The sequence below is a fragment of the Lolium rigidum genome, chromosome 2 (genome assembly GCF_022539505.1).
Source record: "Lolium rigidum isolate FL_2022 chromosome 2, APGP_CSIRO_Lrig_0.1, whole genome shotgun sequence".
Lineage (NCBI taxonomy): Eukaryota > Viridiplantae > Streptophyta > Magnoliopsida > Poales > Poaceae > Lolium > Lolium rigidum.
The window spans coordinates 49,748,460-49,820,548 of NC_061509.1; the positions used below are offsets into that span (position 1 = coordinate 49,748,460).

Sequence of the window (72,089 nt, forward strand, 5' to 3'; positions counted from 1 at the left end):
GCCGTCGGCTCTCCTCCTCCAAGCCCTCCTCTCCGCCATCTGAGGAGGCCTCCAGGCGAAGCCTGGCTGGCGGACGGCGGCGGCGGGGCACCCTGTTCTTTCTCGCAGTAGTGCTATCGGTTGGGGAGGCCCGACCTCCTGCTGGGATGTGGCTGCTCCCGGGCGCTCCCCATGGCGGCTGGCGGTGTCCTCGCTCGGCTTGAGCCTCAACGGCGGGACTCCTCCCACCGGCTGGCTGCGGCGGCGCCAGGAGGTGCAGGCTTCGCCCTGCGGCTCGGCTCCGACGAGATGGGGCGGGGTGGAGGCCCCCCTCCAAGCCCTGGAAACGGTAGCTGCTTCACGGGGTGCTCTGCAGTTCGGGTTCCAGTGGGTGGTGCTCGACGGATCTCGTTGGATCTGGCATGTCGCGCTTGGCTGCCCCGGGGGCGGCTAGGTGATGCTTGGGGATGCGGCTGGCGGCGAGGGTGACCCTGACGGACGTTGATTCGGCTTCTTCGGCGGCATGGTCATGCCTGGTGGTGGCCGGTGGATCCTCTGCGCCTCTCGTTCTCGACGGCTCACGGTGGTGGCTTTCTTCGGGTTTGGGGAGGCGACAAACGTTTCGTCGCCGGGTCTGTGGTTGGCGGCGACCTCCTCTTCCACCGATGAGGTCGACCGGCGGGCGGCGTCGAGGGGGACTGTCGTTCTGCCTAATAAAGGTGGTTGTCCTAGGGTTTCTCTCGCGCCAAGTGAAGATCAATCGGAAGCTTCTTCCCACCGGGCTGGCTGGATTGTCGTGTTCCGGAAGGTCCTGCCGGCGAAATTCATTGTGCGATCAAATGCCTGAAGATTGCTGGATTGGGAGCTTTCGGTCGTGCGCACCCATGTTTTTTATCTGACCGTTTGGTTTCAGAGGGAGCGCTTCGAAGCTCTGCTGGCTGCTAATATCATGGAGTTCGTTTTCTTTCCATGGTGCTGGCGGAGAAAGTCATAAAAGCCGAGATCGATGGAAGAGCAATGGTGGTCGGATCTTGGTGGTGAGATGGAACTGGCTTGGAGCTTCGTGACTTCAAAAAGCGACTTGTATGTTCAGAGTTCTATCTTTCAGGATGAAAATCCAAGGTCTGTCCTTAATTGGTTGTGTCTGGCAATGTTCTTGTTGAAGGCATTGTTTTGAAAGGGAGGATTTTCTTCAGGGTGAAAACCTAAGATTTATGATCGGGCGATGACAGCGTTTGTGCACTATTTCCTTCTTGGAGGCGTCGCTTATGGAGAAGTTGATCTTCTGGTGTTGTCTTAGTGGTGTCGGTGTTGCTGTTTCAAGTTCTCGATCGGTGTAGCGGGACTTTTCTCTTTTTGTATTTCTTCTTTTTTTTTTTTGGCTGTGTGCATCCTTTATGCCATTATGGCATGATGTTGTTGCAGAGGCTGGGTGTAATTGGTATCTCCGCGATATTAATATATGCTCTTTATCGGAAAAAAAAAGTGCGTCATACTGTGCAGGAGCAGGTTATGGCTCTTCATTATGTGCCTTCCGAGCTACAGCTTGTTGACTTCTTCACGAAGGTCATGGGTTCTTTCTCTCCAAACTCAGTGTTGTTGATCCACCATGAGTTTAAGGGAGGGGGGGGGGTGTTAGTGATGTATAGTTCCCTTTACTGTATATTCCCACTGTGTGAGGGGTTTCCCTGCATATTGCCTTCGGCCCACTGTGAATACTAGTTGCTCATTGACAACACGTATGAGGTTTTCATTTAACCAGTTGGATATGTGCTCCATGTGAGCTTTGTTTGCGTTGTGCCCAAATAACCATGTACGATGTATCGCCTTCATCCCCGACCAATACGGCAATACTAACACACGGTGAAACCGTCGTGAATGATTGATTTTTAGCGCTGTGGAGCTCTAGTTTCTGGTTGGGCTAGCTCGATGGGTTTATACGAATTAGCAGTTTTTGATCCCTCTGCTCATGTTCTGGATCAAATGTGGAGACAAGATATGTTCCTCATTCCCTTCATGACTCGTTTAGGAATAATGGATTTGTGGGGTGGTTGGAGTATTTCATGAGGAACTGTAACCACCCTGAGTGTCATGATTTGTTCCTTGTCCCAACTACTCATAGCAGATCCAAAGATCCAGCGTAAAATTTCAATCGGTTAACTAAGCTTCCCATCAACTAGCTTCCCTTCAATTAGATAGATCGGCAAGCCAGCCGAACTCTTGAATTAACGGAACCTCATGTCCTCTAGTCTATGGCAGGCATCACTAGCCAATGTCCGTAAGGCAGGAATTATTTTAAAGCCTTGTTTTTCCTTGGCGTTTACTTGTTATGGCCTGAGATGATAAGCTAGGATCTAGTAATGCCGGGAACAACCTTGAGGAGTATCGACGGCAGAGTCTATTGATCCTCCACAATCCGGTAATGGTCCACTGTACTAGTGTGTATTAGTGAAGTGTTGGTATGAATTCCAAACGGTGAGCACATCTCACCAAAAGGGGCTATTACCTTGCACTTCCCTTGAGAAAACTGCGGATCATACATCAGACTGTATTTTCGTTATTCTAAAAGGCCATGAGCTACTATGAAATATACGCCCCAACATGTCCATATATAATCTTTTGTTTTCTGAGGATAATCCAGGTCAATGCCTTGCAGCTTGCGAAACGCCTGGACTGTCGGGATTACATTATTTCCAGAGGCTGACAATTGCCTGTGGACGTATAGGAGTACTGAGCTTGGCTGAAACTCTGAAAGTAGCAGCCTGTACTCGAAATTGGTGCGAGAAGGTGAGAGCATCCAGTGCTAGCTCCACGCCAAGGGCAAAGATGGCGAAGTCGTTTGTAGTGATAGCTGCAAAAGCAATCTTCTTCCCCATGAAAAGGCTTTTTAAGCTCGACAATGCCACCCAAGGGGCCAGCGTGGAGCTGTGGGTGGTGATGACGACTTTTCTGCTGGTTGTGAGGTTCCTTATCGATTTCTCCGGACCATCCTACTCCAAAGCATTTACGTTCGCCACGGTTCAGATCATCGAGCTCCTGAACTATAACATGGTGCACTACACCCTGGGGCTCATGCAGCTCTCAGCAGCAAGGGTGAACGACTACTTCCAGGTGTGGGCAGTGCTTATGGTCACTCTTCAATACAGCGTTAAGATTGGTCGCCCATATGGCAGGTCCAAGCGGATTCCACTGCTCGACCTCATGTCCTCCTTCTGGGCAGGCAATCTCCTCCGTGTGCAAACTGTCTACCGCCTGAAGATTCCACTCTGGTTCATTTGGGCAATCAATGCAGCCCGCATCATCGCATATTTCCTCTTGCTACATACTACATGTGCTCGTACTTGCTTCCCCGTGGGGTTATTGACAGGATTGACAAGAGACGCCGTGCTTTCTTCTGGACTGGGAAGGATACCTGCTCTGGTGCTCGTTGTCTCATCGCTTGGGACAAGGCGGTGTTGCCTGTGCAGGAGGGAGGTTTCGGCATCAAGGATCTCCACCGACAAAACAGGTGCTTGCTGCTTAATTTCATTCATGCCCTCCATACACCTAACCCCTTGCCTTGGAAGCGTTGGTTCTTCTCTGTTACAGGTCGCGACTTGGGGGAAACTTCCAAATCCCCCTCTTTCCTGGAGCGGATTGTCGACGAATGTCTCCCCCTTTACAGAGGCATTACTCGTGTCGAGGTTGCTGATGGGCGCACCACGTCCTTCTGGCTGGACAAATGGCAACCGGGGCCACCTCTCGCCGTCCGCTTCCCCGCGCTCTTCTCCCACAGCACCCGTCGCCATGCCACGGTGGCTACCGTGGCCGCCGACGGTCTGGACCTGCAGGCCCGGCTATCTTCTACCGCGGAAGGCGAGCTCTTGGAGGTCCTGAGCATCATCAGCGCCTCGCCTCCTCGCTCCGGCCACGACAGACGCTTCATCGACTCTCCTTCGTCACCTCGGTTCAGCTCGCGTGAGGCCTACATTATGCTGTCTCCGGCGCGCCCCAGGGATCAGTCCGCCTGCGTGGCTTGGTCTCTCCGACTTCCCCGGAAGTTGAAGATCTTTACCTACTTGGCGGACATCGACCGGTTGAGCACTAGGGCGAACCTCTTCCACAAGAGCTGCGCCCCCTCCGCTCTTTGTGCCTCCTGCCCGGATATTGAGACCGGGAGGCACCTCTTCTTCGACTGCCTCGTCGCCGCTGAGGTTTGGTCTCGGTTGGATGTCCCTATCCCGACCGAGAGTTTTTCTGTTTGGGCCATCCGAGGCCCCGCGGACTTCTCACCCGATTCTTGGCACATGGGAGTTGCGGCTCTACTGTGGTCCATCTGGAAGGCTCGTAACAGCCTGGTGTTCAGAGATGAGCGCTCCCCTGCTCGTCTCATTCTTCTTCGGGCCGGTGAAGAGCTGTCCCTTTGGCGGTGGCGACTCTCGGTTCGTGATCGTGCCGACATTGATGCTCTTCGTAGTTTCTTTATGACTAGAGCTAGATAGAGGCGTGTGTCTTCTCCCCTCCCCCCGCTGTACCTCTCACATCTTTGTACATTTGACTGGCTTCTTGGCCTCTTCGAGATATATACAACCGGTGGGGCGCCTTGCCCCCCCGTCATCCTCGAAAAAAAAACCAAAGACCGGGAGAACACGAGGCTGGTTTGCGACTACATGGTGTACGAGCACACTCTCTCTGCAACCACCAGCACTGACAGCATGGTCGGGTACAGGTACTTTGTGCTTGGGGAAGATCAACAAGAGAAGGTACTTGATCTCGAGAAATTCAGGGTGAAGTTGGACATGGAGCACACTAAACTTATTACCCTGGATAAGGTATGGGGCCTTCATGACAGCGGGTTGCTGGGCAACACGTCTGACCCGGACAACAAATTGAAGGACGTATGCCTTTCATTTGCCCTGTACAAGCTGCTACGCCGTCGGTTCTACAACCTCCCAATACATGAGGCCGAGCATGACAAGACAAGGAAGCTCGTCTTTGAGGGTCTCTTGGACGAGAAGGATAACTACGAGAGGGTGTTTCGCGTCACAGGGGTCGAGTTGTCCTTCCTCCATGACTTGTATCACAGTAAGCACGCACAGCTGTTCGCCAGTGGATTTCCGTTCCCTAGTCTGGTGCTCTCTCTTGGCTTGGTTGCGGCTACCGGATACATTGCATATCCTGTCACCCAGATACGTCACAGTATTGACCCAGCAGACCTCCAAAGAAATGGAATTACTCGTGGATTGTTTATCAGTTATATTATTGTTGGTCTTATCATTGTCAAAGAGGTGGCGGAAATCATCATGTTTTTTTTTCGAAATGGGGTAATTCCCCGGCTTCTGCATCATGATGATGCACACGGCCTTTTATTAGAAATCCAGAGTAACAAAGTTTACAAATCATGCATCATCGAGGATCGATACAAGAATCAACCATCGAAAAAGTAACATACTATGACTACGAATCAACATAGCCTTCTAGTATGCCGCCAACCAGCCTGGCACAAGATATCCTGAGCGACCATCAGGAGCCGTGTGCAGCCAGAAACCATGGCATCCCGCTGTCCCTCCGGAGAAAGCAGAGCCCACAGCTGGACCCAATGGGAAACCATATGAATAACCCGCAGGAAATGAAAAGAAGGTTTATTATTAAAAATTATGTCATTTCTGCTCCTCCAAATAGCCCAACATAAAGCAGAAACCCCAATCCGGATATACGCTTTAGATTGTCTATTTACTCCTTTTAACCAGTTACCAAACATATTGGTAATATTGGTGGGAGGTGGAAGATCATAGGTAAAGTTAAGCTGTACGCCATAACAGTTTAGCTAAAGGGCATTCAATAAAAAGGTGTTGGATGGTCTCCTGTTCCCCACAGAAAACACATTTTGTACACCCATTCCAATGACGTTTAGCTAGGTTGTCCTTGGTTAACAACACCTTGTTACTCAAGAACCACATAAAAATCTTAATCTTCAGCGGAATTTTAACTTTCCATAGATATTTTTTTAGAAAAGGGGTATGATCACACATAAGATCTTCATACATCGATTTAACAGAAAACAAACCATTTGGTGTTAAATCCCATATGAAACGATCTTCCTCTTGAGTCAACTGTACTGCCATTAGTTTCCTACAAAGCTGTAACCACAGGTTCCATTTATTACCAGTCAATATTCTTCTAAAAGTAATATTCAGGGGTGTCTGACCTAACACTTGTGCAACTGTGACATTCTTATGATGGGCAATATTGTATAAGGACGAGTATTGTTGAGCCAATGGAGTCTTGCCTAACCAGATGTCTTCCCAGAAACGGGTCTGCAATCCATTACCCACTTTGAAAAAACCCCTAGAAAAAAACTCCTGTTTGACCTCCATAAGACCCTTCCAGAAGGGAGAGTCTGTCGGTTTCACTTGAACTCCCGCTAACGTCTTCTGTCTGAGGTATTTGTTATGTAGCAACTCTTGCCACACCCCATCCTCATTGAGTAGTTTAAAAAGCCATTTACTCAATAAACATTTGTTTTTTATCTCAAGAACTTCAATACCTAATCCCCCTTGATCCTTGGGTCTACAAACAATGTTCCATTTTGTAAGCCGGTATTTTCTCTTATTTTCATCGGACTGCCAAAAGAATCTAGATCTATAGAAGTCCAAACGTTTCCTTACCCCAACAGGTATTTGTAGGAAAGACAACATAAACATCGGTAAACTAGTTAACACTGAATTAATAAGCACTAACCTATCACCATAGGATAGCAACTTCCCTTTCCAGCATCCTAATTTACTCTCAAACCTTGTTTCTACCGGATACCAATCTGCATTTCTGAGTTTTTTGTAGTGGATTGGGATACCTAAGTATCTAAAAGGAAGTTGTCCAGCATCACATCCAAAGATCTGCTTATACTGGGCTTCCTCCTCTTTTGCCTTTCCAAAACAAAAAATCTCACTTTTATGAAAATTAATCTTGAGGCCAGACAGTTCTTCAAAAAGACACAGGATGAGCTTCATATTGACAGCTTTATTGAGGTCATGTTCCAAAAAAAGGATAGTATCATCAGCATATTGTAATATAGAGAGACCACCCTCAACTAAATGAGGAATTAATCCTCCTACTTGTCCATCTTCTTTAGCTCTTTCAATTAAGATCGCCAGCATATCCACTACAATATTAAAGAGCATTGGAGACAGAGGATCCCCTTGCCTTAGGCCTTTCTTCGTTTGGAAATAATGACCAATATCATCATTTACCTTCACCCCAACACTACCCCCTTGCACAAATTGTTGCACAATCCTCCTCCATACTGGGGCAAAACCTTTCATCCTTAATGTTTGTTGTAAAAAAGTCCATTTCACCTTATCGTATGCTTTCTCAAAATCAATTTTAAATAACACCCCATCCAACTTCTTATTATGCAACTCATGAATCGTTTCATGTAATATAACTACCCCCTCCAAAATATTTCTACCAGGCATAAAGGCTGATTGAGTTGGCTTAATCACCCTCGGAGCAATCCCCGATATGCGATTAGTCCCAACTTTTGTAAATATCTTGAAGCAGACATTAAGTAAACAAATAGGTCTGTATTGTTGAATCTGAACTGCGTTCTCTTTTTTGGGTAGTAATGTGATAACTCCGAAGTTCAATTTATAAAGGGGCAAGTCCCCATTAGTAAACTGTGCAAACAGAGCCATTAGATCACCTTTTATTACTTCCCAGAATTTTTGATAGAATTCAGCAGGAAAACCGTCCGGTCCTGGAGCTTTATTCAACTCCATTTGTGAGATAGCTTGAAAAACCTCCTCTTCAGTAAAAGGGGCCGTCAAGATCTCATTTTCAATAGAAGAAATCTGTGTGATATCATTAATCTCACCCTCAACTAGCGAAATGCTTGTAGGTGACGGTTCACCAAAAAGCTTTTTATAGAATTCAGTAATATATACTTTTAGATTATCTTCCCCAACAATAGTTCCCTCTTGCTGTTCCAGTTGAAAGATTTTCTTCTTTCGGTGTTTACCATTTGCTATTAGGTGAAAGTATCTCGTATTATTACCCCCTTCCTGAATATGTTTGACCTTCGCTCGCTGAGCCCATTTAGACTCCTCGTCTCTTCTCAATTTATTCAGACTAGCATGTGCCTTATTTAATTCATCCCTTTCATTGGTGTTCAAAATATTTGTTTCCGCTTTCAAATCCAGTTGATCAATAATGTTCAACAATCTCTCTTTCTCTTTCTTGTATTTTCCACTCTGATTTTTTGCCCATCCCTTCAGAAATCTCCTTATGTGTCTTAACTTATTCAACCAAATCTCCATCGGACTAGTTCCCCTTAAAACTGAGTTCCACTCCTTTGCTACCATATCAAAAAAACCCTCTTGACGCAACCAATGTAGTTCAAAAGAGAATTTTGCTTGATTACCCAGGCGGAAATCATCATGTATGTGTTCTCACAGTGGACAAAGGTCCACCTGATCTGCATGCACATCAAGTGCCCAGGATTTGGACGCTGTTGGCTGGTGGTGAAGGCAATGAGATGCATGTTCAGAGTAATCAGGAAGGGCAAGTGGAAACACCAGATCCGTCAGTACAACCTTCTCATTTCATCTCGTCCAATGAAGGTTAACATGGCCTGGTTTTTTCCTACAAGCATCAACCTGGAGAAAGAGGTAAAGAAGGCGATACTGGAGTCATTTAAGGGCCTGGATAAGAATCCACAAAGGTTGGGGGAGTATTTTTCAAACGCCTTCGGGCCAAAAGGAGACGTTAAGCAGCAGCTGGAATGGGCCATTATTGACCTGGAAGCCGACACCCACAGGATACTGGTCTGGCATATCGCGACCTGCCTCTGCGAAATCAAACTCTCTGGTGATGATGTTGCCAAAAAGCTGAAGACTTTCTGGTTGAAACCGAGGCCGTTTGTACACAGATCAACAGCCCACAAAGATGTGTGGGAGCACTACATGACTGCTTCCAGCTTATCGAACTACTGTGGGTATCTACTTCTCAAGAAACTATTGCCTGACAACGGCCTCGTTGTTCAAAGGGTCTTTCGCGCGGTACGTCGTGAAACCAACCGTGCAACAGCCAGAATGCTGACCTTGTTTGATATATTCGAGAGTCTTATGGAGAAAGCAGGAGTGAATAAAGAGGCAAATGAAGTAGATCCTGGGAAAGAACCCGTAACCATGGGAGACGACTCCATTATCACTGAGCAAGTTGCTGGGCAAGAGGACGATGGAGAACAGTACACTGCCGATGCCATAGTCAACGAGGAAGATCCTGAGAATGGGATGGAGGGTGATGATGACGATGAAGACCCGGACACCATCATCAAGATGGGCACGAGGCTCGCGAAGCAGCTGATGGACATGTACGAAACAGACGAGGTAGGTCTCTGGGACGATTTGGCCAAGTTCTGGACGGGATTCATCCTCCACTTGGCTGCGAACACCGGTGCAAGGAAGCACAAGATGCATCTGGCAGGGGGCGGAGAGCTCATAACACACCTGTGGGCTTTGATGTCTCATGCCGGCATTCTTGGCGGCATCCACGGAGAGCATCTCTTAGACCCCGTGAACCTTGCCAGCATCAACGCTGCTAACAGAGACATGACTGACCCGACTAGGTACCCAACCTTTGTTGAGAAAACCGAGGGACTGGGAGAATGATTTGTTGGCCGATATTCGTTCTGGTGGTAGATGTAATTTGCAGAGTGTCCGTCGAATGGTGGCTTAGAGGACGACGTACGTATTTGTTGTTGTAATTGGTTCGATGTGGTAATTGCCGCTTGGTTGTTCCTATCTGTTTGGTGGCCATGTTGCAAAACGGCCAGCTGTCTCTCAAGCCATGTATATTTTGAGGTGATCTTGCGCCGGGTTTGGCACTTGATCTGTTGGGTTTGGCCTGTGTAGTCTAGTCGGTTTGATACGGTTGCTTTTCGGTGAGAGGGGACTGATACGGTTGCGCTTTTCGGTGAGAGGGGACTTGGTGTCGCTCTGTAGCTTTCAATTTCTCCTTCTGAACTAATGTCACTTGTTCGCCGTAGCCCCTTTAGGTTTCAATTTCTCGACCTCCTACCATCTGGCATGCCAAGAACTGTGCGGCGGACTCCAACCACGTGTCTGCTGACGACCATGTCAGTCTTCAGCAGCAGGTGCCGCGACTGCCACCCACGGCAACAAGCATCACAAATAACGTTCCGCCCAATTCTCCGGATCCTCTGAGTAGACACATACCTGAAGCATGCTCTCTCTTATTCAAGGATCATCAACAGGCTTGATAAGCTGTGTTCCTTCATAGTCGAAGAAACCTGCAAAGAAGAGGGTGGCCTAATTGTGGCACTTGCCCTCTTTGCAAAAGAAACGAGGAATATATTGATCACCTCCTTGTCCATTATCGATACACTCAAAGATTATGGGGTCTCCTCAAGGGGTGGCTCGGCCTATACTTCATCGACCTCCACCGATGGCATGCGAAGTCACTCCACGAGAAATGGCTTGTCATGCGCATCCACTCCAAACCGAAAAGCCATTGCATTTGTTTTCCTTCTCATTTCTAGGGAAGTTTGGAACGAAAGAAACGCTAGAGAGTTTGGGAATAAGCATGTACTGCCAACAGTGATACTCAGCAATATTAACAGGGAGCTAAAAATATGGGTAACCGTGGGTGCCAAGCGTGTGAGTGATTTGATGACGCGAGAGTAGACCGGCTTGTAAAATTTGGTTACTATCTTGTAAAACTCTTGCTTAATTAATAGAATGAGGCAATTTTGTCTCCATTTTCAAAAAAAAAAAACTGCCAGTCCCTATCTCATCTTCTGACTTGGAAGCGTTGAACAGCAAAAGCCACCATCAACTCGGGGATAGCCAGCCAACCGAGCAGTGCTGAGACCCTTACTTGACCAGAACGCCCCAGCGAGTACCACCATCAAGTTCCTATCTCCCTTGATATATTGTAATCGCCATCATCTGGTTCTGGTTGTATTTGAGTTCACAACATCAAGGTAGAAGAATGTACCGGAGCAACAATGTGACTCGAGCAAGAATCCAACTGGAGGCCGACACCCACAGGATACTCATCAGGCATATCGCAACCTACCTCTGCGAAATCAATCTCTCCGGTGATGCCGCCAAAAAGCTTTGCACTTTCTGGTTGAAACCGAGGCCATTTGTCAGCAGATCAAGAGCCTCCAAAGATGTGTGGGGGCACTACATGACTGCCTCCAGCTTATCAAACTACTGCAGGTACCTGCTCCTCAACGCACTATTGCCTGACACCGGCCTCGTTGTCGGTGGGGTCTTTTTCGCCGTACGTTGGGAAACCAACTGTGCAACACCCAAATTCGGGTCCTTGTTTCATATATTCCACAGTCTTATGAATAAAGCAATAGTGAATGAAAAGGCTACTGAAGAATGCCCGGGGAAGAGCCCGTAGCCATGGGAGATGACACCTATGGTAAATCAAACAAATTTTGGTTCATATAAATTTTCGTAGAATTAAAGCAGGACTAACATTGCAATCCTATGTTTTTCCTATCCTACGAATCAAACAGACCCTAATTTGCAGAGCATCCGGCGATTGGTGGTTGCAAGGACTACGATTCGTTGTTGTATTTGATTTGATGTCATAATTCCGACTTGGTTGTCCGTCCATTGATTGCTTGGTGGCCATGTTGCAAAACGGACGTCTATCCCTCTCAAGCCGTGTATAATTTGAAGTGATTGCCCTGGGTTTGGCACTGGTAGCGTAGCCTAGTACTCAAGTCAGTTTGATACGGTTGCTCTTCGGTCAACTACGCCGCTTTCCGTTTCTCGTTTTGAACTAATTTCGATTGTTTCCTAGTACTTCCCGCTACCAATCACCAGCATACTCGACCTCGTACCATCTCGCATGCCACGAGTAGTGTGTAGCTGGCACCAACCAGTGCCGGAGAAAGACACACGCAAACGACTGCTGGTAAGCAAAGCCATCTTATTCAAGGGTCTCGCGATGGGCTTCCTAGCGTGTGTTGGACAGGGCAGACAGTAAGGTTGGACATAAAAGGAGTAAGGTTGGACATAAAGCTCGAAGCTCGGTGAGCTAAACAAACACTCTTCTGCTCGAGTCGTTTAGCTCAGTTCGTTATAGTACCAAACATAACCAAACATCAATTTTAGCTTGATATCATTAATGAGCTAAACAAGCAAGCCAACGGGCCTCACGGGCAGCTCGTTAAATATGTCCTATCTAGCTTACCCTCTTGAAACATGAAAACTGTATGTGCATAGTTTGTTTTGCTAGCCAAATTCTAATGCTTAACTAATATGTTTGCCAAATACATGACATCATGTACCATACTGTTGATTGGATACATCATTATGCATGTATACTTAACTTGTTAGCCACTTTTTATTATAACAATCTTAACGACCAGGTCATAAGCGCTCACGAGCACATAACAAACAGAGCCAACAATGATTTTATCTCGTTAATCTTAACAAGCTTAACTTTCTACTACCTCAGTTCTTGTTTAATTGACGCAGAGTATAGACTAGCTAGTAGAGCATTTCTGCATGTCCCGCGTCAATTAAATGCGAATGGAGGGAGTAGGCCTTAACGATCACAAGCTTAACGAGCTGCTCCACCTCTACTCGGTAGGCCCAAAGAAAACCTGTCAATAGCTATGTAAGGATGCAGGCAGACGTCCTGTACATAAACCACGCTAGAGGGGCAGCACAAGCTGAACTTATCGCTGAAAAAAAATGGTACAACTAACCTGACCGAGGGCTGATCAGGTGCTCCACATCCCTTCTATATCCCCTTCTGACTTGGAATCAACGATATGAGAACTCTCTCAGGCGTTGAACAGCACAAGCCACCATCAACTCGGGAATAGCCATTCCAGCCAACCGCTCGGTGCTGAGACCCTACCTCGATAAGCAAGTACCAACAAGTTCCCATGTCACCTAGGTAGGACGGAGAAAAGCATGTTCACTTGATATACTGTAATCATCATCATCATATGGTTGTGTTCCAGTTCATAACACTAGTGCACTTTTTTTTTTCCAAGCGACCCACCCTCAGGGGATCGATTTTCATTATCAGGAGATAACGAAAAAACAGCAGTAGTTCACTACAACCAAACAGGAAATAAAAAGCAAGAGGGGGGGCGCCGCCTAATGCTAGCGTTTAAGAGGTTATTACAGGGACCAGACGAAAGGAAACAAACATGCAGCTGCTATCTAGATCAAACCCATCATCAGCAAAAGCGATAAGGAAGAGCCCAAACATCAGCAATAGGTTCTCCATGTCATCAGATCACTTCCAGGCAGCAGGGGGGTTTTTCTTCAGTTTCCCGCAGCATCATCGGTCTCCATGTCATCCTCTCCTCGTTCATCTGAGGTGGCATCCATGATCATCAGAGTTCCTCGACCAGTCCTTCCTCCAGTAGATGAAGACGCAGCAGTAGCGGCAGTAGCTAGCCGAAGAAGGTTGTCAGCTCCAGATTTGATGTTCTTCTCGTCAGCAGCATTGTGGAGACCTGCCCAGTGTTTCATAAACACAACAGATAAACTAATTAATTCACTGGGAGATTTGATTAGTTTCTTGTCAAAACAAGCTCTATTTCGAAACTTCCAAATCGACCAACATATCGCAGCCAAACCAGCTATCTGAACATTTCTACTAGCAGGGACCAAGCTGGGAAACCACCGAAAGAATTGAGTGAAACTGCCAGGTCTGTCAATTGCTCCCACAGCTTTTGCCACAGTACTCCAGACATACTTTGCTGCAACACATTTAAAGAACAGGTGAGATATACTTTCATTCTAATGACAAAACTGACATGAAGCATCTCCACTCCAGTTCCTTTTCAGCAGATTGTCTTTTGAGGCAATTGCATTGTGCCAAATTAACCACAACCAGATTTTTATTTTCAAAGGAATCTTGCTCTTCCACAGGTGTTTGAAAGATCTGTCTACCCCACTCCCACAGAGATGATTATACATGGATTTTACAGAGAAAATCCCATCCTTAGTCCATTTCCAAACAGGTTTATCTTTTGATTGAGATAGAGAGATCTGCCTTACAATTCTCAACAAACCATGGACTTGAACAGCAAGATTTGGAGACAGATATCTTCTGAAGGAGAAATTCCACCCAAGGGTTGCTGCAGCAGCAACTGTGATATCTTGCTCATTACAGATATGAAAGATCTCAGGGAAGGAATTTTTCAGAGGGACTTTGTCACACCAAGCATCATGCCAGAAACTAGTCAATTTTCCATCCCCTACTTTCATTCTCCTACCAGATAAATACAGACTTTTTATTTTTTGCATATCAGTCCACAAGGGTGAGTCACCTGGCCTGTTTCTAGAGTAGAAGATCCCAGATCCTCTAAGGTATTTTTTGCACATAAAATCATTCCAGGGGCTGTTGGATGATTCAATTTTCCACCACCACTTGCACATGAGGCTGATGTTGAATTTTGTTAGATCTTTCAAACCCAGACCCCCTTTTTTCTTTGGCTTACAAATCCATCTCCATTTGACAAAATGATATTTCCTTTTGTCTGCACTTCCAGCCCAGAAAAAGGATCTAATGGGCTTATCCATTTCCTCAATAGTTGTCTTATGTAACAACCTCATGGACATTTGATAAACACCTGTACTGGACAGACATGCATCAATTTTTATCACTCTTCCACCAATGGACATGTTATTACCAACCCAGGCACTCATTTTTTTCCTTGTCTTATCCCCAAGGAAACCCATTTTAGCAACAGTAGGTCTTCTGGCACAAATGGGAGTGCCCAGATATTTTATTGGCCAGGTACCACTTTGACAATTGAATAGCTCTGAATAAATTTGAATCTTGCTATCATCATGGGAAACCATCATAACTTCACTTTTTTCAAAGTTTATTTTCAAACCAGACATGGCTTCAAAAATGTAGAGCAATAACTTGAGGTTTCTAGCTTGTTCCGGGTCATCTTGGATCAAGAGAATGGTATCATCTGCATACTGAAGCATAGCTACTCCTCTAGTGACAATATTATCAGCCAATCCAGTCAAAAGTCTATTCTGCTGTGCCACAGAGATCATCTTAGCAAGACTATTAGCTGCCATGTTGAAGAGGAATGGAGCAAAAGGATCCCCCTGTCTGACTCCTTTATGACTGCCAAAATATGGACCAACCTTATCATTAACCTTCACACTGAGAGTTCTTTCTGCTACTGCTTTTTTTTATCCAGATCAACCAATTTTCACTGAATCCCTTCTGTCTACAGCAATCAAACAGGAAATCCCAGTTGACTTTGTCATATGCTTTTTCAAAGTCAATCTTCAGTACAACCCCCTGTTGTTTTCTGAATTTTGCCTCCCTTAACACTTCTTGCAGCAAAGCCACCCCATCAGTGATAAATCTTCCTTTTATAAAGGTTGTCTGACAAGGATGAATCACCTTGTTCATGATTGGAATTGCTCTAATAGTCAAAACCTTTGTGAAAATCTTGAAAAGGACTTGCAATAAACAAATTGGTCTGTATTTTTGAATCTTGTCTGCATCAGGTCCTTTTGGTACAAGAGTTATAATACCATAGTTAATTTTCCTCAAATCAACAGCATGTCTGTGGAAATCATTGAACACAGCCATCAAATCCATCTTAATGATCTCCCAACACTCTTTGTAAAACTCAGCAGGGATGCCATCAGGTCCAGCTGCCTTGTTATTTTCCATCTGGTCAATAGCACTTTTTATTTCTTCCTCACTGAATATTTTATCCATTACCTCTCTTTCCTCATTACTGATAGTATCCTCATCAGACCAGATGTGATCTTCCAATCTGATACCAGAATCAGTCACTGGGCCGAAAAGGTTTTTATAGAAAGTTGTTGCATGTTTAAGCAAATCAGTTTGTTCCATGAATAACACTATCACCATCAGTCATGGAGAAGATTGTTCTTTTTCTCTTGCAACCATTAGAAATTCTATGAAAAAAGGAAGTGTTACAGTCACCCTGAAGGAGCCATTTTTCTCTGGATCTCTGTTGCCAGTACTTTTCTTCTTTATCTAGTATATTCAGCAACTCTTGTTGTAACTGGGTTCTTCTTCTAATCTGCGTGGCAGACAAAGCTTGTTCTTCTTCCAGTCTTTCAATTTCTTCTAGCTCACTGTTAATCTCTTTTTTTCTTTTGATGTCTCTCCCTTTCAGATTTGCTCCCCATCCTTTCAGCTCCTTCTTGACATTCTTCAGTTTCTGTTGTATTTTTTCCATACTGTCAAGAGCTTTGACAGGGATCTGCCAAGCCCTGGATACTCTACTCATGAAGTCATCCTCTTTCAGCCAAGCTTTTTCAAATTTAAAATCTCTAACAACTTTATCTTTCTGTTCCATAGTGTCAAGGATCAAGGGGTTGTGATCTGACATCTCTCTGACAAGCTTATGAACTGTGGTGAGGGGGAATAAGGTTTCCCAAGCATCATTCATCAAAAACATGTCAAGTTTTTCCAGAGTGGGGTCTTGTTGATTGTTAGACCAAGTATATTGACCCCCTGACAAATAGAGCTCTCTCAACCCATGACAATTAATAATGGCATTAAACATATCAGTCCATCTGTTTCTCCTCATGATTTTATTCTTTTCTGAAGGGAATCTGATGATGTTAAAATCTCCCCCAATGAGCAGAGGCAGCTCTTGATCACTACACACATTCCCCAATTCAATCAGAAAATCTTCTTTGTCATCCAGTTGAGCAGCTCCATATACAATAATCAAATTCCACTTCATCTGTATTTTTTTATCTAGGAGGGTAACTTTGATATAAAATCTGCCAACCTCAGTCTTACATATCTCAAACCTGGATGACCTAAAGCCACCCAGAATCCCACCACTTCTGCCATTAGAAGGAATCCATCTCCATTCAAACTCATTCAACTGGTCAAATCTCCTGAAGAAAGCAGGAGAGTAATCTGTCTTTATTGTTTCTTGTAGACCAATGAAATCAATCCCTTGATTTATGAGAAAATCTGCCAGAAACACATTCATACCTTTCTTGCCAACTCCCCTGCAGTTTAGAGTAGCACCTATCATAGATACTTGGAATTTTTTCTCCTACTCCTGGTTCCAGTCACAATGCCACACAAAGGGTGGTCATTGTGAACTTTCACCGAGGCAGCACTTGATTTTGTTAGTGCTCCTCTCAAGGTAACACCTGATTTTGCTGGTGTCCCTCTACCTTTCTTCCTCTCTGCTGATCTTCTTTGTTTTCTTGTTCTTTTTGATACCACAGGGGTGTAGTCATCCATATCATCCTCCATATCTTCACTGAAGCCCAACAGTAAAATTGTATCTGACTCATTGCCTACTGTTGTCTTTTTTTCCTGCATTTCTTTGATGGAATGTCTGGCAACCTCTAGATCTTTGAGGTAATGTACTTTTTCAAGAGGTAAAGAACAATGACTCACTCCCATTTCAAGAGCTCTAGCAACTATATCATCATCATCTAAGACAGAAAAGGAATTGGAAGTGTTTAAAGAAGTACCTGATAGATCCTTCTTCTGAGCAGCTGCTGTAGCTTTATCAGCAATTTTGGTAGATGTGCCTCCTTGATTGTTCATTCTGGAACTCCTCCTAGCAGGTGCTTCAGGGATCATATCCTGATGTTCCTCTTCATCTTCAATGGGGTTTTCCACCTGGGAGACTGGATCTTCTTGAGTGTATTCCACTTCAGGCTGGGAACCATCAACAGGAATGACCACAGCATGGCGTTCATGCCTGGGAGAAGGGGCAGCTAGAGCAAGGATGCCACTACCTGGTTCAATGAAAGGCATATCAGTTGCTTGGTTAGATTCATCACTTTCAGTGTCATCTCCATAATCCACCTGTTCATCATCAAGAGGTTCATTCTCTGCAACATTTTCCACTATGGGAGGTAAGAAGTGGCCAAACTGTTTCCTTAGATGAAAAGATTTATCACTGTTAGAGGAGGCAAGTTCACCAAGAAACTTTTGGAAAGAAGGATCCTTCTGTTGAGCAAGGAAGAAATCATCAGTGAGAGGTTGTTCACTGGCAAGAGCATTCACCACTTCATTTTGTAGCTCAGTCAGAACTGTCTGAGTGTTGCTCTGATCACCACATCTTTCTTCAGAAGAACAATCATCTCTAGCTTTCCTCTTTCCTTTTTCTGCTTCAGAGAATTGTCTACCCTGAGGAGCAATATGAATCTGCCTCTGAGAGCCAGCAGGAGGGCATGTGCCAACAACTGGAGGAGCAGATTGGGACCCTGTCTCAGAATCAGTAACAGTAGTAGTTCTCTGCCTTTTTGGAGTCCCTTGGTTACTACCTTCATTTGTATTTATCTCATTGACACCAGTCCTGTTGCCAGAGGGAGGAGTTGGTTCAAAAAGTTCTCTAGTATATTGGAATTCATAGAATTCCTTCATTATCTCACCAATCCTGGAACTGGGTACTAAGGAGAGGTCCTGACAACCAATTTTTACCCTCACATATGAAAAATTCCTCAGATAGTTCTTGTCCAGACCCAAAGGTTTTCCTACTAAGCTTCCAGCATAATAGGCAGTTGATTTGCTTCTGTATCTCATTGGGATTCCTTTAATTCTAAACCAAGCTTCCTGCATCACACTTATTGGTTCAATGTCCCCAGACCATTTCTCAATATTGATGATTGCTTCAGGGACAGTTCTCATGAATAGCTTCCCAAAATGAGATAGCTCTTCAATAGCTTTGGCAGAAGGGAATCTTGTTCTGAATTCAGTGGGAGACACCACCTTTGCAAAGAACCTCCAGTTAATCTTCATGGAGGCAGCCCAGACATCAAATTCATGCTCAATATCTCTACAAGACACCTCTCCTTTTTCCACAGTAATGTGCGCATAGTTCATCTGATCAAGAGGGGGGATTCCAGTTCTGTAGCAGGGATGGAATAGAAACCAGATCCAAACTCTTCACTACCATAGTATGTAGCTACATATTCCCAAGGTTCACGTTCCTGGCAAACCTCTAACAGATGATTCAGACCACATCTACTACAAACAGTGGGAATGGAAACAGGTCGTTGTTGCCTTGCAAGTGTTGCATTTGTAGCCGTCACCAGAGGTGGTACAGAGGACCCCGCTGGATCAGGAGCAGAGGACAAGGAGATAGATCTAGCAGTACCTCGCTGCAGCTGTTGATTCTCTTGAGCAGATAGCATTTGCGACGTATTTGCAGAAACTATAGCATCGATCTGAGGATTGTTAGAAGTATTGCGACTTACATCGGGGGATCTGCTGCGAGAGGAGGGATTGATGGAAACACCAGGCTGCATCTCTGATCTATGAGCCCATCTATCTCTGGAACGAGCTTCATCTTCAAGGCGCTGCTTCTCAGCAAGGGCTCGCTCACGAGCAAGACGCTCGGTGTTGCGAGTCACTTCGCGGAGACGATCCTCATCAAGACGACGACGAGTCTCAGCACGTCGACGCTCTTCTTCTCGGAGTCTCTCTTGATCTGCATGGCGTCAATCTTCTTCTCGGCGTCGATCATCCTCACGGCGCTAGATCTCTTCACGGCGTCTTTCTTCCTCCCATCGCCTCTGTTCATCACGCCGATCCGCTTCAGATCCAACACGGGGTCGATAGCCAAAATACCCGTGTGGAGGAGAACGGCCTCGAGGTGGGGATCTGCGAGGCGGCGATCTCCGAGGACCTCCGTATCTACGATCCATGGCAGGAGGGGAAGACACAACAGCAGCGTAGGATCTGTGATCACCAGATCTGATACCTTGCCAAACTGTGGGAGGATTTGGTGGTGGAGAACGGCGGTTGGCGATTTGGGGGTTAGGGTTTGGGACGAAAACCACTCTCGCTCTGTCTGTCGATCTAGGGTTGAAGCGGATCGGAGACGGATCGAACTGCGGAATATTCACACGCCCCCCCCCCCCGATAAATCTCGCAATCGATGAACAGTATTGGGCTGCAGCCCATTATCCAAAGTCACCACGGATCGATGCGGGGAGCCAGAGCTGGGCTGTGATCCAACGCAGACCACAGAACACGCACGCACAGAGGGCGGCGCAGGCTGAAGATCTCGCCCACGAATCAAACTTTGCTGCGGCCCAATCAAGATCTTGATATCCTCGAAGCGAAAACTCGCGCCAAATTTGATTTGATCTACCAAATCCAAACTCCACGATCTGACCGTCTCTCCCAAGTTGCTTTTTAGCAGAACTCTATCCAGATCTGCGCTAATGTAACCTCTTCGATGAATCAAAAATCCCTCCTGCGTGAGCATGGTGAACGAACCATACCAAGACGGAGGGTCTGCGGGGGATGAGCGTAGGCTATGGGGACGCACACCGGAGGGAGGGGGGTCGCCATCGGAGGTGGAGGCGGCGGCGTCAAGATCGGCGGTGAGGTCGACGGCAAGGTCGGTGGTGAGATCGCGGGGACCGCGGGACGCAGGGGCCATCTCTATCGTTTGGGGTTCCGCTGTTTTAACACTAGTGCACATGAAGTCTCACTCTCAGTCAACCAAGTACAATGTTGGTGAACGTATAATCATACACCGCAGGGACTAACAAGAATATGACCACGAGTTTTTGACAGCAAATGCTTAATCCAATACACATGGTCTCAGCTAGAAGAATGACAACAAAACAGTGGGAACAATGGGAACAGCGGTCATTACTTGGCTTGCAGTGCCGACTCTTGCAAACGTTCTCTACCTATCTTTAAGCTCTTGCTCAAACGTACGCAGTTTCTCCCTGATAGGAGAAAGGAATGATTTCACGTCCTTGCCGATCCGTGACTTGTCGTCCCATTCAAGGCTATCAGTAAACCTTACTTCTGCCTGAAAATACAAAGTTCTTTTCTGTGACACCGTTGCACATTTTAAAACAATTGCATAATGGTACTATACCATGCTGTACAGAATAGTAGCTATACCTCTAGGTCATCAAGCTCACCAAATGAAAACTCAGGGATGTCTATATGCCCCGTGACCTTCTTCTGCTCTTCCTTGATTATCCATTCACCTAGTTATCGTTACCATGACTGAGTTAGTAAAGGAAGTAGAAATAAATGAACAGTATCATTGCTGACACGATATCCTCTTTACCTTTAAATCTCAAGCTCAGTTCATAATTATACCCTACCCTCTTCTTATTGCGGACTGTTACTAGATACGCCTGTTAAACCAAGTATTTACCAGCATTACTCAGCAAAAAAAATGCTATTAATCTATAAAAAGAGTATGTAGGGACAATATGAATACAAACAGCTTTGTTGAACATTATACTTACATCGCCTGAGCATTTGGACACTTCATCAATGGATGCCTTCCCTGTGGAGAAGTCCAATGAACCCAAAGAACCCAGCAAGTCCTATAGTACATACCAGGCACCAAGTGTCAGAGAAATTTTAGTGTGACAACATCAATATTCTTCATTCATACCAGTATTTTACCAACAGTTAGCTAATAAACAACTGCACCTTTATCCTACAACTAGCCCATGAATTGAGGTTCTTTTCCTCCCATGTTCCAGCCTGCAAAGCACGAACACATCAGAAAATTGCAAACTGATTCATCAGTGTAACCATCTCAAAGGATGATTGCACCGAAAAACAGGCAGCTACAAACAATAAGCTTATAATACCTACAAACAATAAACTTGTGATAGCTACAACAAAGCCAAGCTAACAGTACTAAAACTGCACAATCCACATATGGTATGAGCCAGCTTGACTTGAGTAATCTATCAGCTATGACTAAGAACTCTAATCGTTCCTGAAACTGTTCCTGAAATACTTGATACCACTTTAGAGCATCTCTAATCGTTCCCATACAAACCTATAAGAGCATCTCCACCGGCGCCCCTCAAATAGTCGCCGGCAGAGGCGCCGGCACCTCCGTATGGGGGACGCCGGCACTGCATCCTCTATTTGGGGGAGCTGTTCCCACACCAGCGCCCCCAAACCGGCAGCCCTAATAGATGTTTTGAATTAAAATCACAAATAAAAGCATAGAAAATTGAATAAAGAGAAGAAACATTCCATTCCACAAACTAATACATAATTGGGAACGTGGTTTACACGAAGATATAGTTTGAAACATGGTACATAGTTTGCAAAAAAAATTGCAAAAAAATGTGTGCCGATATTCGCTGCGAAGAAACAACACTCAGTCGTCGAGGGCGATGTCACCGTGGTAGTGGCGGCGGCAGCGCGTCTCGTCGAACAGCTTGACGCTCATGTCCCATCGCCAAGGTAGGAGAACATGAGCATGAAGCCGGCTTCGAGGTGGTGGTAGCGCACAAACTTCTCCCAACCGATGTGGAGGTACATCTTGCGGGGCGCGTCGTAGATCATGTCCACGATCCACCAGCAGCAGACGCATGCAGCCTCCCGCAGATGCAGCGAGCCCAGCTCGTTGCCGGCGACGAAGTCAACGAACGTGTCCGGCAGCCTCTGGATGACGTGCGGGTCGCCCTTGAGGACACGTCGGCCTCGCCACTCCCCGCTGGTGTCAACTTTTGGGATGTGTGGCTGACAGGCGACTCCCACGCCCAAAATTTTCAGCCTCGCGAGGCGCCGGCACGCCCAATTCGCGCCCTTGGCGAAGGGGCTGGCACGGGGTTGCCGGCGATTCTATTGGGCTCGAAAACTAGCCAGCGCCGATTAGGGCGCGCCGGTGCGAGCCCATTTTCGCTCCCGGCCCCCAAATCGCTATCGGGGCCGCTATGTGGGGGCGCCGGTGGAAATGCTCTAACTCCCCCAAAAGAAACTACTTTCTTAGGGAGTTGACACCATCTAGCCGTTTCCCTATACCTAATTAACTCCCACAAATACTTGGGTATGCCCCCAAACCTACCCTATCCCCTCCTAACCCGAGTAATTTTTTGCAGGCTAAATTTCAGCCGTCAACAATTGCAGCCCGCCGTCACGGAACCCATCCCCGAAAACACACGACCCGGCGCACCCCGCCAAGCTCATCCTCACCTCTCACTGTTGGCCGCATCCGCCACCTTCCTTGCTCCCGAGTGGTTGCCACCTCCGATAAAACCGAGCCAAGATCGCGCCCCCCATCGGCCACCATGTGGTTTCCCTTACCCGCCTGTCTGAGGAGCAGGAGGCCGCCGAAGACACGCGCAACAGCTTTCGGCCTCCTTCTCGACCGGTCCAACCAAGTCAAGTTGTTGCGGGCTTCGTTCATCCACAAATTGCTCCACATTTTGTCCGGAAAGATAATGAGGCTCATATATGAGTTCTTCGACAACTCGTCTTCAGGGGAAGATGATGATGATTTGGAAATGGTGGTGGCTTTTATCATTTGAGAGGGAGAGGGCTAAAAGATATGCAGTTGTCAGCCAGGCCATCATCGCATTTATCACAATAAGGTGAAGCAAGAGGATTCCCTAGGATGCTTGGATATATTGCATGTATGCATTGTACATGGAAGAATTGCCGTGCGGCTAGTGGCATGGGCAGTTTTGTCAAGACAATTGCATGCCCAGAGAGCAATAAGAGATCTCACATTAGTGTGTCAAGAAGCTACAATAAAAGAGAAAAAAATAAATTTTGAGAGAGCTTTAGCGGTGTTGTAAAGCTCGCTTTGCTATTTTCCTTGACCTTTTGAGTTTTGGGACCAAATGGTACCGTGTGGTAAATCATGACATGTATTATCAACTTGCAAAAGATGATCATAGAGGATGAAAGAGATGAATCAAAGAACATGGACTTTGACTCTACAATAAAGCACATGTCACGCCACAACATCAAGCAAACAGAATCCAGATATTCCCCCAAGCGCATCAACGGATCAAGAACCGGCAAGAACATGACCATATCCAAGATTATCTTGTGGAGCACTTGCAGTGTGGTCGCTCCTTGGGCAATAGTTTATCATGCTTTTACCAAGTTCTCTTTGTATTATTTCCTTCATTTAGAGCCTGTGTTGTGTTTGATTTTTTAATTAAAATATTAAATTTGAAATGTTCTTGAAAGTGTGTGCGTTAGAAATGTCAAGGTTTGAATTAGTATGTTGGCCAGACGTAGTTTATGTATTCAAAAGGATGGGAGATATACCAAAAGAAATTTCATTCGGAGTAAAGTTTAGGAGAAAAACTAGGTTCAAGCCTCCCAAACACCTCAAAATATTGGGAGTGAGTTTAAGGAGGTGGTTCAGGGAGTTACTAAGTTATAGGGGAAGGGCTATAGATGCTCTTATGTGTACTCCACATCTTAGTTGAATCAAGAAAATAATTGATTATTACAAGTATACAAGAGAAGTAGTAACAGTATAGTCCTAGTAGTTCAAAACTAGGTAAAAAAAAATCCCGTTATATGTTTAATATTTTATTTATTTATGCACCTTAAAATTTTAGTACGATCTCCAAGCTTCAGTCGAGTGGCAGTTATGCCTAGAGCAGAGTACAACCAAATTATGTGCTATTAATTTATTCGTCGTTGCAAACCTTGGAATTACACCCAAAAAAATTCTAGATCAAGTCTTCACAGAAAAGCTGTTACACTCATTCCACCTAGATAAAAGAGTGTGAAGCAGTAATATGTATGTGTTGCAATGTGCAGCAGCAAACAAATTTCCTGCATATTGGATGAATGAACCCGGCAATCCACTGGCAACAAACAGAGCCAACACGCGCTAGCCTAGCAAAGGCAATAGAAATACAGTACAAATTTTCCAACACTAAGCCGACGAAGTTGACTCATAGCCATCGAATGGGATTTGCGACTGAACATCATCAAACGTAACATTGACATACTAGAGATCAGATCACAACTCACCTTAAATTCATTCCCCCAATAACAAAACCACCGTAAAATCGTTCCCCTAATAACGCGTATCTCCTACAAGATTCGACACAGGGACAAAGAGTAAGGGTGTAGGCTGACCTGATTCCAGACGGAGCCGAGGGCCTGTGGCGCGTTCCCATTGCCTGTGCCGTTGGCGGCGGCCGCGGCGGCGGCGTCGAGCTTGCGGGGGACCGGGAGCGGCGCGGCGTCGCCGGTGGCCTCCCGCACCCAGTACCTGTACGACGACTTCTGCTCCGTCGCCGCCACGGGTGCTGTCTCCGTCACCGTCTCCGTCGCCGCCGCCGCCGTCTCGTCCATCACTGGATCGACCCTCGCTCGCTACAGATCTCTCGGCGACGGTTCCCGGAGGATCGAGAGGCTTCTTCCCCGGGAGGAGAGAGGATCGCCGGAATTTGTGGCCGTAGCAAATCGCTCGCGTATGGGGGCGCACCAATTTTGACTCTTTTATTCTCCCCGAGGAGTGTGCGCACGTCAGCACGTGCTCCTTCCGTATGCCTCGGGAAGCTTCTGGATTCATTCAGGTCTCTCGTTTCCACGCTAACTGTCTACTCGTGTGGGCCCCGGTGTCAGAGATAGAGAGATCAATGGGGTACCCAAACAGGGAAATAGATTAGGTGTTCTCAGAAAGAAAACGAACGAATTAGGTCCATCAGGGTCGTCTTTCCTCTCTCTAGTCACGCAAGGAGTGTGACCCTCCCTTAAGCGTCTCTCTCCTGGCAGTCGCCGCTTCGAAGAAACTCATTCCGTCTCCACCTTCATCTTCATCATAGATCGGTTTCCCCTTCTTCAGTTAGCCTCGCTGGTATTAGGAGGGGTGGGGAACCCGATGTATGCGTGGAGTTTTTAATAAATATGGTTATCAATAAATTAGATTAGGGTTTGGTAGCCGTCTTCTTGTTGATCTTCGCTACATTGAAGATGGCATCGTCTACAATAAGTGTTCTTCAGTCCTTCGTTCGCCAGATCGATTTTGGGTCTTTTTTCCTGGTTGCCGCGAGGAGGATTACTCCAGCTACGTTAATCAGGCTGTTCGGTTATTTTTCCCTGATATACCGGTGGTGGTACTCTTGCCGATGTTGATTGACTACTTCAATGGTTGCGCGCGTGCACGTAGCCTTAGGATTGCGGCTCAAATTAGAACAATGGAAGAACCTTCGTTGGTATTTTCAGATCTATGGTTTGGTATCTGTGTTTGGCTGCCTACGCTAACTGTCTACTACTGCGGGCCCTGGTGGTGTCAGAGATAGAGAGATCAAAGGGGTTCCCAAACAGGAAAATGAATTAGGTGTTATAGTAAAGAAAAAGAACGAATTAGGTTCAGCAGGACATATAGTGCGCACACCCAAAAAAAGATCGACATGTGTCTGAATTGCATGGTTCCAAATGCGTGATAAAAAACGATCAACCTATGGTTATATGGTCAGATGACGAGGGAGCGGCATCTTAGCACTTTATAAAAGACATGATAATCTTTTAGTGAAAGGCGGCGTCTTCCATCGATTGATTTCGCTAATTTTAAGATTCGTCGAACCAGTTTCTTATTTTACTCTCTTGAATGTGCTTATAAAGTTATGTGCACGAGCGAGTGTATCTATATTTTTGAGTGTCTGCGTCTGTGCTATGTTCCGCAAAAAAAACACATATATACAAACACATATATACTGTTTTTTTACTATGTTCCTCACACTCCATGAACCAAAGATGCCCTTAACTGCATTTCTCTCATTACAGGAGCTCGTATTTTACTGAACCATTTAGCAGGGTCCGTGTGATTTTAGGGTTAGAAATGTCGCAAGGATCTAACAATAAATTCAGTCCCAAGTACCGAGAAACTATATCATACGGAGTGAGAAGCAAACTTTAGGCATGCTGATTCACCCGTTGGAACGGGAGCAGGGAAAGATCATTCTTACCAACTTGTTGCAACTACCAAAATTGCACACACGACTAGATTTGAGTCTCTGAATTTGCTTACAGCATCTCCTCAAGCGCATGCTCCTCAAGACAATGTCAAAATTGATGATGAAACTGAACTCCCAACATACACACTCACGGACTAGCGCAACAACAATAGCAAGCAAATGAAGTTACAAACCAACCGCTTATGAGTTACAGCATGTAAAGTCCCACATCCAAGTTCCAAGATGAGCCTCTTGATTCATCCAGGTAGTTGGATGCGCCGAAAAAACTAGAATACCTTTTCTTCGCTCTCAAAAACCTAAACAAAAAATAGAATGGTCTGATTTTTCAGCTCATAGACCAACCCAATATGACCGGCCGCTGCTGTTATGAATTGGGGATGGAGACGGCGCCATCAGAGCCCACTCGTACCACACCTGCAAAAGCAGAGAAGATGAGACTCCAATTACAGGATTCATACATCTGAGAATAGACAACAGTGGAGGCCACACTACCTTAGTGGCACCACAGCATCGCCAGAAGTGCACTTCTATGGGTGACTCCGACGGTACGTAGATGGGCTTCCTCAGTGGGAAGAAGATCGGGAACCTGGAAATGCTCATCATATGTCAAAATCAAGAACGATGATGACAGGGCTTGGAAAGGATTGTTGACAGCTTCTAAAATCAGGTTGCCAGCTGCCACTTACCAGCTAAACATGTTTGGTGTACATGTGTTTGGCTCAATCCCGAGATGGACATCTTTATACAGTACAGCATCAAAATATCCAGCAAATCCTGCCAAAATTAGGGGACGTGTAAATATAGAGCTGACACAAATAGCATCTACGAATAAAAAACCCAATGGCAAGTATAGCTGCATACCATGTACAAGGCATGACCCCGTATCTTGTGGTAGTTCAAACTGCAACTTGGTATACCTTTGGTTGGTAGTTTTAGGTGAGAAATTTGGGTGTGTGAAAGAAAAAACCTACACATGTGAGGTGAGCATTAAATGTCGTGATGAAAAAGCTCTCAGGGAAAGGCAATATATCACATAATGTGTAGGATCACATAATCAATGAAGGACACTGAGCACAAGTGTGGTCTCTCACCTCTTGTGGAGGCGCAAGTCTTGCCACTCGGTGTAGCTTGACAACATATGCAGTTTCAAAATGTGCTATATCTTTGTGCTGTTTGATCTGCACAAACCAAGCCACTTCAAGCTCTATTGAAATTTTACAAATATTATGAAAATAGCATAAATTCTTACATCATTGTGTAGTTTGGATGCTGTTACTGGTTGGATAAAACTTGTGTATCTGGAACACATGAAAAAACCACGATGCTGAGGATTGAAAAAATGCAGGGAAGTTGGACCATATAAGAATACAGAAAGGAAAAAGGCCAGTACGAGGAAGGAATAGAAATCCCATCGGGCTTCAAGAATCTCTGGGCACCATCTAGACACTCAGGAGATAATTCGTTATCACCAAAGGATCCAAGCAACTCACTGACCTGTTTCATAATTGCATGTAAGACACACTGTGACAACTTGCTAAAAGATTTGAAATGTCACTTTCCAACAAAGTATCAGCATACCAAAATATCAGCTTTTTCAGGAGCATCCCAGCACCGCATGTCACTAGAGATTATAGTAACCATGCTTTCCCACCCTTCCAATTTGATCAAACTCTGTATCAGTTCCAGAAAATTAATCAGATCATCTCTATCTAGGCAGGAAGGCAATAACAGACAACCAACAGAAAAGTAGTTTTAAAATGATTGCATCAATGATCACTGAACTAACAAGCTTCCACACTGTCTAATGGAACAGTTCGAGAACTGAGAATCGAAAATATCCTTTGAACAACTTACATGCAGGGTAATAACAGCGTTAGGATTTTTCTCCACGGCATATACTTTTAACTTGCGACCAGTCTCTTCTGCAGCCTGCATTTAATATGAAAGCATACTCAGACTCCGAGATAATATAAACAGGAAAATAAAAACTTCTACATAGATTACAGATACTCCCTCCGGTTCAAAATAATTAATTTAGGCAATTATTTGAACTGGAGTGAGTACATTATTTAAACACCAGAAAAATTATCAAGGATTGTCGTAAGTTAATAAGTATCAGGAGAAAAGGACCTCACCTGCAATGATGCTCTTACTAAAGGCCCTCGGCCTGCTCCAACAACCATCAAAACCTTTGTGGAATGGTGAATGAAATTAGATTGGTAAGTTCTAAAAGAACATCAAAAATTAAAACTGTACATTTAAGGGAGTGGTGCAGGAAATAGATTCAGTACTAGAGTTACATTTTGTAGACAATGAGAAGGCACAGAAGAGCTGTTAAAATGATTTCTAATGGTCCCTAGTCTATAAATGTTCTGGCATAACAATGGATTGGCTACAGTTACTGTAGAATATGCAATGCAGAAACAGAATCATGTATATACCGACTCTCAACAAAAACAATTGACTATGAGAATAACCATTTACATGTGAAGTGATTCTGTATCAGTTCATCTCTTAAAATAACTGCACCATCATGCATCTTCCTGGGAGCACTGGCTACAACCATTTTGTATATAGAGAAGAGAAACAGGTTCTAGGCCCAATCTTACCGTCTTAGTTGTGGGGATTTCATCGTCTGAAACCTTATCAACCAAAGCCTTGGCGATGGCTCTTTGATACTGTTAATATGATGTAAAACAAGAAATTATCAATAAGAGTACTAGTGTGAAGAGTAATATTAGACTGGACAGGCAAAAAATAGAATTCCAAACTCCTAGTTAATATAAAGAGGTATGGTTTTTCATCTTCCATTTCTTAACAAAAGCAGGTTCAATAGCCATTAAGCTTAATTGTTAAACAATGTGTGATAAGTGAAGCTTGTATACATAAACCTCAAAAAGGTTGGTCTTGTGCCAGTTTTAGTAACTAGTGAACAGAATAGTTGGCTAGTGCCAGTACTTTCTGGGACTACTAACAGTAACTGGTAGAAGAACCATGATGCAATCAATAGTTTGGAAGAAAAAAATAAAACAAAATCGGAAAGTTCAATTCAAAAGCTAACTTTGTTCTCACAATATGTTAACAAAAACTGTTCACACAGAGTGAAAACAACATTGCTTCTTCAAAATGTATAGCATTAAAAGATAGACAGAAACCTGTGTATATTTCACAGTGTCTTTCTCGAAAGTCTCATAAGTTTGAGCTTCCAAATTATCCATAAGAGGCTGCCAAACAAAAAAGAGAAAAGTTATGAGAAAGTGAATGGTACATTGTAATTGAGGAAAACAAGAGCCATATGTCCCATAACTTTGCAAGGAAGCATAATTGCAGGTGATCAGAGCAGTTCAACAAGAAGTGAGGCAGTCATTACCTGGAGAGGAGATTGCAGGAAATCCCTGTAGTTGATCTGGAATAAGGCATTCAACATAATATCAACAAAGATGTCAGTAAACAAGATAAATCACGTGTCATGGAAGAGAAACATTTCGCTAGAGTGGATACCTCGAAGCGTTCCTGTTCAGGAAGTGGATCCATCCTCTGATAGAGGTAGGCGATGTAGTCTAGGTACGGGCTCAATGCATGCCGAGTGGGGGTATCTGGAGCAAAAATTTAAGTATGAAGAAGTGATATTGTAAAGAAAAATCAAGAAGTGGCAAATTTCCCATATTAAAAAGGAGAATATTGAATTTGATCTCTCAAATTTTATTTGTGAAGTTAACTTTCTAAATTACGACAGTTAATGTAAATGTACGTGTCAGAAACATTCTTTAGATAACCATGTGTATTTAAAGACCAGCTGAACTAACAATTCTAAAAGTTTGTGGGAGCTACCTTCAGTGTGGTTTTCATCAACTCCGAGCACTCCTTCAGATGCTTGGGAAACATTATGGTTTGATCTCCCAGAAATAATAGCCTAAACAACAAATAAAAATTCAGGGCCTCAGGAAGAACACTACACGGTATACAAAAATTACCTCTGAAGCTTAAAACCATATTTGCAAAAGGAGGGCAAGTTGTGTGCTGTGTCATTAATTCAGAAGGCTCTGCTGCTTTGGGGAAAAAAAGGTTGATATAAGGAAGCATAGTAAAGAACTCACCTGAACTGAATGGTTAAAAAATCCAGTAAGCAGAGTCTGATGGCGCTTTGACAAGCAAGGGTAGCCTCTTGCATTTGTTAGAAAAGCCTGCAAATAAAATATTCAATTAGTGATGCAAACACGCAGGGCATATAGTAATACCTGAAGAAAAGGACATGAAATAATAAAGCTGTATGATTACATCCGTTTGAAGAATTGCAGCCCTTACAGGCTCCCCAAACCACCGCCCTAGGGAATTCATTGATGGCAGTGAGCTCCTGACAAGTGAATAGCCAACATTTGTAAGGAATACCAAAACTATGACATTATAGATGGAATTTCAGTGATATCTTTGCTTGGAAGAGAATGTTTGGTGTAACAATGCAAGATCACCACTTACAAGATATCCAGTGCTACATACAGTTGACTGCTATGCTCACATAATAGTCTGAACGAATTCCACCATTCCCACGAATCTACTATGTCACTCTGCAATTTAAGAGAACACGTAGAAAGAGAGTTATGTGGCGCGTGTAAATATATACTGTTAATTCTTGAATAGGCACGACCTTTAAGAACACTAAAATTCCAGACCAATCTGGGTGGACGAAAAGTGTACCGTGGGATTATTATTATTTACTTGGGCTTCATCCATGGGTTCAGACTTCTCCAGAGGTATCCTAAGCCACAGCTTAATAAAGAAAAGGTGCAGATAAAAGTTAGATGTTAAAAAAAAATTATAGAGTGCATACAACACCGGGAAGATGAAATCTGAGACAGAGGAAGGTACCTGCATATTGGTCAGGCCTTGCAAAATATTATTTACAACTCTAGCATAATTGGCACAGGACGATCTCCTGGGAGGAGGAAGAACGCATGCCTGCAAGGAAATGCGTCAAGATTCACCTCTTTGTATGATGAATAAATTATGTTACTGCAGCTACCAATTTACAGTGCTCAGGTTATGTGCTGCATCTCCTAGCTAATGAGGTATACAACCAATTGATTAAAATTAGTATGATATATGCATTATGAGCAATGTGATTAGAATTAGACTACATGAGCAATGTGATGGCAAATATACCTGCAAGGAGAGATGGGAGGCCCACGCAATCTCCTGCTTGAGGGTGAGCTCCGAGTCCAAGCGGAGCTGCTCATCCTCCGAGTCCAAATCAATCCACTCGCTGATCTTCCCGACGATGTGGCTGCTCCACTGGGACGGGCTGAGGACGAGGTCCGAGGCCGCCACCGGCAGGACGGCGCCGGGCGTGGGCCGGTACTCGGGATCGACCTGAACAGAGCGGGGCGAGTAAGCCTCCGTTTCAGAGGGGGGGCAGAAGACGAGGTGGAGCGCTTACGAGCGGGGCGAGGAGGAAGTCGAAGGCGGAGGAGAGGGAGTGGGAGAGGACGGCGGGGAGGCCGTCGCCGGCGGGGAAGTCGAGCACCTCCACCCCGCAGTAGCGGGAGTCGCTCTTGTCCCCGGCGCGCTGCCCCAGCGGCATGTTCGATGATACGAGCTGCCGGTGGCTGACGCCGCCGCCGCCGGAGGAGGGGAGGTTAGAGGGAGGGTTTCGGCGGCTAGGGTTTAGGGTTTTGGTCGGCGGAGGAGAGGAACGCACCTCGCTTTGGCGGCTATCTCTGCCTTCACTCTGCTTCGGGGTGACTTAGGCTGACATGTGGGGATACATAACATAATTAATTTTTCGTATGGAAAAAAATTTCGCATGAAATGGGAACATATCATGATTTTTTAGTCGCCGAGTCAAGTCAAGTCGCCGAGGCTGAGACTCGTGACTTGGTGACTTGACTCAGCGACTAGGGCTTGTATAGTCACCCTAAGTCGCCATGGCAGTAGAAATGGCACTACACCACGTATTTCTCTCATTTGCATTGCCCACTGATAGCATATGAGTAAACTTGGCCTGTTATCTATCCCAGCCAGGCCAGCCAGGCCCAGCACGGCCCAACTAACCACTTAGACCCTCACTCTCGCTTGCTAAACCTAGCAGCCACCACGTGAAGTCATGAATCCTCCTAGCGCCGCCAGCCAGCAGCCACCACGCAGCCTCGCTCGAGCCTCTCCCCTCGTACCCTCTCCTTCCTCTGCGCCGCCGGCGGCGACCGGCGGCGGACGGAGGCAGCCAGCCTCGCAGCCTGGCCGCGCGACCCTCTCCTTCCTCCTACCGCCGCCGGCCTTGCAACCTCCTGAGCTCTGCACTTTCTCCCCCTTTCTCTCTGAAATCCGGTGGCGGCTCGAGCCTCTCCTCCTGAGCCGCTGTATAGTCGCAGGAAGTTGCCGTTGAGCCAGTGACGTGGCGCGACTTGCTCCGTGAGTCAAGTCGCCTGCGCGACCCAGCCACGCCACGACGACTCGGCGATTAGTCGGTGATTAGTCGCCGATTAGTCGGCGACTCAAAAACCATGGAACATATAGTCACCTATTTCCTCTTATCCAAATTTATTAAGTCCACTTTATCTAGATAGGCATGTATGTACTCTACAAACTTAACTAGAATACATGTGAATCTAAATAAAGCTGAATCAACTAATATGAAAGGAGGGAGTACATGAAATCGCTCCAAAATACGAACTCTTTCTCTCGAGAAAAGTATGAGTTGTACGAAGACAAGTAAAGGTGATGCAACAAGATGAGGAATTAGATCTAGCAATAAGATGCAACAAAGAAAAGCGGTAAAAAGCTACAGAGACAAAATATTCTTACGGATTGTCCTGACTGGTCGACAACCATCTTACCAAAAGCAGCTCCTTTAATACAACTTTACTTGAATTATAAAACAAACCAATCAGTAATTAATTGGATAAACTAGCAAAGAATAAAAAGATGGCTCGAAATTTTCTTTCGAGAAAGCAAAAAAAAAAATCTTACTCCCTCCATCTATAAAATGATGTCGAAGATTTGTGTGAATTCGAACAAATCTATACACTAAATAGTGTCTAGATATATCGAAATTTAGATAAACTTGTGGCATCCTTTTATGGAAGGACGACAATATCATTATGCAATGTCATTTACAAAAGTGTGATCGTCGACACCTTTGAGATTGACTTGACTTGGTCTTCCTCTATAACATGTTTTACTTTTTATCTTTTCTTCCAATCTCTAGATGCGGGAAGATCCGGTTAAGAAAAGCTATCTAGAAAGGTGTTATTGATTGATGCTCAACTAAGCTCAACTTCGTTTCCTCTCAAATATTTTCACAAAAATGAGAGAGTGAGAATTCTTTAAAAATGGAACATATCTCAAATTTAGAATTTTCTCAAAGTCATGACCCTGGCGAGGTTAGGGCATGTGCAATGGTTGATAAGACCCGTCTTATGTTAACACGCCACTTAATTTAGATATGTCGGTAAAACATAATGTACTAAATTTGTGGTGACATAAATTATGCTAGGAGATCAACTCTTAATTAAGAGATGACACACCTTTTTTCAACTTTCTTTTTCTTCCAACTCAACGTTTATCTCTTTTTTCAACTTTCTCTTTTTCCAACTAAACGTTTATCCTACATAGCACCTGCTAAGATATCGCCATTGTACATGCTCTTATATACACATGTGTCAAAAATGAGTTGTTGATACGAAAGTCATTAGTCGGTACCAACGCTAGTACTACTAGTAGTTCAGCCACAACGCAAATTATTTGAAACAAAACATTTCTTGTGGTTAATTAAGGAGTGAACCCTTTTAGAACACACATGTTATTATTTCTCAAAGAAGAATGGAAAATGACACAAATTTGTCGAAGAAGAATTTTAAAAAATGCACCAGCCGGGAATCGAACCCGGGTCTGTACCGTGGCAGGGTACTATTCTACCACTAGACCACTGGTGCTTGGATGGCAAATAATTTCTAAAATGGTATAGGTACTTTGATGTGAATCTTTCGTAGGGAAAAAATGTCAGTGCAGTTATATAACTCGTCAACCAATCTTTATACACACATGCTACTTCGATAGACATGCATCATTATAGTCCATATCTAAAGTTGAAATCTGGGAAGCTCAGTTTCATTAGAGATGATGAACTGCCAAATCAGAAAGAGAAATTCAGAGAACAAACCAAGTAAGCTGAACTTCAACGGTGAAATAGCTTGTGTGCAACCATGAGAAATTCGTGTGGCAAAAGCAGGTTTCGGTTGCAAATATGTATTCACGACAAAGCAAGGTGCAAGATTGTTCGATTTTGTTGCATTGCATCGAATCATTCAGAATCAGAACATTTGTTCGTATGCATCCTCTCAGACAAGGGTACAAAGATTCAGCTGCACAAGGAAATAACATGCTCCATATACACCTGTGTTTCGGAATTTGTTTTTGCAGAGATGACTAGGTGAAGTAGCTAGATCACTTGGTCGTCGTCGTCCAGCGAGTACAACGCCTCCGGCCGGCCGTCCTCCAGCGCGCGCACCCTCCTCCGTATCCTTCGCAGCGCGCCCTCCACGGCGATGTCCACCGCGTCCATGCCCATCTCCTCGCTGCCGTGCCGCCGGTAAACCACCCTGGGTGCCAGCTCCAGCAACCGTTCCCGCATCCTCGCCACCTCCTCCTCCGGCACGGCCGCCAGGGTCTCCAGGATCTGCACTCCGCCCAGCACCACCGCGTCCTTGGGTATGGTGACCGAGAACTCGTCGTACGTCCCGGGGGGCAGGTGCCAGCCGTACTGCGTCCTGGCCGACGCGTTCTCGAAGAACACCGGCACGCACCCGGCGACGATCGCGTCGAACGTCGACCGCCGCGTCGGCGTGTCCCCCGGCGGCTGGAGGCAGAACCTGGCCTTGAGCATGGGCCGCATGTAGCGGATCGGGTCGAGCGCGCACGCGCCGGAGCAGTCGACAAGGTTGCAGACGTCGAGGGTGCGGTTGGCGCACTCGGCGAGGATGGAGCCGCGGATGTTGGGCCGCGACGGCTTGGACACGGTGCCGGCGTAGAGCATGAGCGTCGGGCGGCGGGAGCGGCGCGCGCGGGCGATCCAGGCGCGGAGACGCGGGAGGGAGGACGGGTGGAAGGACGTCGGGTGCGGCACGGCGTGCTCCTGCCACGGCCACGCGCGGGACTCGAGGGTGAGGAAGGTGAAGTTGTCGAACTCCGGGCGGCGGAGCAGGGAGGTGCTGCCCCAGAGCCTCGGGTCGGTGTCCGGCGGCTGCGAGTAGTCCCAGGCGGGGCCGGCGAGGACGAGGAAGTGGTCGTGCCCGTGGCGGCGCGCGAGGACGCGCGGGCGGTCGCCGGCCAGGAACTGCGCGAGGGGCACGCCGTGGACGCCGGAGAAGTTGAGCATGGCGGGCTCGAGGACGAAGGGGAGCGCGTCCAGCGCGGCGTAGTAGGGGAGGAAGACCGCGTCGGCGCGGGCGGGGTCGTCGACGAGGCAGCGGTGATCAAGGAGGCGGCGGTGGAAGAAGGGCTCGAGGAGGCGCGCGTCGGTGCGGTACCATGACCGGGTGCGGTTGTGGGTGCGCGGGCCGAGGCCGTGGTTGGCGAGCGAGGAGCAGGAGGGGGTGGCGGAGGGGTGGTCGGCCAGCGGGAAGGCGGTGTCGCAGTGCCGGAGGAGGTCCGTGTTGAAGCGGGCTGGGAGCTGGCGGATGTGGATGCGGCGGCCGGCGCACGCGTCCGGGACCGGCGTGGCCGCTGAGGCGGAGGCGATGATGAGGAGGAGGAAGAGGAGACGGCGCGACATTGTTGGATCGATCCCGTTCTTCTCTATCTCCTCTCTCTAGGAAGAGCAGATCGAACGTGCTAAAATAACTGCCAAACAAACCGTTGCATAGAATAACAGTTCTTTTTTTTTTCACTGCGCAGTTTGACTTCTGAAATTGTGAAATCCGTACGTGATAGTTTTGCCTTTTTGGAAAACATTTTCGAAAATTTTGCGAAAATTCAGTTGGTCGGTGCCCTCGTTATTCCTACTACTCCGTACATCATAACCGTATCAGTCAAACAATTGTTGGATGCATGCAGCGTATGACAAAGGAAAGCAGATCTGGACCCGAAATATGGCGCGCACGGTAACATTCTTTGACTCTTTCATGTGGCAGATCGAAGATACTCATGTGTGCACGTAGTTTAAGATACTCCATTAATTTACCTATAAAATATAAATTGTATGTATAAAATAACTATATCATTAGATTCGTATTTAAAAAGGTTTTCCAATGATGCATATAATTTATATTTTATTGATTAAAATAATGGTTAAAATAGTTTTCTTAAACTATGTGCACGCTAATTAAAGTGACCCGGAGGAAGTCGCTATGCTATATTACCTCCATCCCAAAAGCTTAAGGCTTTTTTTTTTAAGTTAAACTAAGTAAAATTTAACCAAAATTTTCGAACAATCTATCAACAAATATAACATTTTGTAGATCGAAAAGTGTCTTTGGCTCTTGGGCACGAGTGCTCCTGCTTAAAAAAATAGAAAATCATGCATATTTGTTTCAAAAAATCTAAAAATAAATCTGAACATAGTAAATGATGCAACCTCCAAGCCTGTAAAATTTTAATATGAAATTCTTCGCAAAAAAGACAAAATCTTTTGAGATTTGGAGATTTAAAATATGCATACCTAGATGCACACGTTGTAATTTTTGTGTTGAACAGAATATTTTGTACTTGAAATTTAATTTGCATATTTATGGGATAATTCATTGGCTACACCATAATTTTTTTCTAATTGTTTTGAAACACGTAAGTGTGATTTCTTTTTAAACGGCAGGAGCACTGGTGCCCAGGAGCCAAAAATCTCTATCCTTTGTAGATACCACACGAAAATATATTTCATTATCTATTTAATTATATTAATTTTGTATTTTGCATGTTAATGATTTTTGGTAAAATCTTAGTCAAACTTAGCATAGTTTGACTTTCTAAAAATAATATAAGCCTTAACATTTGGGATTAAGGTAGTAGAGGCAATTCCGCTTCAAGTAGGAGAAATCAACTTTCTGCGTCCTCTCTGTTTTAACACTGTTTTTAGTGATTTCTTTAGTAGTAGCTCGGAAATTTGTTGTCATATTGGAGCCACCACTTGGTATGTCGTACGCAGGGTCAATGAGAGGCAACAAATACGTATGATCATGGTTAGGCATACCCGCACTAAATGAAGGTGGAGATGATGTTTCTGGTGGAAGAAGCAAAATTTCGGCACGAAGTCTTTGACCTGCGTTGGGATGAATAGAAGCAAAAGGAAATATGTTTTCATCAAAAATTACATCACAACAAATATACATGCCCGGTGGAGACGTCGAGCCATTTTACACTTGTGTGAAGCGGACTATAACCGAGAAAAACACGCCGTTTGGAATGGAAAATAAGTTTGCATTTGTTGTAGGAGCGGAGAGCCGGAGACTTGGCCAGCATGCACAACCGAAAATACGAAGAGAGGTGTAATTGGGTGTAATATTAACGAGTTTTCGGATGGTTTGGCAAGGTTGAGAACTTTTTTTAGGGAGAAGGTTGATGAGAAATGTCGCGGTGAGGAAAGCTTCATTCCAAAATTTAAGCTGCATAGATGCATTGGCAAGCAAGGAGAGACCAACTTAACCATATGACCACGTTTACGCTATGCAGAGCCATTTTGTTGGTGGGCATGAGAGCATGAAACGTGGTGAGTGATGCTTATTTTTTTGAAAGAAAGAGTTAAGTTTCTCATATTCGACACCTCAATAAAGTTTGCGTAGTGAAAATTTTGCGACTAAATTTGCGCTCAACATATTGTTGGAAATTAAGGAAGAATTTGTAAACATCGGAACCTTTCTTAAGCAGATAAATACATGTGAACTTGCTAAAACCATCAATAAAGATTACATAGTACGAATGTTTTGCCAAGCGAAGTGGGAGCCGGTCCCCGTACATCAGAGAAAATTTGTTCCGAAGGAACATCAGAAAGAGTAGTAGAAGTGGGATATGGCAATTTGTGGCTTTTAGCTTGTTGACATGGATCACAAACATATTGATTTATTTCATGAGAATTAGGTAGATTATGATGATGAAGGATTTATCGAACAATAAACGAACAAGGGTGGCCTAGTAAATGATGCCACGTGGATGAAAAAGTCTTGAGTGTGACGAAGGCGTGCTTGGAGGACTCGGTGGAGATATGCATGAGAGGATACAAGCCACCGTGGCATTGACTTTTAAAAATGATTTGCTTTGTGGCCTCAAAACTTTTATCAAGAAAGAGAATGGATGAAATTCAACAAAAGCATCATTATAAAGAGCGATTTTACGAGTGGACAACAAAATTTTGGAATCTCTAGGCACACAAAAATATTACGAATATGAATAATAAGTTTTATGCCATGCTATAAATGTATTAAGCGGAAACATTAATGCACGAGTGATTACACCCAAGTGCAGGGATCACCGAAGTACAATTCGATAAACCCAGGAGGAGCTGAAGGTAAACTATCTATTTTCTAAAGCCATATAACCCACTTATATGGCCTTCTATGCAAATCTAGGAGATATGGTGTGTGTGCGTAGAGGTTTTTACTAGAAACTATACATGCTGAAATTAAAATGCAAAAAGTAAAATACAAAACAAGTAAAGTGCAATAAAGTTAAATGCAATGAAGTGAAGTGAAGTGGAGTAACTCAAGAGAGCAAGTGTTTAGGAAAATTGCTATTTTATTTGTGTGGCTATCACGATTAATAAAACTCATTTTAGTCTTTTTGTGTTTCTTCTAGAGAGGAGCCATAGATAGGTGTAGCCATATACATGTCCAAGTACACCCCTAGTGATTGATCCTAAGGCCATTGGAATGTGCAAACAAAGGATTTATTAAAACATGAATCTAAGAATGTCCAACCACCGTTGTAAGTTTAAAGGTCCCCATAATTGGACCCCCGTTAACATGCATCTAAGAATCGGGACAAGGTTTTTGTCGCTTCCGCTATCCCTCACCCTGTCAACATGCAACGGTGATGATCTTATGCATCCCATTGACATATGTGTGCACTCATACATCAATACATATTAGACCATCATAGAAGATGACAAATACTTGTAAGCAACCAACAACAAACTATATAACAATTGTCATGAACAATTCACTACTCAAACATCAACATATATATATATAATGTGATCATGAGAAAATAATATATTGAATCATACATCATGTTTGCCAAGAGATTGCAAAGGGGATGATGAAGAGTTGCTGTATATGTTGATGAAGATGATGAAGATGATGAAGATGGTGCTAATGTCCTCACCGGAGGGGGGTGGAGTCCGCCGGAGGTGATTCCGGCAGAGTTTCCCCCCTCCGATCTCCGCCGGCAGCGGCGTGCTGACTCTGTTTCTGTGTTTTTGATCTACGCTGCCGTAGCCTCGATGAAACCCCCCGGGGTCATATATATAGTAGTTTTTAAGGCAAAACAAGTCGGTTCGCGAAAAGATGAGGCGAAACGAACGCTCGAGGGCCGAAAGAGGCCTGGTGGCACGACCTCCGCCGCCATCTCTCTTTCCCAGCACTGTTGACTTCCTAGTGGCCCACTTTATCTCATTTTGTTCGTCTCAAAAATTCCGAAGCGTGGCCCCTGACCTTGCATTCTTTGGAGTCCCATAGCTCTTGAAAAGTCAAAAACTCTAAAAAGTGGCGTTTCCTGCCAAACAGAAATAGAACCGGAGGAGGGGGATTGTTTAGAAAATCCCCTAAAACATCATAAAACATGAGGATAACATTATATAAGATGCAAATATGTTGTAATATGTTGCAATAAAGTGTAAAGTTCATGTATGCATTTTACATGCATCAACGTGTGGTATGTAAATAAAGCTTTGTCCCTAGTAAAATAGCCCATTGATTAATAACATGATCAAGGTTCCCTGATCATGGACAACAACGATTAATAATGGAGTCATGTTGTTGGATGAATTAGGTGATGAACTCACACCCATATAAGGTATTGCAATGTGATCATGTCACAAAGTTCGGAATTGCAATACTAAGATGAAATGTTGTGACCTAATCTTTAGACCATTCGATTATATTTAATCACTATCACCGGCGGCTGCTTAGACATCATCAATTGCTACTCCATAACACGGTGAGTTGAGGCGTATGTGTCAATAGCGGGACTTGTACATCGGCGTGACAGAGAAATACCATGGGCCCACTCGGTGATATTATATCAACATCGTTTGCAAGCTTGTGACTAGGTCATGAGGATATGATATCATAGGAACGATTTGAATATGTTTGTCGGTAACGAGATCGAACAAGGTATACATGATACCGAAGATCAAGTCACTAGTACCGAACTGCTACATAGAGCCGGTTTTGGTCCATAGTCCTAAGGCGGTTTTGCTATTGGGCTCAAAGCCTTGGTCTCTACCAGCGTGTCACCCTGAGACGGTTCTTGTTCCGCCTCAAAAAATAGCACTAACGATCCTAGACAGCAGAGAAAGCTTGATTGGAGCTAAGAACTATTTATAAAGGATCCCTTCCACTCTTGTGTGGAAAGATCTTTCTTCGTTCAGTCCAGTCTGATTTAAAACGTGTCGTCTACTATTATAGGGGCTGTCGTTAGGGTCACTCCTTCTTATGCCGGGAGATGGCAGTTATCTATATTTAAAAATAATAAATAATATGGGTGTGATTGTCATCACAATCGAGTGATCGAGTAGGTTCATCTCTATTCGAGATAGACCCCATAAGCATGGCCATTCCCTTCCCCTAGTAGCAAAAACCCATTAGAGGTTTGATTCTCAAAAGAAAACAGACCAGAAACTCGAAACTATTCCTACTCGCCAGGTGGCTTTATCAATTTTCGTTTCAAAATAGGCAAAAAAAGGGTGTCAAAAGTAGAAGTATCATATCTTCTTAAGGAGCCCAACTCTAGCTAGATAATAAGAGGATTAGGTTTTGGCAGGATGCGAGGTGCCAACTTATTAAGCACGAGAGTCGTAAGATCCCGGTTATAGAAGAAGAGTAGGCCAATCCCAATCTTAGGCTGCAACAAACAAGGAAATCGCAATCCAAAATCCCTATATACGATAGATTCCGGGCACCTTGCTACATGACACTTGTCTCGCATTGCATTACTGACTGCTTCGTCTTCTGATTTCTTTGCTTTGATGATGCCCTTCTCCCAAAGAGAGTTCTTCAGCTGAAGAGTGCTTTGGCACCGGCACCCTAGAACAGAGTCGACTATGAAATTATTTATATAGGATTTTTTTAGAAAGCCCAAGGGTTAAGACGAAGGAAGGTATTGTTCTAGTTCTACCGACCTATTCTCATCAAAGAGAGGGTGGATGTAATGTTTTGCAACAGGAAGCGGAAGAAAGTAGATTTATGGCAGGTGCAACGCGTCCAACCTAATAATACGATGGCAAGCGAGGGTCACATTTCTTGAGTATCGGGCTGATTAACATAATAGAAATGAAAGTCCCTAACAAAGCTGTACAACGGCATCTTCCCGATTAGCCGGTGTCTTCTCTTGGTTAAATCGAATACTTTCTTATCCTGGCAAGTAGGAATTAATATTTTGGAGTTTCTTTTTTTTGAGAATCAAACCCTTTCTGCTTCCTATATTTTCCCGGATTCAACTAATAAGAAGCACCCTCTTGCGAGAGAAAGTCCGATCTACAGAACCGCAAAATAGATGTCATTTTCTGTTTTCTTAGCTAATGTAAGACCTTCATCCGGCAGAAAAAAGCCAAAGGGAGTTCAAGGTGCGTCCTAAAATAAAGTAAAAGGTTGTGTGCGCTTTGTGCGAGATCATCGACCTTTTATTGGCCTTGAGTAACAAAAACATTGGTGAGAAGCCAATGCCCTAAAAACCTAAGGTTTCCTCCGCAAGGTTCGGCCACGAGAGGGTGATTCGGGGCCTAAGATCAGGCCGAAAGGCCTGTCTATTTATGTTGGGGAATCTGTTAGCTCCCATGGGTTTCATCCTTGGATAAGTCTGTTATCAAGAGGCAGACAGCATAACCATTCTTCAAAGGTAATATGAATTGGCTCTTTCTCTTGGCCATGCAAAAGAGTGAACTATTCCTATGTACAATCCACTTAAGAATGTGTCACAACTTAAATAGGAGCTTCTTGCCCGGGTCAGGTCGTACATCACCCAAAGGTAGTGCCTCGCGGATAGAGAGGGGAATCACTTCAACACCTGATTTGTAACCAAGAAAGATGCACTTAACAGCTCTAGGCTCTAATTTTCCATTATCAACATGAGCATAGGAAATACAACATAATATCGCATGAATGAAGAAAGGCAATGCCGCTTGTAAATCTCTTTCGTCGAGTGTGCGATCGTGACATGAGTCGAGAAAGAAGCCCCAGCTAACTCCGTGCCAGCAACCACGGTAAGACAGGGGGGGGGGGCAAGATTAGGTAGTGAATCAAGAATAGAGGCTGTGTGGGGCTTGCGTTGCCCCCAACATCTAAATAAAGGACGAGTGCCAAAAAGGAAGGAGTGCCGCTTTTTCGACCAAAGCTTACCTTGGTAGGCACAATTTACTCACCCTACTCCCTTAGACAATGCAATGGTCTGAACACGAAAGTTTGTAGTTTAACCCTCTTCTTCCCTATTTAGTAAGTACTTTAGAGTTTATTCAAAAATATACCAAGTTTAACAATTTGATTCTCTTTGATAGGAATATAGTAAAAAAACTGTTACTCAACCTTTTAGCCAAGTACATATTTCATACGTGTGCGCCATATTCAAGATAGTACACCAGGAAACCGTAAAATGACAAACCAAGTGCAACAAAAGAAAATGGACAGGGAGGACCCAACGCTAGGATCACACATGCAGATCCAAAGCAGCGAGTACCACCTTATTTTCCGGGAAAAAATCAAAGTTGTCAGGGTTTACATTTTTCTTTTAGCAATCAATACCATATATATATTTATTGTAATAAATAATAAATAAAACATGGTAGAGATACTCGAGTTGTCTTCATCAACTATTAATAAATAATAGTCTAAAAGAAAAGGGCAAATCTTTGAGGTCTTTAAACTTTATTTTTCTTTCATGACATAATTTTGTAGTACTTTTTTTAGATAAAAGGCACTCAAGTGCCCAACTTTGAATTAACAAAGCCAGCAACGACGAGAACGATACAAAGTGCTGAACTCAGCTTACAGAACGACACCACACACACCCACACGAACTACCGAAGCTACAACCGGAAGCGCGACCAACATGCTCAGCCAAAGCGCCTACGAGGACTCGGAGAAGAACTGGAGTCTACAGTGTCGGGCCGGAGCTCACTCGAGAGCGAGCCATTTTCACGCGCGCCTCAACAGAACTCTTCCGTCGCAGAGACGCCACCGGAAGCCGACCACCACCGGGGACCGACCCACGTTGTTCACAAACCGAAGAGCAGCGCCAAGGAAGCTCGACAAGGGAAGGGCACAGAGCAAGCCATGCCGAAGATCGCCGAAGAATCACCTCCGTCACAACCTTCGGTGAGTCTCGCGTTGTGGGCTCCAAGACGGTCTCTTCAAGAAGAGCACGACACCGGAGTGCCGCCACCGCCCGATCCGAGGATCTTGGGTTTTCACCCGGACGAAGTAGATGGATGGAGATTGGCCTCACGGCGCCTTCAACAAGGGAACGCCGTCCGCGGACGCCGCCGCCGTGGCCTGAGGGGCAAAGGTTTCCCCTTGGCAACCTCACCGCCATCTACACCCCACAACACTCAACTCGCCGAGTACCACGTTACCCTCACGACCATGGCACCGACCAGCACCAGAGCTAGTGGCTCGCCCGCCAACCAGAAAGCTCCCCCCTTCCAGGGCCGCTGCCCCGGCATCCCAACCCTGCCCGCTGCAGCACCGAGGGAAACAAGAACCACCACCGCGAGGGTCGACATACAGACCCCAAAGAAGGCCAGAGAGGCAGCCGCTGGGCACCATGGCCGCCGGGCACCATGGCCGCCGGGTACCAGATGTGGGGGCGAAGAGGGCCTGGCAGGACCCGGGGCCCCTGCCCCAACCCGCACGCAGGGCGTCCAGGGAGGCCACCCAGCCCACGCCTCGCCCTGCTCCATCCTTGCGAGGCCTCGCCACCGCCGGCCCGCCCGGCCGTGGCCGCCGAGCTCGCGTCGCCGTGCTCGACGCCCTGATCCTGCCGCCGGCCGAGCTCGCACCGCCCAGCACCACAGACGCCTCCGCTGGAGCCGCCGCCGCCCTGAGTGCGCCCAGCACACAGAGCCACCACGCCGCGCAAGCGCAGCCGCGCCGCCACGCTCCCTGCCAGCGTCGCGCCCCTTCACGACGAGACTGCCCGCGCCGGTTACACCACGAGGAGGGGAGAGGTGCCCCGCCGCCGCCGCCGCCCTCCTGGTGGCGGCGAAGCGGGGGAGGGGGAGGAGCTCTGGCAGCGGCGATTTAGGGTTTCGCCCTGGGACTCGCGGGAGCCCAGGGACAAAACGTTTCCTCCTTCTTTTGTAGTACTTTTCTGAAGGCAACCAAAGATACGTATCAAACCATAGACCTATAAAAATTAACGATACATCCTTAACGCTACTAGTTTGGACGACGGTGTGGTCTTTGGAGGTGCTGGCTAAAAATAAAATACACTTCTGGAGGGTTTTACTTGGTGCAATACCTTGCAATGGTGTCCTTACAAACCGCCATATGCAAGTCAGCTCACAATGTCAACTATGTAAGTTAGATTGTCAAAGTGTTCGACATGTTTTTTTGTATGTCCAAGGGTGAAATAAATCAGATCACACGTGGGATTGGAGGGCTTTATATCGCATGTGTGCTCCATCGACACACAAGGCTCATCAGTCCTAGAGTCTCCATGCTTCGTGACAGGAATGCAAAAGCACCGTTGCTTGAAGAGATTGATCGAAATGATCTGCTTCCTACGACTATTTAGTACATTTGGTGGGAGAGAAGGCAAACAACGAGAGGTGAGATGATCCAATCCCCGATCCGCTATGCACAATCTATAGCAGTATTGGCTACAAACTAGTCATTGTGAGGCACAATTAGATGAAACTGAAGGGAAGACTTTGTTGAATTAAATGTTGAGGCAGGGTTCGATCTAGACTCTGGGCACACGAAGCACTCACCACTAGAAATCCCCGACGGTGAATTCTAATACCCAACGGCCCGTCGGCTAATATGTTAATAACCGATGGTAACACTTGTGTGACGATCCCGCGCGGCGACTAGGGGGAACCCTAGATCCCGCCGCTGCCGGGTCCCCCTCCTCCCTCCCCTCTCCTCCCTCGCCGTTGCATGAGGGTGCGGCCGGGCAAAGCCGATCGGCGTTCGGTGGCGGCGAGGTCCTCTCGTCCTCTGGCTCGGGTGGAGGGGCGTGGGAAGTCTCCTCCGGGACAGAGCGTGGCACTTCCATCGGGTGCCACGGCGTGCCGGTACTCGGGCATGGCCTGCTGCGGCGACGCGACGGGCAACGGTGGAGGCAGCGCGTCTCCGGGCGACACGGGCAGGTGGCGGCAAGATACGGCAACTGAGGGACGGTTGTGGTGGCTCAAGGAGGCGACATCTTGTTTGCCTCGGCACTACACTTGGCGATGTGGGGATGCGCGACTACCGGTGAAAACCGTGCTCTGACTCCGGTCTTGGCGGGCGATGGTGGCGCCACACGTCGTAACCTTCTTGAAGGCATCGTCGTCGCAGCCTGCATCTACACACTCGTGCTGCTCCGGGAGAAAACCCTAGATCTGGGTCTCCCGGATCGGACGATGGCGGCGCGCCCTGCGTCGTTCTACCTCTTGGGGCATCGTTTTTGGAGCAGCTGCTGGATGTTGGCGGATGTTGATGGAGTGGTATTCATCTACCACATTGTTGGCGCTGAGTCTCGGTGGCATGGTGCTGCAGGGTATCGACGACGGATGCGGGATGATGTATGCGTGCAGGATGGTGGAGCTGTCTGGCGTCATGTGTAGGATAACGTTGCATAGAAAACAAAAAATTTCCTACCGCGAACACGCAATCCAAGCCAAGATGCAATCTAGAAGACGGTAGCAACGAGGGGGTATCGAGTCTCACCCTTGAAGAGATTCCAAAGCCTACAAGATGAGGCTCTTGTTGCTGCGGTAGACGTTCACTTGCCGCTTGCAAAAGCGCGTAGAAGATCTTGATCACGATCGGTTCCGGCGCCACGAACGGGCAGCACCTCCGTACTCGGTCACACGTTCGGTTGTTGATGAAGACGACGTCCACCTCCCCGTTCCGGCGGGCAGCGGAAGTAGTAGCTCCTCTTGAATCCGACGGCACGACGGCGTGGTGTCGGTGGCGGTGGAGAATCCCGGCGGAGCTTCGCTAAGCGTGCGGGGAAGAAGGAGGAGTGGGGCGGCTAGGGTTTGGGGAGAGGGGGTGGCCGGCCTCCAAGGGGTGCGGCCAAGGTGGTGGCTTTTGTGTGGCCGGCCCCTCCCCTATGCCCCTCATTATATAGGTGGAACCCAAGTGTTGGTGTCCAAGTCTTCGAATAAGACCCGAAACCAAAACCTTCCATAGGAGGGGCAATCCTAGCCCAACTAGGACTCCCACCCAAAGGTGGGATTCCCACCTCCCATGTGGGGGGTGGCCGGCCCCCTATGGTGGAGTCCACTTGGGACTCCACCCCATCTAGGGCTGGCCGGCCATGGAGGTGGAGTCCCTTGTGGACTCCACCTTCCTTGGTGGTTTCTTCCGGACTTTTCTAGAACCTTCTAGAACCTTCCATAGAACCTTCCGCGACATTTTATTTCATATAAAATGACATCCTATATATGAATCTTATTCTCCGGACCATTCGGAACTCCTCGTGATGTCCGGGATCTCATCCGGGACTCCGAACAAATATTCGAACTCCATTCCATAATTCAAGTACTACCATTTCAACATCCAACTTTAAGTGTGTCACCCTACGGTTCGAGAACTATGCGGATATGGTTGAGTACTCACTCCGACCAATAACCAATAGCGGGATCTGGAGATCCATAATGGCTCCCACATATTCAACGATGACTTTAGTGATCGAATGAACCATTCACATACATTACCAATTCCCTTTGTCTCGCGATATTTTACTTGTCCGAGGTTTGATCTTCGGTATTACTCTATACCTTGTTCAACCTCGTCTCCGACAAGTACTCTTTACTCGTACCGTGGTATGTGGTCTCTTATGAACTTATTCATATGCTTGCAAGACATTAGACGACATTCCACCGAGAGGGCCCGAGTATATCTATCCGTCATCGGGATGGACAAATCCCACTTGTTGATCCATATGCCTCAACTCATACTTTCCGGATACTTAATCCCACCTTTATAGCCACCCATTTACGCAGGTGGTGTTTGGTGTAATCAAAGTACCTTTCCGGTATAAGTGATTTATATGATCTCATGGTCATAAGGACTAGGTAACTATGTATCGAAAGCTTATAGCAAATAACTAAATGACGAGATCTTATGCTACGCTTAATTGGGTGTGTCCATTACATCATTCATTCAATGATATAACCTTGTTATTAATAACATCCAATGTTCATGATTATGAAACTAATCATCCATTAATCAACAAGCTAGTTTAAGAGGCATACTAGGGACTTCTTGTTTGTCTACATATCACACATGTACTAATGTTTCGGTTAATACAATTCTAGCATGATATATAAACATTTATCATAAACATAGAAATATAAATAATAACTACTTTTATTATTGCCTCTAGGGCATATCTCCTTCGATCTCCCACTTGCACTAGAGTCAATAATCTAGATTACATTGTAATATACCTAACACCCATGGCATTCCGGTGTTGGTCATGCTTTGCCCTAGGGAGAGCTTTAGTCAACGGATCTGCTACATTCGGATCGGTGTGTACTTTGCAAATCTTTACTTCTCCATCTTCGATGTACTCGCGAATCGAGTGGTAACGCAGCTTGATATGCTTCGGCCTCTTGTGTGACCTTGGCTCTTGTGCATTGGCGATGGCACCCATGTTATCACGGTAAATGATTAATGGGTCCAATGCACTAGGAACCACACCGAGCTCTACAATGAACCTCTTCATCCATACCGCTTCGATGAAGCCTCCGAAGCCGCTATGTACTCGATTCCGTTGAAGACTTCGCCACCGTGCATCGCTTCGAGCTTGCCCGGCTTACTGCAGCACCATTCAATATAAACACGTACCCGGATTGTGACTTAGAGTCATCGGGATCGGTGTTCCAACTTGCATCGGTGTAACTTGTTACAACGAGCTCTTGGTCACCTCCATAACAAAGAAACATATCCTTAGTTCTTTTCAAGTACTTCGGGATATTCTTGACCGCTGTCCGAGTGTTCCATTCCTGGATCACTTTGATATCTGCTAGTCAAACTAACGGCATGCGCTATATCCGGTCTTGTACATAGCATGGCATACATAATAGAGCCTCTCTGCCGAAGCATAGGGGATTTGATTCATCCTTTCTCTTTCTTCTGCCGTAGCCGGTCCTTGAGTCTTACTCAAGACCTTGCACAGTAACATAGGTAAAAACCCTTTCTTACTTTCGTCCATTCTAAACTTCTTTAGAATCTTGTCCGAGTATGTACTCTGTGATAGCCCTATTAGGCGTCTTGATCTATCTCTATAAATCTTGATGCCTAATATATATGATGCTTCACCAAGGTCTTTCATTGAAAAACTGTTATTCAAATCACCTTTTACCCTGCTTAATAGTTCTATATCATTCCCGATCAATAATATGTCATCTACATATAATATCAGGAATGCTACAGAGCTCCCACTCACTTTCTTGTAAATACGAGGCCTCTCCATGACACTCTGTATAAACCCGAAGTCTTTGATCACCTTATCAAAGCGTCGGTTCCAACTTCTCGATGCTTGCTTCGGTCCATAAATTGAACGCTGAAGTTTACATACTTTGTCGGCATTTTTAGGATCAACAAAACCTTTGGGTTGTACCATATACAACTCTTCCTCAATGTCTCCATTAAGGAACGCCGTTTTGACATCCATACGCCAAATCTCATAATCGAAAAATGCAGCTATTGCTAACAAAATCCTCACAGATTTTAGCTTCGCTACGGGTGAGAAAGTCTCATCGTAGTCAATTCCTTGAATTTGTCGGAAACCCTTTGCGACAAGTCGAGCTTTATAGACAGTAATATTACCATCGGCATCTGTTTTTCTCTTGAAGATCCATTTATTCTCGACGGCCTTTCGGCTATCGGGTAAGTCTACCAAAGTCCATACTTTGTTATCATACATGGATCCCATTTCGGATTTCATGGCTTCTTGCCATTTGTTGGAATCTGGGCTCATCATCGCTTCTTCATACGTCGCGGGGTCCTCATCATTGTTATCCACAATCATGACATTTAGACAAGGATCATACCAATCGGGAGTGGCACGTTCCCTTGTCGATCTGCGAGGTTCGGTAGTTTCCTCGTTCGAAGTTTCATGATCATTATCATTAGCTTCCTCTGTTGCCGGTGTAGGCGGTACGGGTACATTTTCCGGTCTTGCGCTACTCGATCAACGAGTATAGATTCATTAATCTCATCGAGTTCTACTTTTCTTCCAGTCACTTCTTTAGTGAGAAATTCTTTCTCAAGAAAGGTTCCGTTCTTAGCAACAAAGATTTTGCCTTCGGATCTGTGATAGAAAGTGTACCCTATAGTTTCCTTAGGGTATCCTATGAAGACGCATTTCTCCGCTTTGGGTTCTAGCTTGTCCGGTTGTAACTTTTTTACATAGGCTTCGCAACCCCAAACTTTAAGGAACGACGAGCTTAGGTTTCTTATTAAACCATAATTCATACGGTGTCGTTTCTACGGATTTTGATGGTGCTCTATTTAAAGTGAATGCGGCTGTCTCTAATGCATAACTCCAAAATGATAACGGCAAATCGGTAAGAGACATCATAGAACGAACCATATCTAAGAGAGTTCGATTACGACGTTCGGACACACCATTTCGTTGTGGTGTTCCCGGCGGTGTCAATTGTGAAAGTATTCCGCATTTCTTTAAATGCATGCCAAACTCATAACTTAGATATTCACCTCCGCGATCGGATCGTAGAAATTTAATCTTCTTGTTACGTTGATTTTCTACTTCACTTTGGAATTCCTTAAACTTCTCAAAAGTTTCGGATTTATGTTTCATGAAATAGATATACCCATATCTACTCAGATCATCTGTGAAGGTTAGAACATAACGATAACCACCGCGCGATGCTACACTCATGTGGTGACCCGGCATACCACTGCATGGTGTAGTATGCAAGTCTGATATAACACCAATGAAACACCGTTCCACTAGTATTATATCGCTCAGAGTGGTACAACAGAAACATATGCGGGTCCAAGGCATGTCTATAGAATTACAACATTGACTCGTTACATAAGATCAGCACGGCCTCCTACTTTACAATGAGGTAAAGCTGCAAATGAACTCCGGGAGAACGACTCGTAGTCTAATCCTAACACGAACTCTATTTGTAGAGTATTTAACTAGCTACGAGAGGCTATGAATAGATTCTAGCTAAATAGGAGCTAAGTTTAGGAAGGTAGTTCCTTTCTATTGCTAATCTAGGTTTCTCCTTGTTGGATGTGGTATCGACTCCTCCGGTAGGTCCTGTTTCTTGAAGTACTTGTTGACTCCTCGGCCTTCGAGTTGCCTCTGTAGATCCTCCATCATGGCCTCCATATCTAAGCGGGGATTTAAGAGTGGGATGAGTACGAGCGTACTCAACAAGTTCATTATAGGAAAGAGGTGTTTAATGCACTAGCTACGGCATTAGACCAGAAAGTCTAATACCAATGCAGGTTTTCATAATCATTTCTTCAAGAGGTTGCTTTTATTCAGAAGAGCTATGTCCGTCGGCCTTCACCGGTTTACTAGAACTTCATGGAGCTCCTTTCCGGCCGCGTTCGCGAGTTCCATATCCCGGAACGAGGAGTGACGGGTCACGGTTCTTTACACTCTGCGAGAGGTGTGTTGCTTTACCCATAAGAGATCTTAACCTTGGTGCCAACCGGGCAATTTCCCCGTCCACACTTCCTATGGTGTGAGGCCCGGTATAAGGTCTAGCCAATCATGTTCCTCCGCTACCTCGAACACCCACCCTTTGTTGCATGCCCCGACCCTGGGTCCTCGCCGGTCCCATTATTCCCACTCACGGGTGGACCCCGACCACGACGACGGTTTGGGATCGAACCAAACTCCTTCGCCGGTAGCTGCAACCCATCATAGACCGCAATACCGTGGGGACTTAAGGCTTCCCCAGCCAACCGCTTGCACTTCGAGCGACAAGTGTCTACGGACTATGCCGTGGGGACTTAAGGCCTCCCCAGCCAACCGCTTGCCCTGACAGATACAAGTGTCTACGGTAAAGCGCATCCGTTGATGAACGAGAGGTGGAAACACTTTTGACTACTCCGTCCCACTCCGGATCTTATGGTTAACACGGGTATTACGGCACAAGAATCACTGGCGACATTTGTTGTTTAATCCTAGATGGATATAAACCCGTGCAATGGAACCTCCACCATATCAACACAATCCATGGTTCCATTGCCCACCACATAGTCATATTCATAGTTATGAAAGTAGTGGTTTTGATTTTTGTGCAATAGTGATAACCATAATACTTTGCAAGTAATTTGATAAAAATACTCAAATGACATGAGCAAGTGATGAACTTGCCTTTCTTGGCTCGCAAGATTATGCGGACAAGGTCTTCGATACGTAGTAATTCCAAATTCCGAAATAGCATCATCGTCCGGTAAGGACGATGTTTAAAAGATTGCCAAGGATGCAATAATGCATAAGTATGAGATGCAATCGCTCTAAGCGTGACCTAACCCCGATGATTTAGGATTAGTGAGTGGTAATAATTGATTCAGGGTGTGTTGCACTTTTAGAGTGATTCACAATCAAGGTTCTTATTCAGGTGTGATTACTTGGTATCATGAACGGGTAGATAATAAAGCACAGTAATCAATTGAGCACACAAAGAATGATAATTGGCATAATGTTAACATGTAAAGAACAGTTGTCAGTTTTAGTACTATATGGCATGGTTAATGATTACTTGTTATATTCTTCAAAAGAATAACTTTTGAAGAACATGTTCTTTAATAAAGAACAAGTATGATAATTAGGGTTGTGGAGTTCTATGGTTTACTATGGTTTCAACTAATTTCTGGAGTAAGGTTTAGATGGATCTCAGGAAAGTTGGATTCATCAACCCTAAAGCTTGTAAGTTTGAGTTAAGCCTAAGTATCCTAAGCAATTGTTTATACAAGGTTACAATCAAGGTTGATTCATCTGACTGGTGATTACTAGCTAGGGTTTATAGGTTCTTATAAGCAGGGTTGGGGATGATTCCTTATTTTCTTCAAAAGAATAACTTTTGAAGAACATACTTCTTAAATAATAAGAAGTATATCAGTTAAGGTTGAGGTTACTCTCTATTCTCTTCAAAAGAATAACTTTTGAAGAACATACTTCTTAAGTAATAAGAAGTATTACAATTAAGGTTGAGGTTTTCTTTTATTAGCTATTGGATCTCTAAGTAGAGAATGGTTGGTTCCTAAATGGGATAGTTCATAAGTATCTCACACTAGTAGGGTTTAGTGGAACAGGGTTATGTAATGTAGATTAGTAGGTATGGTTGCTATTATGGTTCATCACAATGGTGTGATGCTAATTAGGGATAAATAATGATGATGGTTTTGGTAATAGGATTTAGGGTTTACACTTGGTTGACCCTACCCGATTATTTAGGTCTCGAGGAAGATGAATATATGGGATACCCATATATTAGTGATGGTCAACTACATTTTATGTGACCAAGACTAGTGATTTAGTTGCTACTATGGTTCTATGATTTGAAAGAAGGTACCATGATCACATGTGCTAACCTAGGGTTTAGGTTAGAAGCAAACTAGAGTTTCCATGTAATAATGGAGCTAGGGTTCCTAATGATATTAGGGTTTTAGGGATCACATGAAATGCTGGAGGTTATCACTTTGTTTATAATTGATCTAGGGTTTCCTAATTACCCTATAGTTATAGGATTAATAACTTCATTAATAAAGTTGAAGTTATTAATAATTTTGAAAGGAAAATAATATTGGATTTGATATTTTATTATTTTACACAATTAATAATTAAGGTATTTATTACTTAGGGTTTTAAATCCTCATAATAAGGATCTAATGAGTTAATGAATAAGGAAAATTAATTTTAATGTTTTCCTTATTTGATTACTTGGTTTTGACTTATTTTATGAAGTTTTCCTAATTATTGAATTTTAATTGAATTTAGAATTAAAATTAAAGGCTTAAATAACAAGCATTAAATAATTAATTTTTTATTAGAAATAAAAATTTCATTTTATATTTTTATTGGATAGATTTTTCTTTTCTAAGAATTTTGATATCTCATTTGTATTTTTCTGAGCTATTATGAATTTTCTACATTTATTTTAAGTTGCAGAGATAATTGGATTTGAATTAAAATGGAAAGACTGCTAGACCTACCCGGGCTAAACCACACACAGCCACTGACCAGTGGGTCCAGAGCCACGTCAGCTGTCACCGTGGCGCCGATGTGGCATGGCTCACGGTGGTCTGCGGGGTGGTCGACGACGGCGCCGGCGTTCCCGTGCTCCCGCAGGGGCGTGCGCGTGCTTGTTCGAACGAGGGCAATGAGGTGAATCTACTGGTGGCCGCGCCGCTAGCTAATGGTCACCGGAGGTTGGCCGGCGGCGATGGTCTGCGGCTGTGGCTACGGTCGATCGACGGGAAGTATGCTACGGCATGTAATCGAGCTCGGCGAGCAAGCTAGGAGGCTTAGAATCTCACCAGGGTCACGCCAGGCTTGACGGCGAGGTCGGAGGTGGCCTCGTTCGCCGGAATTGAGGGCTCCGGCCGTCGGAGAGACGAGGTCGTCGGCGGCGATTTAAGTCACGGCGGCTCGATTCCACCCGTGGGCGTAGCAAGTCGAGGACGGCGGTTGTGCTGGTGTGCTCGGCTTGGCTCGGGGAGATCTCCTTCGCCGGCGGTAATGGATGCTGGCGGAGCCAGGGTTTCGGTTTGGGGGAGAATTGAGCAGGAGGAGAGGGAAAACGGTGCTAGAGTCCGAACAGGGGCCTTATTTACTGTGCTTGTGGTGCGCCTCGTCACGAATTCGAAGAAGGAGAAGGCGCCAGCGCGAGGGAGAAGATGATCACGGCTCGGTGCTGTCCACCATGCGAGAGATGAGGATGAGGACGACCTCCTCTCCCAGATATTTGACGAAGGGGTAAGTGGGTTGGGCCAGGCTGCTATTGGGCTGCGTTGTTGGGCTCGACTGCTGGGCTGCTGCTAGGCTGAGCTGCTGGGCTGATGCGGCCAGGTAAGTTTGTTTCTTCCTTTTCTTTTATTTCTGTTTTCCTTTTTCTGTTTTCTATATTGTTAATTTAAGTGCTTGTGTTGAATTCAAATATTTTGCAAACTTTATTAGTTGAATTCAAGTAAGATACACTCCAGGCACTTAAAAGAGTTATATTATAAATGAGCAAGTGTATTATGGTACTAAAACATTGGTTTAATATTTGTTGTTGATATTTGAGTTAATTATCCATTTAGGAATGAATTTATATTCTCTTTTAATTTCATGTTTTTCTTATGAATCAATTTGTTTGGAAGAATTGGAGTTGATACTTTCAACTTAAAGTATTTCAGAGGTTGTATTAGGACTTGGCTTCCATTTGGAAATTGGTCACTTGCATATCATTTTATGTGAGCTCAAAGGTATTAGGGTTTTATAGTTTCTATCATAACCCCCTTATTAAGGTTAATACTACCATTATATTTGAAAGTATCTAAGTAGGTATTGTTTCCTTTCTTTATTTTGTTACAAAGATACTTGATTGATCATTACACATATGGTTTAATTCTAGGACTTAGCATTCTGTAGCTCTTATGTCTTATAATTGAAACACAGGGTTTTATTAATGAACCATTAGGGTTCAAATGTCTTTTACCTAATTACACATGGGTTGGATCTCAATTATGGTCTGGTTTTATAATTGTAATCACCCAAGTGATTCACAACCAGGTTTGAGATATAATTTTGGGTTGTAGAATTGAGATGCCATCATATTGCATTTGCTAGGGTTTAATCTCCCCTAACCAAGGTAAGGTGTTTACTTGCTTCACATCTTATGTGCTTCTCTAATTACTAAGAATTTGAGAATTGGTTATATCTTCTACCAATTAACTTCTATTATTATCCTCAATTAATCATTAAAGTAACTACAGTGGTTATATTTCTTTTTATAGTTAACTTTGGTCATATGGATGGATGGTTTCTACCCATTTAGAGTATAGAGTTTGACTCTTAATGTTTTCTGGTGGTTCTTAAGTGAAAAATAAGTGGAATGTAGATGTGGTAGAATTCTACTTGTGATCACCAAGTGATCCACAAGTAAAGATTGGGATATAAGCATATGGTTGCTTACTAGTGATCTCCCTATAATTTCATGTGGGGATGAGATCTACTTATCCTAGTAGGGTTTAACTTATCCTCACATACATCAAGAGCATGATCATGGATTAGGCATGATCAACTTGTTCTTAATATCTCTACCTTGAGTTCTTAGGGTTTATAATCATCACTCAATTTATAATGATCAAGGTTTGGCTTCCTAAAGTACCTCTCATTAATTAGGTTTCTCAGTTCCATGATCAAGCATTGTCTTGATCAATTAATGTATAGCACTTCTATTTTACTTACTAGGATAAAACTTCTATGATTGCCTCATTAGTTTATATCCCAGGAGAATGCCCGAGATATTATGTTAGGGTTCTACTCAACAATGATGATATGATCATCTGGTTATAAAAGTAGTTCTCTCCCTCAAATCCAGATGTTGCCTCAACTAACTTGAGTGTAACACCATAGATTAAGCTCTCCCATTCAAGAACAGTTATTCTAGGGTTTATGGTGTACTCCTAATATTTATTTAGGTAGCTAAGCTAAAGATTCAATTGTCCAACTAAGTTGGTTTATCTCTCTAGGAAGGGTCTTGGATAATATCCTAGGGTTTCTCTTAAAGATGATGATTTGAATACTTGAATGTATATCCAAGGTTTAACTCAAGTTTTGTTATTGCTTCTTTAATAATTATAATAGAATTCTCACCTCTCTAGGTTTGATGTATAACTATTTGGAATAGAGAAGAATTATATTTCTTGAGTGGATCTCCTTGTTATTATTCCAATGTTGAAATGGAATGGATACCATGAGGTTCATGATAGGATCAAGGATTAGTTTAAGACATGGAAAGGATAAGTGAAGCATGGTTTCTCCATTTATTGTTACTTGATTTCCAAATAGATGTATGTTCATATGTTATGGTAAGGATTACCATATTATGATATGTTATAAGATCAAGCAATTGATCATTGAGTAAAGTGTTGTTGTGTTGATTATTAGTTCCATTTGATCTAACCCCTTAGATCAAATCATCTCTACCCAAAACAAGGTTTGAACAAAGTCACATTGAGGTTTATAGCGCTTGACTTGATGGGCTACTTCAATTCCACCAAGGTCAAGTGAAACTTCGATTCATCGTGACTCGTTTTACTTTAAAGCGCGAAAATTCCCTAGATTTTCTATGCATGAATGCAATGCACACATCTGTTTCCTCTATTTTAGTAACCCCATTACCTGGGATATTACAGTCTCTACCCCTTAAAATAAACTTCGTCCTCGAAGTTTGATCTCTCTCACGTTTCCGAAGTGTGGATCTGACTTGTGCAGACTTAAACTTTTCTAAAACTCCATAGTGATCTTACTGGATATAATTGAATATATTCCTTGTCCAGATTCTTCCTGGAATCCATTAGTGTTTGACATCGAACAACTATTACTTCCTTTACTTCCATGATTTTCTCCAATATTATAGGCTTGTTTCCTTTCTCATTGAATATTCAATGATTGAGACTTCTTCTTGTCCTGACAGTCTTAATTGAGGACTAATTGGATAACAATCTCCTATTTGATAAAATAGGTCTTTGTTATTCCTTACTACCAAAAGTGCAGTAATGGTACTTGGTAAGGCACTTACCATGGAAATGGTTGTGATGGTTTATTTTCCTAGGAATGGATTAGACTCATTTAGTCCATCCAATCATGGCTTATTATTGATACCTATAACTATTTTGGTTTATTTAGGTTCCATGAAGGAATCATTCTATTAGTCTTTGGTATTGGTATGTTCAATCTTCTTCGGTCTTTGGCCCTTTTGAACTGTATTTGGTCTATGGTATTTCCTTCATCGAACTTCATTAATCTTAGTTTACTTGAGCTTCCGTGCTTCTGAGTAAATATTACTCACTTTCTCAAGTTATAGTCCACATCTTACTTCCTCGAGGTATGAACCTCGGCTTCTGGTCTGACATCCTTCTGAAAGTAATGTTCAACAATCTTATGAAAATAAGATCGAACTTCCTCTCAGTTCAGACCTTCTTCTTCTATTATGCTCAAAGTACTGAGTCATTGTACATCCAACTCAATCTTTACTCTACCCCTTAGAGTTTTATTATGACCTTCAACTCCTTTTCTTCCAATTATCGGACTTATGATTAGAATATTGGTATAGGTCTTGTTTATATTTTATATTCCTCGAAGGTTTTGCGAAGAACCTTGGGTTGTATCCACTCAATTGTGGACATCCAATGTGAATCCTTCGACTAAATGTTTATAGATCTAGCTCTTTGGCTGACAAGATTTTTATTTGTTCACAAACTTTTGTTACAAATAATTAAATCGTGGACTATTTGTATTACCAGCTGATACCGGCTGTGGTTGTTATACCAACTGTGGATATTTGATATCTAAAAAAATGGATTCTATTATAGGTTCTGATCAACTGGACGAGACATCTTCTGCTTTATCTCGCAGTATGAATCCTATACCAATTGTGGTCTTCTGATATTAACTATGGTCTTCTTATATCTTCTATGGGTTCATAGGTCATCTTTCTTTCTTCGAGGGTTTATTGTTGCAAGAAAACCACTAGCTAACACTATGATTATAGTATTCGAAGTGATTTCCCATGCATTCCCTCTTCTATAATAACTATGGATCTGCTTGAGCTTCACCATAATCACCATATTTCTCACCTTCATGCTTTTTATGTACTAAAGTACTCCTCTGTTGAGGTAAAGCATGAGTTTAGATTGGTACTTCCTTCAGAGTATTGTGGTTGCTTCCCACAATTTTTGCTTCCTTCTTCTGATGAACCTTCATCTTGTCTTCAGAATCGTCAGAATTCGTCACTTCCTCACACGAATACCATTACCCTCTAGATCAAGTAAAGACTTGATATTGCAACATGCACTTGCAAATCAAAGTCAAACTTCATGTATGGATCTAGTCAAACAATGAAAATCCAATAAAATCCAAGAAGATTCAGCTTTGTGCATATAATACACACCATCATAAGCCTGAATATAATAGTTGAGTAAGACATCTCCGAACATCGAGCTCTGATGTGTAGTATATAACACCACATAAGATAGGTTTATATCGTGATACTTAGCACGACTATTGGGGATTCTACTATTTGTCTCAACATTTACCTTAATTGCACAATTGCAATGAGATAAATTTGAAACAAAGTGGTTGGGATGGTTAAAGTTAACCTAATTTTCTTTATAGGTACTCCTTAACTTAGTATTATACCATATATAAGTGCTATTGAGGACTATTTTGTATGATACCTCTAGTTCTAATATGGTTACTCTGAATACATATTTATTAAGATATAGTTCCTATACTTCTAAGTGTTTCTACCCTAAGCATATGGTCATGATGTGCTTGGCACACTTCCCATATTTTTGGAACACAATTCTTGCACTATTGTTTTGCACTTGGCTTCTTATTGTACTCCTCTTAATTAATTATGAGGTTCTAGTCCATCACATAATGATTCTCAGGTGAATCATATATGATTAGCCACTCTAACTTGTAGTAGACATATATCTTTCCTATCACTCTTCCTTATTTCCCATGATTGACTCATCATGGTCTATACTACTCATATCACTTGTTTGTATCACTTACTATCATTTGTTTCACAAGTTTAGATAAATTTTACTTACCCTATTACTTGTTTGGGTCAACATCTTCTATTAGGATATCTTAATTATCTTCATCACTTGATATTACTTCTAGTGCAGGTCTGAGTAATTCTTATTTAACTATACATGTGTTGGTACACATCTTCCAATAGGATATCTTCCTTATGGTTGTATCCTCTCTTTGGACTACCATGTATTGTATACCAACTGTGGTCTACTCATAATTATTTTAGGGTCTTAAGAGTATCCTACATAATTTGAGATTAGCTAGCTAACATTACTTAGGAAATATAGGTAGGAAATGTTGACTCAAGTGTGTCAGGATTATTCTCAAGTGAATATCCATCTCAAGTCATAAGAAGTATTTGGTTTACCTAGGACAACTTCCTATAGACACTACCAATCCTATAGGTCTCCTTTAAAGGGTTTTAATCCTAGGGTCAAAGCATTTGCTCGATACCAACTGTGGTGACCCGGCATACCACTCGCATGGTGTAGTATGCAAGTCTGATATAACACCAATGAAACACCGTTCCACTAGTATTATATCGCTCAGAGTGGTACAACAGAAACATATGCGGGTCCAAGGCATGTCTATAGAATTACAACATTGACTCTGTTACATAAGATCAGCACAGCCTCCTACTTTACAATGAGGTAAAACTGCAAATGAACTCCAGGAGAACGACTCGTAGTCTAATCCTAACACGAACTCTATTTGTAGAGTATTTAACTAGCTACAGAGGCTATGAATAGATTCTAGCTAAATAGGAGCTAAGTTTAGGAAGGTAGTTCCTTTCTATTGCTAATCTAGGTTTCTCCTTGTTGGATGTGGTATCTGACTCCTCTGGTAGGTCCTGTTTCTTGAAGTACTTGTTGACTCCTCGGCCTTCGAGTTGCACTGTAGATCCTCCATCGTGGCCTCCATATCTAAGCAGGGGATTTAAGAGTGGGATGAGTACGAGCGTACTCAACAAGTTCATTATAGGAAAGAGGTGTTTAATGCACTAGCTACGGCATTAGACCGGAAAGTCTAATACCAATGCAGGTTTTCATAATCATTTCTTCAAGAGGTTGCTTTTATTCGGAAGAGCTATGTCCGTCAGCCTTCACCGGTTTACTAGAACTTCATGGAGCTCCTTTCCGGCCGCGTTCGCAGTTCCATATCCCGGAACGGGGAGTGACGAGTCACGATTCTTTACACTCTGCAGAGGTGTGTTGCTTTACCCATAAGAGATCTTAACCTTGGTGCCAACCGGGCAATTTCCCCGTCCACACTTCCTATGGTGTGAGGCCCGGTATAAGGTCTAGCCAATCATGTTCCTCCGCTACCTCGAACACCCACCCTTTGTTGCATGCCCCGACCCTGGGTCCTCGCCGGTCCCATTATTCCCACTCACGGGTGGACCCCGACCACGACGACAGTTTGGGATCGAACCAAACTCCTTCGCCGGTAGCTGCAACCCATCATAGACCGCAATACCGTGGGGACTTAAGGCTTCCCCAGCCAACCGCTTGCACTTCGAGCGACAAGTGTCTACGGACTATGCCGTGGGGACTTAAGGCCTCCCCAGCCAACCGCTTGCCCTGACAGATACAAGTGTCTACGGTAAAGCGCATCCGTTGATGAACGAGAGGTGGAAACACTTTTGACTACTCCGTCCCACTCCGGATCTTATGGTTAACACGGGTATTACGGCACAAGAATCACTCGGCGACATTTGTTGTTTAATCCTAGATGGATATAAACCCGTGCAATGGAACCTCCACCATATCAACACAATCCATGGTTCCATTGCCCACCACATAGTCATATTCATAGTTATGAAAGTAGTGGTTTTGATTTTTGTGCAATAGTGATAACCATAATACTTTGCAAGTAATTTGATAAAAATACTCAAATGACATGAGCAAGTGATGAACTTGCCTTTCTTGACTGCAAGATTATGCAGACAAGGTCTTCGATACGTAGTAATTCCAAATTCTGAAATAGCATCATCGTCCGGTAAGGACGATGTTTAAAAGATTGCCAAGGATGCAATAATGCATAAGTATGAGATGCAATCGCTCTAAGCGTGACCTAACCCCGATGATTTAGGATTAGTGAGTGGTAATAATTGATTCAGGGTGTGTTGCACTTTTAGAGTGATTCACAATCAAGGTTCTTATTCAGGTGTGATTACTTGGTATCATGAACAGGTAGATAATAAAGCACAGTAATCAATTGAGCACACAAAGAATGATAATTGGCATAATGTTAACATGTAAAGAACAGATTGTCGAGTTTTAGTACTATATGGCATGGTTAATGATTACTTGTTATATTCTTCAAAAGAATAACTTTTGAAGAACATGTTCTTTAATAAAGAACAAGTATGATAATTAGGGTTGTGGAGTTCTATGGTTTACTATGGTTTCAACTAATTTCTGGAGTAAGGTTTAGATGGATCTCGTGAAAGTTGGATTCATCAACCCTAAAGCTTGTAAGTTTGAGTTAAGCCTAAGTATCCTAAGCAATTGTTTATACAAGGTTACAATCAAGGTTGATTCATCCGACCGGTGATTACTAGCTAGGGTTTATAGGTTCTTATAAGCAGGGTTGGGGATGATTCCTTATTTTCTTCAAAAGAATAACTTTTGAAGAACATACTTCTTAAATAATAAGAAGTATATCGGTTAAGGTTGAGGTTACTCTCTATTCTCTTCAAAAGAATAACTTTTGAAGAACATACTTCTTAAGTAATAAGAAGTATTACAATTAAGGTTGAGGTTTTCTTTTATTAGCTATTGGATCTCTAAGTAGAGAATGGTTGGTTCCTAAATGGGATAGTTCATAAGTATCTCACACTAGTAGGGTTTAGTGGAACAGGGTTATGTAATGTAGATTAGTAGGTATGGTTGCTATTATGGTTCATCACAATGGTGTGATGCTAATTAGGGATAAATAATGATGATGGTTTTGGTAATAGGATTTAGGGTTTACACTTGGTTGACCCTACCTGATTATTTAGGTCTGAGGAAGATGAATATATGGGATACCCATATATTAGTGATGGTCAACTACATTTTATGTGACCAAGACTAGTGATTTAGTTGCTACTATGGTTCTATGATTTGAAAGAAGGTACCATGATCACATGTGCTAACCTAGGGTTTAGGTTAGAAGCAAACTAGAGTTTCCATGTAATAATGGAGCTAGGGTTCCTAATGATATTAGGGTTTTAGGGATCACATGAAATGCTGAGGTTATCACTTTGTTTATAATTGATCTAGGGTTTCCTAATTACCCTATAGTTATAGGATTAATAACTTCATTAATAAAGTTGAAGTTATTAATAATTTTGAAAGGAAAATAATATTGGATTTGATATTTTATTATTTTACACAATTAATAATTAAGGTATTTATTACTTAGGGTTTTAAATCCTCATAATAAGGATCTAATGAGTTAATGAATAAGGAAAATTAATTTTAATGTTTTCCTTATTTGATTACTGGTTTTGACTTATTTTATGAAGTTTTCCTAATTATTGAATTTTAATTGAATTTAGAATTAAAATTAAAGGCTTAAATAACAAGCATTAAATAATTAAATTTTTATTAGAAATAAAAATTTCATTTTATATTTTTATTGGATAGATTTTTCTTTTCTAAGAATTTTGATATCTCATTTGTATTTTTCTGAGCTATTATGAATTTTCTACATTTATTTTAAGTTGCAGAGATAATTGGATTTGAATTAAAATGGAAAGACTGCTAGACCTACCCGGGCTAAACCACACACAGCCACTGACCAGTGGGTCCAGAGCCACGTCAGCTGTCACCGTGGCGCCGATGTGGCATGGCTCACGGTGGTCTGCGGGGTGGTCGACGACGGCGCCGGCGTTCCCGTGCTCCCGCAGGGGCGTGCGCGTGCTTGTTCGAACGAGGGCAATGAGGTGAATCTACCGGTGGCCGCGCCGCTAGCTAATGGTCACCGGAGGTTGGCCGGCGGCGATGGTCCGCGGCCGTGGCTACGGTCGATCGACGGGAAGTATGCTACGGCATGTAATCGAGCTCGGCGAGCAAGCTAGGAGGCTTAGAATCTCACCAGGGTCACGCCAGGCTTGACGGCGAGGTCGGAGGTGGCCTCGTTCGCCGGAATTGAGGGCTCCGGCTGTCGGAGAGACGAGGTCGTCGGCGGCGATTTAAGTCACGGCGGCTCGATTCCACCCGTGGGCGTAGCAAGTCGAGGACGGCGGTTGTGCCTGGTGTGCTCGGCTTGGCTCGGGGAGATCTCCTTCGCCGGCGGTAATGGATGCCGGCGGAGCCGTGGTTTCGGTTTGGGGGAGAATTGAGCAGGAGGAGAGGGAAAACGGTGCTAGAGTCCGAACAGGGGCCTTATTTACCGTGCTTGTGGTGCGCCTCGTCACGAATTCGAAGAAGGAGAAGGCGCCGGCGCGAGGAGAAGATGATCACGGCTCGGTGCTGTCCACCATGCGAGAGATGAGGATGAGGACGACCTCCTCTCCCGGATATTTGACGAAGGGGTAAGTGGGTTGGGCCAGGCTGCTATTGGGCTGCGTTGTTGGGCTCGACTGCTGGGCTGCTGCTAGGCTGAGCTGCTGGGCTGATGCGGCCAGGTAAGTTTGTTTCTTCCTTTTCTTTTATTTCTGTTTTCCTTTTTCTGTTTTCTATATTGTTAATTTAAGTGCTGTGTTGAATTCAAATATTTTGCAAACTTTATTAGTTGAATTCAAGTAAGATACACTCCAGGCACTTAAAAGAGTTATATTATAAATGAGCAAGTGTATTATGGTACTAAAACATTGGTTTAATATTTGTTGTTGATATTTGAGTTAATTATCCATTTAGGAATGAATTTATATTCTCTTTTAATTTCATGTTTTTCTTATGAATCAATTTGTTTGGAAGAATTGGAGTTGATACTTTCAACTTAAAGTATTTCGAGAGGTTGTATTAGGACTTGGCTTCCATTTGGAAATTGGTCACTTGCATATCATTTTATGTGAGCTCAAAGGTATTAGGGTTTTATAGTTTCTATCATAACCCCCTTATTAAGGTTAATACTACCATTATATTTGAAAGTATCTAAGTAGGTATTGTTTCCTTTCTTTATTTTGTTACAAAGATACTTGATTGATCATTACACATATGGTTTAATTCTAGGACTTAGCATTCTGTAGCTCTTATGTCTTATAATTGAAACACGGGGTTTTATTAATGAACCATTAGGGTTCAAATGTCTTTTACCTAATTACACATGGGTTGGATCTCAATTATGGTCTGGTTTTATAATTGTAATCACCCAAGTGATTCACAACCAGGTTTGAGATATAATTTTGGGTTGTAGAATTGAGATGCCATCATATTGCATTTGCTAGGGTTTAATCTCCCTAACCAAGGTAAGGTGTTTACTTGCTTCACATCTTATGTGCTTCTCTAATTACTAAGAATTTGAGAATTGGTTATATCTTCTACCAATTAACTTCTATTATTATCCTCAATTAATCATTAAAGTAACTACAAGTGGTTATATTTCTTTTTATAGTTAACTTTGGTCATATGGATGGATGGTTTCTACCCATTTAGAGTATAGAGTTTGACTCTTAATGTTTTCTGGTGGTTCTTAAGTGAAAAATAAGTGGAATGTAGATGTGGTAGAATTCTACTTGTGATCACCAAGTGATCCACAAGTAAAGATTGGGATATAAGCATATGGTTGCTTACTAGTGATCTCCCTATAATTTCATGTGGGGATGAGATCTACTTATCCTAGTAGGGTTTAACTTATCCTCACATACATCAAGAGCATGATCATGGATTAGGCATGATCAACTTGTTCTTAATATCTCTACCTTGAGTTCTTAGGGTTTATAATCATCACTCAATTTATAATGATCAAGGTTTGGCTTCCTAAAGTACCTCTCATTAATTAGGTTTCTCAGTTCCATGATCAAGCATTGTCTTGATCAATTAATGTATAGCACTTCTATTTTACTTACTAGGATAAAACTTCTATGATTGCCTCATTAGTTTATATCCCAGGAGAATGCCTGAGATATTATGTTAGGGTTCTACTCAACAATGATGATATGATCATCTGGTTATAAAAGTAGTTCTCTCCCTCAAATCCAGATGTTGCCTCAACTAACTTGAGTGTAACACCATAGATTAAGCTCTCCCATTCAAGAACAGTTATTCTAGGGTTTATGGTGTACTCCTAATATTTATTTAGGTAGCTAAGCTAAAGATTCAATTGTCCAACTAAGTTGGTTTATCTCTCTAGGAAGGGTCTTGGATAATATCCTAGGGTTTCTCTTAAAGATGATGATTTGAATACTTGAATGTATATCCAAGGTTTAACTCAAGTTTTGTTATTGCTTCTTTAATAATTATAATAGAATTCTCACCTCTCTAGGTTTGATGTATAACTATTTGGAATAGAGAAGAATTATATTTCTTGAGTGGATCTCCTTGTTATTATTCCAATGTTGAAATGGAATGGATACCATGAGGTTCATGATAGGATCAAGGATTAGTTTAAGACATGGAAAGGATAAGTGAAGCATGGTTTCTCCATTTATTGTTACTTGATTTCCAAATAGATGTATGTTCATATGTTATGGTAAGGATTACCATATTATGATATGTTATAAGATCAAGCAATTGATCATTGAGTAAAGTGTTGTTGTGTTGATTATTAGTTCCATTTGATCTAACCCCTTAGATCAAATCATCTCTACCCAAAACAAGGTTTGAACAAAGTCACATTGAGGTTTATAGCGCTTGACTTGATGGGCTACTTCAATTCCACCAAGGTCAAGTGAAACTTCGATTCATCGTGGATTGTTTTACTTTAAAGCGCGAAAATTCCCCAGATTTTCTATGCATGAATGCAATGCACACATCTGTTTCCTCTATTTTAGTAACCCCATTACCTGGGATATTACAACTCATTGGTCCGCACACATCGGTATGTATGATTTCCAATAAGTCAGTAGCTCGCTCCATCATACCAGAAAATGGAGTCTTAGTCATTTTTCCCATTAGACATGCTTCGCATCTATCAAGTGACTCAAAGTCAAGTGATTCAAGTAATCCATCAGTATGGAGTTTCTTCATGCGTTTCACTCCAATATGACCAAGACGACAAGTGCCACATATAAGTAGAATTATCATTAAGTTTAATTCGCTTAGCATCAATGTTATGTATATGCGTATCACTACTATCGAGATCTAACGAAATAAGCCATTCTTTTGTGGTGCTCGACCATAAAAGATATTATTCATAAAAATAGAACAACCATTATTCTCAGACTTGAATGAATAACCGTCTTGCATTAAACAAGATCCGGATATAATGTTCATGCTCAACGCAGTACATAATAACAATTATTTAGGCTTAAAACTAATCCCGAAGGTAGATGTAGAGGAAGTGTGCCGACTCGCGATCACATTGACCTTGGATCCGTTTCCAACGCGCATCGTCACTTCATCTTTCAGCGAGCTTGTCGTTTATTCTTTAGTTCCTGTTTCGAGTTACAAATATGAGCAACCGAACCAGTATCAAATACCCAGGTACTAGAACGAGAACTAGTGAGATAAACATCTATAACATGTATATCAGATATACCTTCTTTCTTCTTCTTGACAAGGCCGCTCTTCAGATCTGCCAAATACTTGGAGCAATTACGCTTCCGGTGTCCCTTCTCCTTGCAGTAATAGCACTCGAGCATCGGGCTTAGGGCCGTTCTTAGGTTTCATAGGAGGCGTGGCGGCTTTCTTGCCACCCTTCTTGAATTTTCCCTTAGACTTGCCCTGTTTCTTGAAACCGGTGGTCTTGTTGACCATCAACACTTGGTGCTCTTTCTTGATCTCAATCTCGGTAGCTTTTAGCATGCCAAAGAGTTCGGGTAACTCCTTGTTCATGTTCTCGCATATTGTAGTTCATCACAAAGTTCTTATAACTTGGTGGCAGTGATTGAAGGACACGATTAATCCCCAGTCTGTTAGGAATCACTATTCCCAAGTCACTGAGTTTCTTCGCATGCCCGGTCATGGCGAGCATGTGCTCACTAATGGAGCTGCCTTCTTCCATCATACAGCTGAAGAAATGTTTCGATGCTTCATAGCATTCCACGGCCGCATGAGTCTCAAAAATAGCTTTCAGCTCATTCATCAACTCATGAGGATCGTGGTGCTCAAAACGTTTTTGAAGATCGGATTCCGGATCGCACGGGATGGCACACCGAACTTGAGAGTACCGAGTTTTCGAGTCTCGTAAACAGCTTTTACTTCATCGGTTTCGGTTTCTGCAGGAGGGTCACCTAGCGGTGCATCAAGCACATATTGCAGATTTCCGCCAGAGAGGAAGATCCTCACATGACGGAACCAGTCGGTGAAGTTGCTACCGTTGCTCTTAAGCTTTTCTTTTGCTAGGAACTGGTTAAAATTGATTGAGGATGCCATCTCTACAACATATATTTGCAATAGTTTAGACTAAGTTTATGACAAATTGAGTTCAAATTTTAATTCAACATAATTAAAAATCTAGGTGAACTCCCACTCAAAACAATATCCCTCGCATTGTCTTAGTGATCACACGAACCAAATCCATCGCACCTCAAATCGATCATCACGAGAAAAGGTGTAATTTCAATGGCGAACACTCAAAGTGTTCATCATATCAATCATATGATTCATGCTCTACCTTTCGGTATCACGTGTTCCGAGACCATGTCTGTACATGCTAGGCTCATCAAGGCCACCTTAGTATCCGCATGTGCAAAAACTGTCTTGCACCCGTTGTAAGTACTTATCGAATCTATCACACCCGATCATCACGAGATGCTTTGAAACGATAAGACTTGATAACGGTGCTACTAAGGATGAACACTTTATTATCTTGAGATTTTAGTGAGGGATCATCTTATAATGCTACCGTCGCGATCTAAGCAAAATAAGATGCATAAAAGGATTAACATCACATGCAGTTCATATGTGATATGATATGGCCCTTTTGTCTTTGCGCCTTTGATCTTCATCTCCAAAGCACGGACATGATCTCCATCATCTTCGGGCATGATCTCCATCATCGTCGGCGAAGCACCAAGGTCAATGGCGCCGTCTTCATAATTGTCCTCCATGTAGCAACTATTACAACTACTTTGAAATACTACTCAACATGAAATTTAAAGACAACCATAAGGCTCCGCCGGTTGCCACAATACAATAATGATCATCTCATACATATTCATCATCACATTATGGCCATATCACATCACCAAACCCTGCAAAAACAAGTTAGACGCTCTCTAATTTGGTTTGCATATTTTACGTGGTTTAGGGTTTTCGATATAGATCTAATCTACCTACGAACATGAACCACAACGTTGATACTAATGTTGTCAATAGAAGAGTAAATTGAATCTTTACTATAGTAGGAGAGACAGACACCCGCAAAGCCTCTTATGCAATACAAGTTGCATGTCGAACGAGGAACAAGTCTCATGAACGCGGTCATGTAAAGTTAGTCCGAGCCGCTTCATCCCACTATGCCATAAAGATGCAAAGTACTCAACTAAAGATAACAAGAGCATCAACGCCCACAAACCATTGTGTTCTACTCGTGCAACCATCTATGCATAGACACGGCTCGATACCACTTGTAGGATAACGTTGCATAGAAAACAAAAATTTCCTACCGCGAACACGCAATCCAAGCCAAGATGCAATCTAGAAGACGGTAGCAACGAGGGGGTATCGAGTCTCACCCTTGAAGAGATTCCAAAGCCTACAAGATGAGGCTCTTGTTGCTGCGGTAGACGTTCACTTGCCGCTTGCAAAAGCGCGTAGAAGATCTTGATCACGATCGGTTCCGGCGCCACGAACGGGCAGCACCTCCGTACTCGGTCACACGTTCGGTTGTTGATGAAGACGACGTCCACCTCCCCGTTCCAGCGGGCAGCGGAAGTAGTAGCTCCTCTTGAATCCGACGAGCACGACGGCGTGGTGTCGGTGGCGGTGGAGAATCCCGGCGGAGCTTCGCTAAGCGTGCGGGGAAGAAGGAGGAGTGGGGCGGCTAGGGTTTGGGGAGAGGGGGTGGCCGGCCTCCAAGGGGTGCGGCCAAGGTGGTGGCTTTTGTGTGGCCGGCCCCCTCCCCTATGCCCCTCATTATATAGGTGGAACCCAAGTGTTGGTGTCCAAGTCTTCGAATAAGACCCGAAACCAAAACCTTCCATAGGAGGGGCAATCCTAGCCCAACTAGGACTCCCACCCAAAGGTGGGATTCCCACCTCCCATGTGGGGGTGGCCGGCCCCTATGGTGGAGTCCACTTGGGACTCCACCCCATCTAGGGCTGGCCGGCCATGGAGGTGGAGTCCCTTGTGGACTCCACCTTCCTTGGTGGTTTCTTCCGGACTTTTCTAGAACCTTCTAGAACCTTCCATAGAACCTTCCGCGACATTTTATTTCATATAAAATGACATCCTATATATGAATCTTATTCTCCGGACCATTCCGGAACTCCTCGTGATGTCCGGGATCTCATCCGGGACTCCGAACAAATATTCGAACTCCATTCCATAATTCAAGTACTACCATTTCAACATCCAACTTTAAGTGTGTCACCCTACGGTTCGAGAACTATGCGGATATGGTTGAGTACTCACTCCGACCAATAACCAATAGCGGGATCTGGAGATCCATAATGGCTCCCACATATTCAACGATGACTTTAGTGATCGAATGAACCATTCACATACATTACCAATTCCCTTTGTCTCGCGATATTTTACTTGTCCGAGGTTTGATCTTCGGTATTACTCTATACCTTGTTCAACCTCGTCTCGACAAGTACTCTTTACTCGTACCGTGGTATGTGGTCTCTTATGAACTTATTCATATGCTTGCAAGACATTAGACGACATTCCACCGAGAGGGCCCAGAGTATATCTATCCGTCATCGGGATGGACAAATCCCACTGTTGATCCATATGCCTCAACTCATACTTTCCGGATACTTAATCCCACCTTTATAGCCACCCATTTACGCAGTGGTGTTTGGTGTAATCAAAGTACCTTTCCGGTATAAGTGATTTATATGATCTCATGGTCATAAGGACTAGGTAACTATGTATCGAAAGCTTATAGCAAATAACTAAATGACGAGATCTTATGCTACGCTTAATTGGGTGTGTCCATTACATCATTCATTCAATGATATAACCTTGTTATTAATAACATCCAATGTTCATGATTATGAAACTAATCATCCATTAATCAACAAGCTAGTTTAAGAGGCATACTAGGGACTTCTTGTTTGTCTACATATCACACATGTACTAATGTTTCGGTTAATACAATTCTAGCATGATATATAAACATTTATCATAAACATAGAAATATAAATAATAACTACTTTTATTATTGCCTCTAGGGCATATCTCCTTCATCATGGTGGCATGGACGACAGGTCTTGCAAGGTTAATGCGATGATCTCTCTTGAAGATGGAGTCGATGAAGACGGCGGTAGCAACTTCTGTAGCGTGTGCGTTGGCGTGCGCTGAGAGTCTGCTTGACTGGATGTGCTTCTCACCTGCTATTGGGCAGTTTGGGAATGCATTTAGTTTTTTGGATGATGTGAGTTGTGTATTGTCACCCTCTTCATCCCACTGTAGGTTTAGTGAGGTGCTTCGAGGTTGATTTTTTGAATTGTTCTTGTAAGATTTTGTGAATAATCTAATAAAAAAACCGTGTGCATTCTTCGGATGCAGAAGCTGGGGCGATATTTCCCCCATTAAAAAAAACACTTCTGCTCGACAGTTATTGGCAACCTCACGGGTATGACGATAATAACCGACGGTACAGCCAATTGTTCGACCGGTAATTTGACCCTCGGCTAAAAGGGATATCTAGTAGTGTACTAGAGCCATGCATGTTAAGGGGTGACAAGGGGTTCTTTCTTGCGGCTTCTTGCTGCGGGATACCTTTCATCTCAGATGCAACATCAACGGAGGCGAGGGCACTCCGGGATGGCCTGATCCTGGCAGGGCAAATTGGATGTTACATAATTAAAGTTGATTCAGTTTGCGTTGAAATTATTTGTTTTTGAATCTCAGCAGGAGAGCTGATGGTTTCATTTATAGAAGGAGGAAAAAAAACTGTACAAACAAGTCCGGTGGTTAAAACCACCAAGATACAAAGCCTACTCTCGCCTCACAAGGTGCCGCGCACCGGCAAGCACCC

At 43.8% G+C, this 72,089-nt stretch overlaps 3 protein-coding genes and 1 non-coding gene across 4 annotated transcripts; all 4 read right to left on the reverse strand.

Moving 5' to 3' along the window:
• Positions 1-20,537: 20,537 nt before the first annotated feature.
• LOC124691724 lies at positions 20,538-25,251 on the reverse strand. The gene is made up of 6 exons (XM_047224998.1): positions 24,847-25,251; positions 21,427-21,480; positions 21,237-21,317; positions 21,053-21,122; positions 20,881-20,969; positions 20,538-20,785 (listed from the first exon to the last, which is right to left on the reverse strand). Exons 1-6 carry the CDS (start codon positions 25,063-25,065, stop codon positions 20,657-20,659), a joined length of 642 nt encoding a protein of 213 aa, XP_047080954.1. The 5' UTR covers positions 25,066-25,251; the 3' UTR covers positions 20,538-20,656.
• Positions 25,252-26,635: 1,384 nt separating this feature from the next.
• Positions 26,636-32,268, reverse strand: LOC124689704 (protein arginine N-methyltransferase 5). The gene is made up of 22 exons (XM_047223190.1): positions 32,125-32,268; positions 31,851-32,057; positions 31,557-31,646; positions 31,386-31,457; positions 31,167-31,255; positions 30,969-31,044; positions 30,788-30,874; positions 30,522-30,603; positions 30,192-30,286; positions 30,061-30,096; positions 29,846-29,914; positions 29,300-29,368; positions 28,826-28,879; positions 28,545-28,619; positions 28,269-28,361; positions 28,081-28,184; positions 27,940-27,988; positions 27,782-27,868; positions 27,552-27,657; positions 27,377-27,464; positions 27,183-27,276; positions 26,636-27,104 (listed from the first exon to the last, which is right to left on the reverse strand). Exons 1-22 carry the CDS (start codon positions 32,266-32,268, stop codon positions 27,021-27,023), a joined length of 1,950 nt encoding a protein of 649 aa, XP_047079146.1. The 3' UTR covers positions 26,636-27,020.
• Positions 32,269-34,547: 2,279 nt separating this feature from the next.
• Positions 34,548-34,618, reverse strand: TRNAG-GCC. The gene has a single exon. It is a non-coding gene; the product is annotated as a tRNA-Gly (tRNA).
• Positions 34,619-35,124: 506 nt separating this feature from the next.
• LOC124689705 (probable xyloglucan galactosyltransferase GT19) lies at positions 35,125-36,456 on the reverse strand. Its single transcript, XM_047223191.1, has one exon. It carries the CDS (start codon positions 36,454-36,456, stop codon positions 35,125-35,127), a length of 1,332 nt encoding a protein of 443 aa, XP_047079147.1.
• Positions 36,457-72,089: the final 35,633 nt, after the last annotated feature.

Excerpts from the sequence above, each read along its gene's own strand:
- LOC124689704 (XM_047223190.1), bottom strand. The coding sequence starts at position 32,268 with ATGCCGCTGGGGCAGCGCGCCGGGGACAAGAGCGACTCCCGCTACTGC. Across the intron at positions 31,045-31,166 it reads TATGTAGCACTGGATATCTT|GAGCTCACTGCCATCAATGA; the intron begins GTAAGTGGTGAT and ends TTCACTTGTCAG. Across the intron at positions 28,185-28,268 it reads CTGAAAAAGCTGATATTTTG|GTCAGTGAGTTGCTTGGATC; the intron begins GTATGCTGATAC and ends ATTATGAAACAG.
- LOC124689705 (XM_047223191.1), bottom strand. The coding sequence starts at position 36,456 with ATGTCGCGCCGTCTCCTCTTCCTCCTCCTCATCATCGCCTCCGCCTCA.
- LOC124691724 (XM_047224998.1), bottom strand. The coding sequence starts at position 25,065 with ATGGACGAGACGGCGGCGGCGGCGACGGAGACGGTGACGGAGACAGCA. Across the intron at positions 21,123-21,236 it reads TGTCCAAATGCTCAGGCGAT|GCGTATCTAGTAACAGTCCG; the intron begins GTAAGTATAATG and ends TTGGTTTAACAG. Across the intron at positions 20,786-20,880 it reads GTGAGCTTGATGACCTAGAG|GCAGAAGTAAGGTTTACTGA; the intron begins GTATAGCTACTA and ends TTGTATTTTCAG.